We start from the raw sequence: 60,948 nt of genomic DNA on the forward strand, positions 1-60,948 counted from the left end.
CACACTGGTTCCACGCAGGGACAGGGCTGCTTCCACACTGGTTCCATGCTGATTCCACATTGGTTCCACACTTGTTCCATGCTGGGACAGGGCTGCTTCCACACTGGTTCCATGCTGGTTCCACGCTGGTTCCATGCTGGTTCCACACTGGTTCCATGCTGGTTCCACTCTGATTCCATATTGGTTCCACACTGGTTCCACGTTGGTTCCACGCTGATTCCACACTGGTTCCACGCTGGGACAGAGCTCCAGGGACAGCCAGTGCCATCCCCAGCTGACCTGTCCCTCTGGCAGGGGGACACGCTGCCCTCACCCCAAAGAATCCCAGACTGGGTTGGGTTGGGTTGGGTTGGGTTGGGTTGGGTTGGGTTGGGTTGGGTTGGAAAGGACCCAAAACCCACCCAGTGCCACCCCTGCCATGGCAGGGACACCTCCCACTGTCCCAGGTGCTCCCAGCCCTGTCCAGCCTGGCCTTGGGCACTGCCAGGGATCCAGGGGCAGCCACAGCTGCTCTGGGCACCTGTGCCAAGGGCTCACCTCCTTCACAGCCAGGAATTTCTCCCTAACACCAAACCAAAATCTCCTTAATTTTAAAGCCCCTCTCCCTTGTCCTGTCACAACAGGCCCTGCTGAAGGTTTGTCCCCATCTATTTTGTTGTCTCCATGGACACTGGTGCCCATGCTGGGGGCGTACAAAGGTGTGAGATCTCCTGAAAACTGCCGGTATGAATAATTAAAATTAGTCCCAAGCACAAGGAATGCTGTTCAGTGACTCAGTCCCCACACTCCCCCGCTGCTCCCACTCACCTGCTGCTGCTCAGCAGAAAGGAAGCACTTATGGATTTTCACGCTTTGTGTTTAGGGCTCTGCATTTTCTCTCTCCTTGGGCCCACCCCCAGCCTGAAGGGGTCTGGGGACCTGCCAGGGATGCCTCCAGCTGCCCTGGCCCACCTGGAGCATTCCAGGCTGGTGCATCCCAGCCCCGGGGGAGAAGGGATGTGTGCAGCCCAGCCCTTGCCTGGCTGGGGTGAAACTGCCCAGAGCTCACCCTGCTCACAAAAGCCACGGGGAGGATGAGGAAGGAGGCTCCTGGAGTGCTGCTTTTGGTGTGGAATGCTGCTTTTGGTGGGAATGCTGCAGGGAATGGGTGCTATCCATCAAGCTGACTGATCCCCAAGTTCCATGTGGGGAGGAGGACAATGTTCCCAGACGGAATCCAGCAGCAGGGAGGATGTGAAGGCTCCTGATAAAGGAACCAACAAGTTAGTGCTGGTGCCTAACTTCCCTGCCCAGCCCTGGGGACAGTGAGGCTGAGTGGGAAACGAGGAGGAAAAGGAACCTGAGACTAACCAGGGTGCAGTGAGGGAGACAAGGTCGAGGTTTGCAGCAGTTCCTGCCCCAGAGCCAGGGGATGGTGCCCAGAGGGTCCCTGCACCCCGTGGGGAGCTGGGCCCAGGCCATCCCTGCTCCAAACATCCCAGGGCTCAGCAGACAACTTGACAAATTTGGTTTAACTGTTTTGATGTAATAATGTAATTAGGTAAAAGGGTTCAGCAACCAATTGCATTTCACTAATTTCAACCATCTGCTTCAGCACTTGTTCTGTGTGTGCCAGACTTCAGTGTCTCTGCTCTAATAGTAATTAATGAAACTGTTAATAAGCTACATATATCATATTATGCTGGAATAATTTATCAAAGGATAATGTTATGAGACAAATTCTATATAACAATTATAGAAAATGGCTTACATTACTAATGCTGCACACTGCTCACTAGTTTCTTTACTCTTCCCTTCTTAATAAATTCCCTAATTAATTTAATGCATACGTTATGCATAATTTGAAATTTAAAAACATCGCTGGGTCAGGTTCTAACCATCCTCTTTTACATGCTGTCTGCTTCTACAAGACACATATTAGTAAAACATGACCTCTATGCAAATCAGGGTGCCCGCTGCTGTTCCCATTCCCAGTGACAACAGTGGCACTCTGGCACGCTCCTGTGCCACGGCATGGAGTGCCACAGAGGCACCAGAGGCACCACCTGCAGCCAAACGCAGCCACCAGCAGCTGTGCCAGGCTCTGATTGTGTGACCAGCCCTGTCTGGGGAGAGCTGCCCTCAATCACACATGGTGCACAGGCCATCCAGCACCGGGGCCTCGCTGCCGTCATCCAGCCAGGTATAACGAGGTCAGCTTAAAAACACAGAAACCTTCCAAAACAGAAAAGTGAATTTCAGTCTCTTCATCTTCAGATTTTTAAGCATCCAGCACACAGTTGCACAGTATTTCCTAGCTCCCTGCCTCTACAGCTTTGGGCTTTTCCTGCAGAACACGACCGCAAACTCTTGTTCCAAAGTTCCCATTTTCATTCCCATCTGACTTCCAGAACAGCACCTTGGGACAGGGTACTCCAGCCTCAGTGTTTCCTTCAGTGGGACAGTGGAAGGTGTCGCTGCCCATGGCAGAGGGTGGAACTGGATGAGCTTTAAGGTCCCTTCCAACCCAAACCATTCTGAGATTCTTGTGCTCCATGGAAGAAATACAATTTACCGAGCTAGCCAGGCTTTGGCAAGAGATCATTCCCTCACAAATTCTTTTCAGACAATATATTATTTACATTGCTAAGATATTATACAGAGACCCAGAGTGGGTTATATTAACATTTCCCTATCTTCTGGGACACTTCTGGCTGGAAAAGTGTTGAGTTTTCATCTTCGAGCAAGCTCGCTTCTGCGCTTTTCCATCTGACGCGTCAGATTATTTTAATGATGGAGTACTTGATTAAATTAATTCCTCCCTACAAAAGCAGCTGTCTTGTGTCATGGAATCTGTTCAGCTATCTGGAACGTTGGTACTTGCCAGGGAGGAGAGCCAAGGCGCAGAGTGTGTGACCATGCCGAGACTTTGTCACAACGCGTAAGGCTGAAGCTCAGTGGGCTCCTGGATCCTGGGATCAAGGAGCAGCAGCCCAGGGACGAGGGAAGAGGCTGCTGGCCTGGGGAGCACACTTCCAGCAGCTCCAGGGGTCCCTGTGTGGGTGCTGAGCCCCGCTGTGCTGAACCCCAAAACACAGCCCTGGGGTGTGCATGCAGGGCCCAGCACTGGGGACCCAACCGTGCCCAAGGGAGCATCAGCACCAGCAAGGGGAAAAAACAAATGAAAATGGGAAAATGGTGCCAGCGTGGTGAGCAAAGCACAGATCGTGTGCGTCAAAGTTTTATTTCTAAACAAACTGAATTGTTCCATTGAAGTTCATCTCTTGCTTACTCTCAAGCTGCTGCTCATTTTTTTTTCCCTTTGGAGAGTTTTTGCAACCTTATCCTTCCCTCTCTTACTGGGAGTCCTTAAGCACTATCCACACATGCAAATCCTCTGTAATCAGAACTGCCTGCCACGTCTCAAGGAGTTTGCTTGGCAAAGAAAAGCCTTGGAAAAACAACAGAATGGCCATTTCCTTTCTTTTCCACCACACAATGTAACCATAGGCTGGGTTTTGATATTACTAAAGTATGAATATTAATGTCATTTTTTCCACTGATTTCTTTTCAATATTCATATGCGCTGTAGTGGGTTGGAGCCCTTTATTTAACAAAATCTCTTGCTTTAGGATTTGAAATACAGTGCATTGCTATTAAATTTATTAATACCAGAGAACTTTAAGAGAGTTTAAGCTAAGTTTAGTAAAGCTGCAAAATACCAGCTCAGGCTTTTCTCTCACTTCGGTGCCAGTATCCCAAGTTCTTGGAACAGCTTCTCTGGTGGCTCACTCTGTGCCCCTCGCACCCAGCAGCAGCCAAGCCTGGAGAATTGATACCTGAGGGTCAGCCCATGGCTGCAGCATGGCCAGGACAGCCGGGACAGTCAGTAGCGCTGGCACTGCCAGTGCAGCCAACACAGCCAGCACAGCCAGAGCAGCCCGGAGAGCCAGCACAGCCAGTGCAGCCTGGCCTGCCCGGACAGCCAGCGCACATGGCACAGCTGGCACAGCCAGGACAGCGAGCACATCCAGGACAGCGAGCACAGCCAGTGCAGCCTGGCCTGCCCGGACAGCCAGCGCACATGGCACAGCTGGCACAGCCAGGACAGCTGGCACAGCCAGTGCAGCCTGGCCTGCCCGGACAGCCAGCGCACATGGCACAGCTGGCACAGCCAGGACAGCGAGCACAGCCAGCCCTGCCAGCAAAGCCTGCCACGTCCCAGCCTGGCGGAGCAGGAGCACCAACAGGAGCAGCAGGAGGGTGGTTCCCCGCTGGCTCCTTCCTCGGCGTTGTGCGGCTCAGCCCCCGGAGGCTGCCGTGCTCGCCAGCGTGGCTGCCGTGCCCTGTAACTGAGCGGGGTGTGGAACACACCCACGTCCTCAGCAGCGCCTCAGCCACCGAGCGCCGCGCCAGCTGCCACGTGGAGCGGGGACAGGCACGGCCCCTCTGCCGCCCGCGGGGACCCCCGGACACAGCCCCGGGCAGAGACACCCCCAGCCCGGGCTGTGCCCCCCTCCAGCCCCATCACCGATCCCCGGAATGTGCCCCCAGCCCCATCTCTGATCCCCGGCCTGTCTCCCCCAGCCCCATCACCGATCCCCGGGCTGTGCCCCCAGCCCCATCACCGATCCCCGGAATGTGCCCCCAGCCCCATCTCTGATCCCCGGCCTGTCTCCCCCAGCCCCATCTCTGATCCCCGGGCTGTGCCCCCAGCCCCATCACCGATCCCCGGGCTGTGCCCCCAGCCCCATCTCTGATCCCCGGCCTGTCTCCCCCAGCCCCATCTCTGATCTCCGGCCTGTCTCCCCCAGCCCCATCTCTGATCCCCGGGCTGTCTCCCCCAGCCCCATCACCGATCCCCGGGCTGTCTCCCCCAGCCCCATCACCGATCCCCGGGCTGTGCCCCCAGCCCCACCACGCTTCCCCCGGGCTGTCTCCCCCAGGCACAGCCCCGCTCCTCCCGGGATGTCCCGCCGGGTCCGGGCAGTTCCTCTGCTCGGGTTCCAGCGCGGGCGGGTCCCGGCGCGGGGTGGGGCGGGTCAGCCGCGTTCCGGCCCCGTCCCGGCCCCATCCCCGGCCCATCCCCATCCCGGCCCGTCCCGCTCCCGCCCCGCCGGCCCGCGGGCTCCGCGCCCGCCCGGGATGAGCGGGCTGCGGCGGCTGTTCCGCGGCAGCGGGCGGGCCCTGGCCCTCGTGTTCGCCGCCTCGGTGGCCTGGCTGCTGCTCGACATGGCCGCGCTGCGCCTCTCGCTCGGCGAGGCGGGCGGGCGGCTGCTGCGGGAGGCGGCGGGGCGCGGGCCGGGGCCGGGGGTGGGGATGGGGATGCAGCCGGGATTGGGGTTGGGGTTGGGGTTGGGGCGGGCGCGGCCCCGGCGCGGCCCCGGGGCGCCGGCGGAGGCAGCGGCGGGGCCGGGAGCAGCCCCCGGGGGCCCGGGGCCATCGCCGCCCTCACCCCAGCCCCCGGGCCCCGGCGGCGGGACGGGCTCGGCGCTGCCCGGAGCCCCCGGCAGCGAGCGGCGCCCCTCCGGCCCCGCGGCACCGAGCGGCACGGCGGCACCGAGCGGCACGGCGGCACCGAGGGGCACGGCGGCACCGAGGGGTTCGGCGGCACCGAGGGACCCGGCAGCACCGAGGGGCACGGCGGCACCGAGCGGCACGGCGGCACCGAGGGGTTCGGCGGCACCGAGGGGTTCGGCGGCACCGAGGGACCCGGCAGCACCGAGGGGTTCGGCGGCACCGAGCGGCCCCGCGGCACCGAGGGGTTCGGCGGCACCGAGCGGCCCCGCGGCACCGAGGGGTTCGGCGGCACCGAGGGACCCAGCAGCACCGAGGGGTTCGGCGGCACCGAGCGGCGCGGCAGTCCAGGATGCGGGCCCCGCAGCCCAGCCTGGAGCTCAGGACACCAACACGGGACGAGGAGAAACTCCGTCGGAAACTCGCTTCGTCCCCATTAGCAAAGGGAGGATGAACCTCGCCGGCCCCGCAGCCCCGCGCCGCGGGCCCCACGCTGCGGGCAACGCCACGGGGAGACGTGGAAAGCCCAGAGAACCTGCTGAAAAGAGCAGCGACCGTGCCCACGCTGAGAATGCCGCTGCTGGGGCCACTGCCGGGGGTGGCCGGAGCCGGACGCCGGGGACGACACCAGGAGCAGCGCCTGGAACAAATGGCACTGGCCAGGATGGGCAGGAACAGCAGGGAGCAGCTCCTGGAACAAATGGCACTGGCCAGGATGGGCAGGAACAGCAGGGAGCAGCCCCTGCAGCAGCTCCTGGAGCGGCTGGCACTGGCCAGGATGGGCAGGAACGGAGGGGAGCAGCTCCTGGAGCAAATGGCACGGACCAGGATAGGCATGAGCAAGGGGGAGCAGTGCCTGCAGCAGCTGGCATTGGCCGGGATGGGCAGGACCGGAGGGAAGCAGCTCCTGGAACAAATGGCACTGTCCAGGATGGGCAGGAACAGCAGGGAGCAGCTCCTGGAGCAGCTGGCGCTGCCCAGGATGGGCAGGAACAAGCAGGGAGCATCCCAGGGATGCACAGAGTCCTGTCCATGGATATAACACTCGCCCCGAGAGACCCCCGAGCTCCCGGCCAGTTTGGACACCCTGTTGCTGTGCCTGATGACAAACAAGAAGAAGCAAAAAGTAGGTGGAAAGAAGGAAACTTCAATGCCTACCTCAGCGACCTGATCCCTGTGGATCGAGCCATTGCCGACACCAGGCCTGCCGGGTAAGATCTGCCCCCCTAGCACAGAGCCCCGGGCTGCACCCTGGGCCTGGCTCCATGGCTCTGGGCAGGGCTGCTGCGGGCACAGAGAGCCCTCCACCTCAGCCGTGCCACCTGTCAGATGCCTTTTGCCCGTCCAGCTCAGAGCAGCCTGGTGTTAAACACGAAACTGGGTAAAGTTGGCAGGTTGTAATCCACTGAGCCCAGCTGCCCAGAACAGGCTGCTGTCCCGGGGAACTCCTTGGCCAAACAGGGATGTGTGTGAGCTGCTGTCAGGGATACTCCTTGGCCAAACAGGGATGTGAGCTGCTGTCACGGGAACACCTGGGCAAACAGGGCTGTGAGCTGCTGCCTCGGGGCACGGGTCTGCCCTGGGCACCCTGGTTCTGGCAGGAGCCTGTGCAGGCTCTGCCCCAGCCCGCTGGCACAACCAGGTTGTAAGGGCCAGCTCAGGGCAGGGGCTGGTGGCAGCCAACAGTTAATTTTTGGTGTATTCCAGTCTGTCCCAATTTAAACTCCAGTTCCTGTTGTGGTTCTGCCTGGAGTACTGCACTGGGCACTGAAATCTGGCCAATCCGTGCCTGCCTGTGCTCAGTGCTCGCTGCTTTTGGAGGTGCTGTGCTCATGGGCGCTGTGTCCCTGCAGCTGCTGTGGGGAGAGGCCCTGAGGAGGAGTGTGGTGAGGGAGAGAGCCCTGAGGAGGAGTGTGGGGGGCAGGAGGCTCGTGGGGAGCATCCCGTGCAGAGCCTGGATCAGGAGTCCTGCGGCTGAGAGAGAAAGGGAAGAGAAGGCTCCAGGGAGACCTTAGAGCCCCTTCAGTGCATGAGGGCTCCAAGAGAGATCATAGGTACTTTGGGTAAGGGTCTGGAGTGCCAGGACAAGGAGCAGTGGTTTCCCACCCCCAGGGGCAGGGATGGATGGGATACTGGGAGGGAATTCTGCCCTGGCACAGGGTGCCCTGACAAGCTGTGGCTGCCCCGTCCCTGGAAGTTTGAGGCCAGGCTGGATGGGGTTCTGAGCAGCCTGGTTTAGTGGAAGGCGTCCCTGTCATGGGAGCCCTTGGGAAGAGATGGGCTTTGGGTTCCCTTCCACCCCAAACCATTCCAGGATTCTGTGGTGGAGGACAAAGGGGGCGTGACCCAGTTCTGCTCACCACTGCCCAGCAAGGTGAGGCAGGGCTGGATCCAAAATGGACTTTGTGGGGTTTTCTGCCCACTGACCTCCCTGAGACAGACAGACAGACAGACAGACACATCTCAAGGATTGTGACACAGAGTAATTCTGGGGTGAATTTCACTTAGCCAGAGCACTTGTGATTAACTGCAAAGCCCTGACATGCCTCTGAATTTCCTTCAGTGTCTGAACCAAGTGAGTCCATCCCGTCCCATGGGGCTGCCCGTGCAGGGGGGCCCTGGGGCTGTGTGTGGGGTCCCTCCTCACCCTCTGTTCCCCTCCCAGCCCTGCAGGGCTTTCCCTCCCTGTGTCGCCTTGGGCATTTTCCCTTTCCCCACGCATTTTCCCAGGAACACCAGGCCGGGCGGTGACCTGTGGGCCGCGTTGCCGTTGCAGGTGCTCTGAGCAGCAGGTGCACGATGACCTGCCCAGCACCAGCGTCATCATGTGCTTTGTGGACGAGGTGTGGTCGGCGCTGCTGCGCTCGGTGCACAGCGTGCTCAGCCGCTCGCCCCCGCGCCTCCTCGAGGAGATCATCCTGGTGGACGACTGCAGCTCCAAGGGTAGGGAGCCCGCTGCTGCTGCTGCCTCTGTGGAACTGATATAACCTGGGGGAAAACGCAATTTGTTCTCTGTGATTCAACTCCGAGTAGGAGAGAAATCACATTTTGTCCTTCCGCTGTGTTGAAGTGCGTCCCTGGCCTGCGCTGGGGCTGAGGGTGATCGCAGGGCAAGGGGTGCTGGGGCTGGCTCTGGGGGAGGAAGGAGGAGGCTGCCAGAGGCTCCAGGAGCACCAGGGAGCTGCGTCCTGCCCGGCCCATTCATCTTTGGAGTGTCCTGGCTCAAGGGCTCGTGCAATCAGATGCTCCCAGCCCTGAGTGTGCAGCTCCCAGGCAGGTGCCCGTGCTCCCAGTGCAGGGGGGACACCCCAGAGGGCAGGAGCTGCAGTGGGAGCAGTGCTGAGCCGGGATCTGTGCTGCACAGGGCCCTCCATCACCATCTCAGCTGCTACCCAGCCCCTGCAGTGATTCCCTGCACTCTCTGCCGGCTCAGCCCTCCAAAGTCGAGGAGTGTGCTGGTGTTCACAGGGGTCTGAGGATGAGGGAAGAGACGAGGATCTGACTCCATGTTTCAGAAGGCTTGATTTATTATTTTATGATATATATTACATTTAAACTATACTAAAAGAATAGAAGAAAAAGTTTCATCAGAAGGCTAGCTAAGAATAGAAAAAGAAAGAATGATAACAAAAGCTTGTGTCTTGGACAGAGCCCGAGCCAGCTGACTGTGATTGGCCATTAATTAGAAACAACCACGTGAGACCAATCGCAGATGCACCTGTTGCATCCCACAGCAGCAAATAATCATTGTTCACATTTTGTTCCTGAGGTCTCTCAGCTTCTCAAGAAGAAAAATAGTAAAGAAAAGATTTTTCGTGAAAGATGTCTGTGACAGAGAAGGGGTGCCATTTGCCTGCTGCTGGTTCTCCAGGAGAGCGCTGTCTCAGATGGCTCAGGGCTCTCACCACGGGCACAGGAGCCGTGCCCAGGTGTTCACAGCCCAGAGCTGAGCCCCTGGCATGCCCGGGAAGCTCTGCTCTGCTTGCAGCTGTTCCCCGTGTCAGAGGGCTCAGGGTCGTGTCCCCTGTGCAGAGTACCTGAAGGAGCAGCTGGACGCGTACATGTCGCGCTTCCCCAAGGTGAAGGTGCTGCACCTCCGCGAGAGGCACGGCCTGATCCGGGCCAGGCTGGCCGGAGCTGAGATCGCCACAGGTAGGGCAGGAGCCGGGGGCGGGCCAGGCCTGAGGACACGAGCCAGGCTGTGCTGGGACGGGCACTTCTGACTGCAGCCCTGGGACCTGCAGGATTTGCATGGGAGCAACGCGGGGCGGGATGGAGGCAGTGTGTGTATGGGGGGATCCGGGGTGGATGGGGCAGCTCCAGGGCTGCCAGAGCTCCCAGCCAGGGGTGGGGGGCTCTGCTCCTCCTCCAGCCCCCCCAAAGGCAGCCCCATGCCCAACAATGCCAGGGAAAAGACTTTAATTCAGACAAGAGTCTTATATTCCTAGTTTACGGCTTAATGCTTAGCGTGGGGGCTCGGAGAAATCACCAGAGCTCTTCTCTGCCATAACAAGGCTTTGCGAGATGCTGAGGGGAAACTGGGATTAGAGGGAAAACAAGAAAACCCAATTGGAGCGATCAAACCCAAAAAAATTTCTGGGCTAACACGCTTTAGGGGACCCCAGAGGTGCTGGGCCCCCCCTCCAGTATGGCCTTTGTCCCTCCCAGTGCACCAGGGGTGTCCTTTTGCCACCATCTCCAGCCCCAGCTCCACCACCTGTCCTGCCAGGCTGTGTCAGCACTAAAATGGCCATTTCTGTCAGGAGCTGCCCTGCCAAGCAGGGAAAAATGCTCTTGGCTGTGGCTGGGCAGGTCTGGGGAGCCAGGGAGTGTGACGGTGTTCACAGGGGTCTGAGGATGAGGGAAGAGAGGAGGATCTGACTCCATGTTTCAGAAAGCTTGATTTATTATTTTATGATATATATTGTATTAAAACTATACTAAAATAATAGAAGAAAGGATTTCATCAGAAGGCTGGCTTAGAATAGAAAAGGAATGATAACAAAGGTTTGTGTCTGGGACAGAGAGTCCGAGCCAGCTGGCTGTGATTGGCCATTAATTGGAAACAACCCCATGAGACCAATCCCAGATGCACCTGTTGCATCCCACAGCAGCAGATAACCATTGCTTGCATTTTGTTCCTGAGGCCTCCCAGCTTCTCAGGAGAACAAACCCTAAGGAAAGGGTTTCTCAGAAAACACCGTGGCTACAGAGCAGGGCCGTGGCAAGCAGCAGCACCCCGAGCCCGCAGGGGCTGCGCAGCAGGGCAGGGCTGGGGTGCCAGGGCTGAGCCTGCCCTGCTGTGCCCCAGGCGCTGTGCTCACCTTCCTGGACTCGCACGTGGAGTGCAACGTGGGCTGGCTGGAGCCGCTGCTGGAGCGCGTCCGCCTGCGCCGCACCAAGGTGGCCTGCCCCGTCATCGAGGTCATCAGCGACAGGGACATGAGGTGGGACAGCCCTCCCTGCAGGGATCCCGTCCAGGCACAGCCTGGCACCCACAGCACCCACTGCAGGCCGGGCATCTGTGGCTCCAGAGGCCTCACAGCCCGCAGAGCCTTCCGCGGGGCACACGCAGCGTTGCTGTGGCATTGACATCCTGGGATGCTCTGCGGTTTATTGCAGCCCCGAGACGCGTGAAAAGTCTGTTTCGGCCTGCACGTTCAAAGAATGAATTAGAGTTCCTCAGTTTCTTTTTTTTTTTCTCAGAGTTGTTTATTATATCTTATCTAAAAAAATTGTTCTCGTGCCCAGCCCAGCTCTGCTCAACAGCACAGACAGAGGCACTCTGCCTGCCCCAGGGTGGTTTTATCTTTTTATACTAAAAACTACGTGTGCAATATTTACAATTACTGCCCAATGCCCATCACCTGTGTGAGACAGTGAGCTTCTACTCCGAACCAATCCCAAAGTGCCACCATCACAGCAGGAGATGGAGGTAGAGAAGACTAGGAAGAAAGGCTGGGCATGCCCAAGTCGCTCCATCTTGTCCCCAAAACCCCCATTCTAAAAAAACCCAAAAGCTACTTTTTCACCTAGTGATAATTTTATTATTACACTACTTAAACTGTTGTGGCTTTCAGGCCTTCATACAAAGCTGGTAATTTGCTCCACGGGTCATAACCAAGCCCACAGGTGTTCTGGGCTGTGTGCCAGGGTCTCTGAGCCCCCTGGCAGGGGTCCCAGCAGCTCTGGACATTCAGATGTACTGAATTCTCACAAACATTAGCTGGGGATGTGGCCACTGTTTATCACACACCTTTCTCCTTTCTCACAACTTTAAGTACATGAAGAGGATTCCTGATGAATTTTGTTAAAATCCTGGTTTAATTACCCACAGATATTCATCTTCTCCCATTAGGGGTGACCTTTCAATCAGGAGTGTGACTCAGAATTAGTCAGCCCGATCTTTCCTCTCTTTAGTTACATGACCGTGGACAACTTCCAGCGGGGGATTTTTACTTGGCCAATGAATTTCGGATGGAGGCAGATTCCACAGGAGGTCATTGAGAAAAATAAGATCAAGGAAACTGATATAATAAGGTAAATAAAAGAGATGCGAGAGCTGTGCAAACCAGCCTGTTCCTTTGGTAATAATTTAGCAGTAGAGGCTCCTTTGAGGCCAAATGATGTTATTTTGTGGCCAGGTATTGTTCCTGTGCTTTCCAGGACAGGTGAGGCAGAGGCAATCCCCCCATCAGGCATGGGCAGAGCCCAGGAAGCCTTTCTCCCCACGCGTGGCACTGCTGGTGTGCCAGCCAGGAGAACATTTCACTGCCTTTCTTGGCAGTGCCTTTCTTTCCTCACTGCCTTTCTGTCACTGCTTCTCCTGCCCTTCCCTGCCCCATCACAGCTTTCAGGCCAGGTAAAGCCACCCAAACACCCTTTCTGTCACACCGTGTGGCCTCTGTGTCCCCAGGTGCCCCGTGATGGCAGGTGGCCTGTTCTCCATCGACAAGAAGTATTTCTCTGAGCTGGGAATGTACGACCCAGGACTGGATGTCTGGGGAGGGGAAAACATGGAGATTTCATTCAAGGTGGGTGACTGTCACACAGCTGCACCCCTGCCAGCCTGGGTGGGTGATGCAGGGGCTCCCCAGGGACTGCTCCATCTCCCTGGGCACCTGAGCTGCCTCTCTGAGGCAGTGCCCCCCTCAGCTGGTGTCTGTCAGTGGTCTCTGTCCCGCAGGTGTGGATGTGCGGAGGGGAGATCGAGATAGTGCCGTGCTCCAGGGTCGGGCACATTTTCAGGAATGACAATCCCTACTCCTTCCCCAAAGACCGGGTGAGGACGGTGGAGAGGAACCTGGCGCGGGTGGCCGAGGTGTGGCTGGACGAGTACAAGGAGCTGTTCTACGGCCATGCCTACCACCTGCTGCACAGCGTGGACGTGGGCGACCTGAGCCGGCAGATCCAGCTGCGGCAGAGGCTGCGCTGCAAAACCTTCCGCTGGTACCTGCACAACGTGTACCCCGACCTGGAGGCTCCCCTGGTCAAGGCCAGTGGGCAGGTAGGTAACCCCCAGGGGCTGGCCGTGCCCTGGGCAGTGCCCACCTGCCTTTGGCACCTTTTGGGGTGTTTGATACAGCACAGAGGCCTGCATTCCTGAGTATTTTTATAGAGAAACAGGTCACAAACAGAAGGGATAACGTCCCTCTAGAGGGCTGGTTGGGTGTTTGGATGGGCGAGGGGGAGCACAGCCGGCCTCACCCCCGGCCCCCACTCGGGGGCTGCAGTGCGGTGCGGGGTCTGGAGGGTCGGGGTCTGGAGGGTCGGGGTCTGGAGGGTGGAGGTCTGTAGGAGCAGGGTCTGTAGGAGCAGGGTCTGTAGGAACAGGGTCTGTAGGAGCAGGGTCTATAGGGTCAGGGTCTGTAGTGTCAGGGTGTCTGTAGGAGCAGGGTCTGTAGGAGCAGGGTCTGTAGTGTCAGGGTCTGTAGTGTCAGGGTCTATAGGAGCAGGGTCTATAAGAACGGGGTCTGTAGATGCAGGCTCTATAGGAGCACGGTCTGTAGTGTCAGGGTCTATAGGGTCAGGGTCTATAGGAGCAGGGTCTATAAGAACGGGGTCTGTAGTGTCAGGGTCTATAGGGTCAGGGTCTGTAGGAGCAGGGTCTATAGGAGCAGGGTCTATAAGAACGGGGTCTGTAGATGCAGGCTCTATAGGAGCACGGTCTGTAGCACGGCTCCGCCGCCAGCAGAGCGCAGCAGCCGCTCGCGTTGCCGGCGCTGCGGGCCCGAGGAGGGACCGGCCCCGCTCCGGGCTCGGACCCTGCCGAGGGCAGGGGGCAGAGGGCGCTTTAAAGCCCTTGTGGGTTCAGTGCTGCCCGCACAAGCCTCTCGCTCGGCGCCCGGTGAGAGACACCCGGTCAGGCTCCCCTCCTCCTCCACCGCAGAATGCCAGAATGGTCTGGGTGGAAAGGGACCTTGAAGCTCAGTTTAATCCATCCCTGCCGTGGGCTGGGACACCTTTCACTCGACCGCGGTGCTCCAAATCCCGTCCAGCCTGCCGGGAACACTCTGTTCTGCCTCCTTCGGTGTGTGGACAGTGTTAATCTGAGAGCCCAGCAGGTTCCGTTTCAGTGCAGTGCAACATCCTCTCCCCCATCCGGGGAATTTCTGTCTAAATCTGCCTTTTGTTCCCGTTTCCAGCTCGTTAACGCGGCCCTGGCGGGGTGCATCGCTGTGCAAGGCACCAGCCTGGCTTTTGAGGAGTGTGATGCTAACAGCACGGTAAGGACAGCCTGCAGGGGCCCCGGGTGTGCCACCCTGCCTGCGGCACCGGGCACTCTGGGTGTGCCACCCTGCCTGCGGCACCCTGCCTGTGGCACCGGGCACTCTGGGTGTGCCACCCTGCCTGCAGGGGCCCCGGGTGTGCCACCCTGCCTGCGGCACCGGGCACTCTGGGTGTGCCACCCTGCCTGCAGGGGCCCCGGGTGTGCCACCCTGCCTGCGGCACCGGGCACTCTGGGTGTGCCACCCTGCCTGCAGGGGCCCCGGGTGTGCCACCCTGCCTGCGGCACCGGGCACTCTGGGTGTGCCACCCTGCCTGCGGCACCCTGCCTGCGGCACCGGGCACTCTGGGTGTGCCACCCTGCCTGCAGGGGCCCCGGGTGTGCCACCCTGCCTGCGGCACCGGGCACTCTGGGTGTGCCACCCTGCCTGCGGCACCCTGCCTGCGGCACCGGGCACTCTGGGTGTGCCACCCTGCCTGCAGGGGCCCCGGGTGTGCCACCCTGCCTGCGGCACCGGGCACTCTGGGTGTGCCACCCTGCCTGTGGCACCGGGCACCGCGGGTGTGCCACCCTGCCTGCAGGGGCACTCTGGGTGTGCCACCCTGCCTGCGGCACCGGGCACCATGAGCCTCCCCGGTGACCTGTCCCCTCCTGGGGGCTGACACAGCCCCTTCCCCATGGCCAGGCCGTGCCTGGGAGCAGCAAGGGGCAGGAGCAGCCTGTAGCCAAGCAACAGCGCCAGAAACAGCGAATTGAGCTGGCTGGGAAAGCTGGATAAAGCTGTGAGTTTGCACATGAAAACTGAGACAGATTTAAACAGCAGCCTGTGATCTGTGTGCAGCTGCTGGCTGTCCATCCAGCTGTGCCTCACAGCCCTTCCAGTGCTCTGAGAGGGCCAGGGAAGGACCCAGAGTGCCAGGGCACAGGCAGTGGCTCCCACTGCCAGGGGCAGGGATGGGTGGGATATCTGGAATTGGGAATTCCTGGCTGGGAGGGTGGGCAGCCTGGCACAGGTGCCCAGAGCGCGGTGCCCAGCCCTGCCGTGGAGCCTGACGGGGCCGTGTCTCCTCCTGCTCTCTGCCCACAGAACCAGAAGTTCAACTACACCTGGCTGAGGCTGATCCAGCACGGGGAGCTGTGCCTGGCACCCGCGGGCGTGCTGGGAGCCGTGGGGCTGCGCCCGTGCCAGGGCAGGAACCGCAGCCTGGCCTGGCTCCACAGGGCCCTGGCCAGCGTGCAGCCCGGGCTGGTGAGTGATGCTGCAGGGATGCTGCAGTGATGCTGCAGGGATGCTGCAGGGATGGCAGGAGGGGTCAGGGTGCCCCTGTGCAGCCCGGGCTGTTGAGTGATGCTGCAGTGATGCTGCAGTGATGCTGCAGGGATGCTGCAGGGATGGCAGGAGGGGTCAGGGTGCCCCTGTGCAGCCCGGGCTGGTGAGTGATGGTGCATCCTGCAGGGATGGCAGGAGGGTCAGGGTGCCCCTGTGCAGCCCGGGCTGGTGAGTGATGCTGCAGTGATGCTGCAGTGATGCAGGAGGGGTCAGGGTGCCCCTGTGCAGCCCGGGCTGGTGAGTGATGCTGCAGTGATGCTGCAGCTCCATCCCAGGTGATGCAGGAGGGGTCAGGGTGCACTGGATGGACACAACCCATGGCACAGGGGCACCCAGCCTCTGCTGCCCGCTTTGCCAAGGCCCCCTGTCCCCTAGAGACCTGCTGGTGCCCATCCCTCATGCCGCTCTGCCAGGGGTTGTGCCCATCCTGTGCCCAGCATCCCCACACAGCTGCCAGGCTGGGGGCACTGGGGACCTGCAAGCACTGCCACAGGAGCAGCAGCAAAACAGCCAAAACAGCCTGGTTTTACACAGAAACACAGCCAAAGCAGCCTGGTTTTACACAGAAACCATCAATAGCACTTAAAGGGAGATGAGTCAGCATCGATTGGCTCTCAGCTCACAGGGGTGTTTAAAGACAGCACTTACGGAAAGGAGGAGAATGGATACTCACACTAATTGCCTGAGCTGCACAAAGAGTCATGGCTCTGCCCCTGTCAGCCTGGTGCAAGCAGTTGTCCAAAATGCTCTGAAATGGCATAGTCTATTGTTGGGAAAAAACACTCTTCACTTCAGAAAGAACAAATGCAGCATTCAATACACAGACAATTTCCTATTGCCCTTTGGGTTTTTCAGCCTAAAGCGCTGAATGCCAGAATGCCACAGGCTCACGTTGGGTGTTTAGGGAAAAATACAGGAAAATTTTTACCCACTTACTGAAAATTGTGAAATTGCCACTTCACTTTGTGAAAAGTACGCAGAAATGCCCAGGGAGCTGTTGCAGGGCGCGGGCAGGTCTTGCCTCCTGTCTCAGCCTGGATTCTCAGCTGAGATGGAGTTGGTGCTGCTCTTTTACTGGTGCCAGCAACAGGAGAATGAGGAGAGCCCAGCGGCTGAAGGAGCTGCAGTGCTTTGCCCTCTGCTGACCCAGGCGTTGTGCTGTGCAGGGATGTGCAGTATTTCCTGCCTGCACAGAGGTGCAGCCCCTGCCCAGGCCCTGCACAGGGCACAGCAGGGGTGTCTCACCCGGCGTCCCCGAGCTGCCCTGAGCAGCACTGCAGCGCCAGCAGGGGCACAGCAATGTCCCTGTGCTGTGGCATCCCCGGGCTGCCCACGGGGCTCACAGAGGTTAACGCAGGCAGGTGGGAAAAGCGGGAGGATGGAGGGGACCCAGACTCTGTTCTTGCCCTGCCCCAGCACTGGGTGTGGGGCTGAGTCACCCCCGACATCCCTGTCAGTGCAGGGACCGTGCCAGGCTGAGAACGGGTTCATCAGCCCCAGGTAAGCACAGAAATCAGTGTCCTGCTGCACGTTCCCCGTGGGGCAGGTCCCACCCGAGGCACTCCCTGCCCGTGGCAGCTGCTGCACAGACAGTGAGGGAGCTCGGCTCGCTGTTCCCAGCCGGGGAAAGGGCAGGGCAGGTCTGCTGTGGCTGCACAGCTGTGGCTGCACAGGTGTGCTGTGACTGCACAGCTGTGACTGCACAGGTGTGCCTGCATAGGTGTGCTGTGACTGCACAGGTGTGACTGCACAGGTGTGACTGCACAGGTGTGCTGTGACTGAACAGGTGTGACTGCACAGGTGTGCTGTGACTGCACAGGTGTGACTGCACAGGTATGCTGTGACTGCACAGGTGTGCTGTGACTGCACAGGTGTGCCTGCACAGGTGTGGTGTGGCTGCACAGGTGTGACTGCACAGGTATGCTGTGACTGCACAGGTGTGCTGTGACTGCACAGGTATGCTGTGACTGCACAGGTGTGCTGTGACTGCACAGGTGTGCCTGCATAGGTGTGGTGTGGCTGCACAGGTGTGACTGCACAGGTGTGCCTGCACAGGTGTGGTGTGGCTGCACAGGTGTGACTGCACAGGTATGCTGTGACTGCACAGGTGTGCTGTGACTGCACAGGTGTGCCTGCATAGGTGTGGTGTGGCTGCACAGGTGTGACTGCACAGGTGTGACTGCACAGGTGTGCTGTGACTGCACAGGTGTGACTGCACAGGTATGCTGTGACTGCACAGGTGTGCTGTGACTGCACAGGTGTGCCTGCACAGGTGTGGTGTGGCTACACAGGTGTGACTGCACAGGTGTGCTGTGACTGTACAGATGTGCTGTGACTGCACAGGTGTGCCTGCACAGGTGTGGTGTGGCTGCACAGGTGTGACTGCACAGGTATGCTGTGACTGCACAGGTGTGCTGTGACTGCACAGGTGTGCCTGCATAGGTGTGGTGTGGCTGCACAGGTGTGACTGCACAGGTGTGACTGCACAGGTGTGCTGTGACTGCACAGGTGTGACTGCACAGGTATGCTGTGACTGCACAGGTGTGCTGTGACTGCACAGGTGTGCCTGCACAGGTGTGGTGTGGCTACACAGGTGTGACTGCACAGGTGTGCTGTGACTGTACAGATGTGCTGTGACTGCACAGGTGTGCCTGCACAGGTGTGGTGTGGCTGCACAGGTGTGACTGCACAGGTGTGGTGTGGCTGCACAGGTGTGACTGCACAGGTATGCTGTGACTGCACAGGTGTGCTGTGACTGCACAGGTGTGCTGTGACTGCACAGCTGTGACTGCACAGGTGTGCTGTGACTGCACAGGTGTGCCTGCATAGGTGTGGTGTGGCTGCACAGGTGTGACTGCACAGGTGTGACTGCACAGGTGTGCTGTGACTGCACAGGTGTGACTGCACAGGTATGCTGTGACTGCACAGGTGTGCTGTGACTGCACAGGTGTGCCTGCACAGGTGTGGTGTGGCTACACAGGTGTGACTGCACAGGTGTGCTGTGACTGCACAGGTGTGCTGTGACCCCGGCTCAGCAGCAGCTGCAGGCTTGGATCCCAAGCCACAGTCCCTGTAAGTCAGCAGAGATATCTCAGGTGTTAGGGATGAGCCAGAAAAGGGCGCACTGTGAGGAGCTGGCCTTTCTCAGAGGGAAACCAGAGCTGCTGCTGCTGTGGGAGCCCTGAAGCCTGAGCACTCCCGAGCCCCCCACGCAGCCCCCTGAGCCCCCTGAGGCCCTGTCTGTCCCGCAGAGCGCCCACCTGGTCTCGCAGCCCCAGCACACCCCCTGAGCCCCCCCTGAGCCCCCTGAGGCCCTGTCTGTCCCGCAGAGCGCCCGCCTGGTCTCGCAGCCCCAGCACACCCCCCGAGCCCCCCATGCAGCCCCCTGAGCCCCCTGAGCCCCTGTCTGTCCCGCAGAGCGCCCACCTGGTCTCGCAGCACCCGCGGCTCCCGCGGCACCCGGCGTGCCTGGAGGTGGACGCCGCGTTCAGGGCCCTGCGTGTGCGGGGCTGTGACGCCGGGAACCCACGGCAGCAGTGGCGCTTCAGCGCGTACCACGCGGACTGAGGGCAGCCCTGGCGTCACTGCAGCTCATCGCTGCGCCTGGCACGGGGAAGGGCATCCCCAGGGGCAACTGGGACCTGTGATGTGACACCTGCACGTGGAGGGGCCCCAGCACCCGGAGCAGCACCTCTGAACACAGCAGCGTCATTTCCCTCTCTGCAGGAGGCTCTGGGGAAAACTCCTTTTCTGTGTTATTAAATGGAAATATTTTTGGAAAAAAAAAGTCCCCGCTCTTTCTCCTGTCCAGCCCAGCTCTGCTCAGCAGCACAGACAGAGGCACTCTGCCTGCCCCAGGGTGGTGTTATCTTTTTATACTAAAAACTACGTGTGCAATATTTACAATTACTGCCCAGTGTGACAGTATTCACAGGGGTGTTAGGATGAGGGAAGAGATGAGGATCTGACTCCATGTTTCAGAAGTCTTGATTTATTATTTTATGATATATATTACATTAAAACTATACTAAAAGAATAGAAGAAAGGATTTCATCAGAAGGCTGGCTAAGGATAGAATAGGAAGGAATGATAACAAAGGTTTGTGTCTCAGCTCCCTGTCCGAGCCAGCTGGCTGTGATTGGCCATTAATTAGAAACAACCACATGAGCCCAATCCCAGATGCACCTGTTGCATTCCACAGCAGCAGATAACCATTGTTTGCATTTTGTTCCTGAGGCCTCCCAGCTCCTCAGGAGGAAAAATCCTAAGGAAAGGATTTTTCATAAAAGATGTCTGTGACATCCCAATGCCTATCACCTATGTTAGACACTGAGCTTCTACTCTAAACCAATCCAAAAGTGCCACCATCACCCAGAAGATGGAGGCCAAGAAGAAGAAGGAAAAAGGACAAGGCACGCCCAAATTCCTCCTTCTTGGGACCCCAAGCCCCCATTTTAAAAACCCAAAAAAATCTATTTTTTTTCACCCCGTGACAAGCTAACTATTATTCTACTTAAACTTTTTTGATTTGTAATTCTTCATATAAAGGTTGATAATTGTTTTTTCCAAGGGCTAAATCAAGGTCTCTGAGCCCCCAGGCAGGGGCTGGAGCCCTCCGGGGCAGCCAGAGGGATTCCCCGGGTTCTGACAAGGCAGGGTTGCCCCCGCTGGGAGTCCCTGCAGCGGGACGCTGCTGCTGTGCCCTGGGCTGCAGCGGAGGCAGCGCTCTCCTCCTGCCCCACGCCCCTGCTGGGCTGGGGGCTGCTCCAGCCCGAGCCTTTGGGTGCATGGGATGAGCACGCACGGGGTGCTCAGGGTGGGCACAGCCCTGCCCCACAGCCCTGCCCCACAGCCCTGCCCCACAGCCCTGCCTCCGCTCTGGGCCCAGCACAGCTCTGCCTCTGCCGTGTGCATCGCTGCTGACAGCATCTGACAGGCGCGGTCTGCCAAGGTATTGACTGGCCCCACAGATTTCCCCAGTTGACTCCTATTCCAGCTGTCTTCCTGATTTTCTCTGCCTCCTTCAGCGCGGCTAGCCCGCAGTCACCATCAGAAAAATGACACGGGCGTTGTTCGGGCAGTCAGCTCGCATCAGGAGCAGGGATTTCATGGGGTTCTGCTTGCTGACATTCAGTCAGCTGTCACAGGGCGGGCAGCAGGCACTCATATGTCACGGTCACATCCCATCGGCAGCGCTGTCACTCGCGGCCGCTGCCCCTCCTGGGGACAATCGCTGGAAATGCTGGATCTGTGCTCGGGGGCTGCAGCCTGCCGGGGCTGCCACTGAGCTGGGCCCTGCTCCGTGCTGGGGCCGCTCCCAGGGCACCAGTCAGCCCAGTCTTCCAGAAACGAGAGCATCGCTCCAGAAACGAGAGCATCGCTCCCGCAGGCACAGCCGTGCCACCACCCCTACACACCCCGGGCTGGGCTCCAGGAGCGGCAGAGCTGGGGAGCACCAGCGTGGGGACACCTGCGTGGGGTGGGAATACCCGTGTGTGTGGTGGGGACAGGAGGCCCTGCCGTCCCCGGTGCTGAATTGTTAAATAGAAAAGGAGTAAATGATAGCAAAGGGAGCTGCTCCCTCTGAGCGCAGAGTGTTCGATCTGCCCAGCCCGGGCCCTCTCGAGGGGCTCCCCCCGAGTTAGTGCCAGGCTGAGCCGTAAAGCAGGGCCCCAGGAGGAGCCCCCAAAGCACCAATTCCCTGCATTCCGGCCTGCTGGCTCCTCTCTCCGTGCAGGGAAGGGCAATAGCTGAGCTGGTTCTTGCAGCCACAGCCGCTGCAGGTGTCACGACAATTGTCACTTGTCACCTGTCCCCTGTCACCGACACACCCCTTACTCACCTGCCGTCAGCCCGGTCCAGCTCAGCAGAAATGGAGAGAAGGGATTTTGGGGCTGTGGCTGCCATGGCCTGACCAGCACCTGCCTCCAGGTGCCTCTGCTGCAAGGGACAGTGCCCAGATCCCTGCGTGTGCCCTCAGGGCAGTGCAGGCAGCTCCTCACCTGCCCGGCTCCTCACCTGTCCCACCCTGTGCCAGAGCTCCAGCTCCTCACCTGCCCGGCTCCTCACCTGTCCCACCCTGTGCCAGAGCTCCGGCTCCTCACCTGCCCGGCTCCGCACCTGTCCCACCCTGTGCCAGAGCTCCGGCTCCTCACCTGCCCGGCTCCTCACCTGTCCCACCCTGTGCCAGAGCTCCAGCTCCTCACCTGCCCGGCTCCTTACCTGTCCCACCCTGTGCCAGAGCTCCGGCTCCTCACCTGCCCGGCTCCTTACCTGTCCCACCCTGTGCCAGAGCTCCGGCTCCTCACCTGCTCGGCTCCTCACCTGTCCCACCCTGTGCCAGAGCTCCAGCTCCTCACCTGCCCGGCTCCGCACCTGTCCCACCCTGTGCCAGAGCTCCAGCTCCTCACCTGCCCGGCTCCGCACCTGTCCCACCCTGTGCCCCCGGGCATGCCAGAGCTCCAGCCCCTCATCCCTGCCCATCCCCTGCCTGTTAGCCCCTGGCTGCTCACACCACACCCTCCCGGGGCCGGGCCAGGTGAGCAGGGCTCTCCGGCCCCCGAGCATCGCAGCGCTTTCAGTTTTTCACTTTTTCCACCCAGGAGAGCAGGAGAGGGCGCTGCGCTCCTGGGTGAGCGAGCGCTGCTCTGCACGGACGGCAAAAGCCAGCCAAGGTTCTCAAAGCCTTGGGCAGCCTTTCCCCCGAAAGCGCTGGGAATGGTCACAGACACCCATAGAATCGGAGTGGTTTTGGGTTAGAAGGGACCCAGAGCCCATCCCGGTGCACTCCCTGTCGTGGCAGGGACCCCTCCCCTGTCCCGGGCTGTGCCAGCCCTGTGGTGGCCCTGGCTGGAGCAGCACAGCCACGTTCCCAAGGGGCTGTGCCACCCCAGGGCAGCTGGCAGAGGGAACAGACCCCAGAGCCGTGTCCCCAAGGGGCTGTGCCACCCCAGAGCAGCTGTCAGCAGGAACAGACCCCAGAGCCGTGTCCCCAAGGGCAGCTGGCAGAGGGAACAGACCCCCACAGCCACGTCCCCAAGGGGCCGTGCCACCCCAGGGCAGCTGGCAGAGGGAACAGACCCCAGAGCCGTGTCCCCAAGAGGCTGTGCCACCCCAGGGCAGCTGGCAGCAGGAACAGACCCCCAGTATAGGTTGGTACAAGCACAGCTCAGAACTTGCCCGGGCCAGGGAGCAAACAAACAAGTGTGAATGGCACAATGAGGGCTATGTCTGCCGGCACAATGCAGAATTGCGCCGTATTATTTTCACGTCGCCAATAAATAATTGCCTTTATGTAGAACAAGAAAAGCCAAAGCAATATTCAGTGCTGCTGGAGATGTAAAACTAATCCTTTAAAATGCACTTATGGCTGCAGGAGGCCCTGGATAACTCCTTCCTTGCCTCCTCTCCCTTGCCAGCAGTCCTCAGCTTTCCCAGATGTTTTCTGGGATGACAAGTGCAAAGCTGAGTCCCAACTCCAGACAAATCTAGAGTAAAACAGTTCTAAAATATTGGCACCACTGCATGGTGCTTACACAAAGGTCTTTCAAAATGGAGAAGGGTAATGTCCAGGTGAGACAAAACTAATGGATTAAAACTCGCCTGGTTTTGACAAAATAATCTTTAAGATTTTGCACCTAAACTTGGGATGAAAATGAGGACACCTGAGAGAGTCTGACTGGCAGCACTGGGTTACAGTAACGCGGTACAAAGGCAGAGGGAGAAAGGAGGATACCCTGAACATCCAGTGGGTGTGCATTTAGCAAACTGATTATTTATTTTCCTGCGCTACGGATGCCTCCGCCCCCGTCAAAGCCAAGGTGTTAAAATTTCACAGTGTATTATAAATCAGGTACAAAAAGAAGAAAAGCAGTGACCTTGTGTTGTGTGAAGAGACACGTCTGGGGGAGCAAAGCAAAGCCAAGCCCAGAGCCAGGGCTCGGTGCGTGAGGCGCTCCCCCTCAGTTCACAAGTGCATCATGGACTCGAACTCGTCGATGCGCTGTTTGGTGTTTCCTTTGCGGATCCTCCGGTAGGAGATTGTGTTGTACCGGGAGTAGCTGTGTCGGGAGATGTCGTTCTTCTTGCCCGGCCCGGGCGGCTCCCCCGCCTTCTCCAGCGGGGAGTTGCAGCCGGGGCTGCCCGGGGGCGAGGGCGGCTTGTCCCGCTGCTGCGGCCGGGGCGCCGCGCTGCTCTCCTTCTTCATCTCGATCACCTGCACCTCGTCCTCTTCCGTGTCATCCTCGTCCTCCTCATCCTCCTCCGCCTCCCGGCCCGCGTTCCCTCGGGGCTCGGCGCTGCCCGCCGGGCTCTCCGGTGCCTCCCAGCCGGCTGCGGGCACCGCGCTTGTCCCCGCCGTGCTTGTCCCCGTCCCCGCCGTGCTTGTCCCCTCCGTGCCCGTCCCAGCCGTGCTTGTCCCCGCCGTGCCGGTCCCCGCCGTGCCACCCGGCCCTGCGCGACACGGGGGACACGGCGGCTGCGACTCTACCGCTCCTACCCCAGACTCGCCATTCGGGGAGACACGGGGCCAGGCCGGACCCCAACACCTGGGGACAGCTCCCATCCCATCCCATCCCATCCCATCCCATCCCATCCCATCCCATCCCATCCCATCCCATCCCATCCCATCCCATCCCATCCCATTATCTCATCCCATTCCCATTATCCCATCCCTTCGAAGGGAAGGGAAGGGAAGGGAAGGGAAGGGAAGGGAAGGGAAGGGAAGGGAAGGGAAGGGAAGGGAAGGGAAGGGAAGGGAAGGGAAGGGAAGGGAAGGGAAGGGAAGGGAAGGGAAGGGAAGGGAAGGGAAGGGAAGGGAAGGGAAGGGAAGGGAAGGGAAGGGAAGGGAAGGGAAGGGAAGGGAAGGGAGCCACTGTGGATGCAGTGCCCAGCTGTGCCCATGGGACGTGTCCCTCCCTCAGCATATCCCTCCCTGCTGCCATGGCCATCTCCCATTTGCCCTGTTTGGCATGTCTCTGCTGTTAATGATGCTTTAGTGTCGAAACAAATGGTCTATTCAAGGTTTTGCCTGTGGGGTCCAGAGTATTAATTAGACTAAATTGGTCGGGTACTAAAAAGCTGCCTGCAATTTGGAGATAAAGCGCTGTGGTTGCAGGGCGGGTGCAGGGGGCCCAGGAGAGATCCTTTAATAGGTTTTATTGTGTGCTCCTAAAGCAGCACAGCTGGAATATGGATGTCAGCTCTAAATGGGAAAGCCTCCACCACTATTCACCTCCTCACAGCCTAGGCAGTTGCTATGAAATATTAATTTGGCCATGACAAATGTTCAGGATATTTTTCCTTTTGTTAATGGAAGCAGGATTTGCTTGCAGGGCACAGCCCATGGCTCATTTAGAGCCCACTTCAAAGCTCAGAGAGCATCACCAGCAGCTCCTGGTGCAGCCACCCTTGTCCCAAAGTGTCCTCCCAGACAAGGAGGAGCCTGTGGTGGGAGAAGAGAAAGGAATAATGCCCAGAGCCCCCCTTGGAGAGACACGGCTGTTCTCCTCCAGTAACACACCATGAAATACTCCTCCTTTGGAGAAGAGGCTGCAGTCTGCGTGGTGAAATAAATATGTTCATTTCTGTATACACTCAGTACATTTTTAGCTCATGACAGGACGGGCAGTGGCCCCCCTGCAGCTCTGATCACCACAGGAGGTGCCTGAGGCTCCAGCCCCGGCTCCTGCTCATTTCCACCATTTTCACCCGGAAATGAGCACAGCAACACCCAGGAACGGGTGTTTAGGAGAGCTATTTTATGTGGATGCCTGGGCATTGGGGGATTCAACACTTGGTGAATCTGGCAGGAAAAGAATTTGGGTTTTGTGAGCACCTGCAGCCTCACGAGGTTTCCTCTGAGCATGGAGCAGAAGACAGAGAATCTCCCATGCCCGTGAGGCTGTTGGAACCTCCTGCCTGAAGGCCCCACAATGCTTGGATGCCCCATGGCCCACGAGACATGTAAAACTCCGGCAGGAAGATATCAGCTGTGGTTTCTAAGGTGCAGCAACTCACAGGTGAGAGATGAGTCACTGCTCCCTGGGATAGAAGGGTCTGACCCAATTAAAATAAAACAATAACCACCTGCATTCACTGTCTCTGTGCTACACACCAGTGGAACCCCACATTGGATGGCATTTTGCATTACCTTCCCCTGATCCCTGGCCATTGGTCCCTGTGTCCTGGATATCCGCTGGTCCCCGCTGCGGTGTCCCAGCGTTCTCCTCTCGCTTTTCTTTGGAAACACAAAGCACAAGACATGGGCTGGTAGAGCAATTAGTGATGGCAATCAGGTTTTAATGGCTGCAGATCAGCAGGTTTTCAGAGCAGATTTAGAATTGCTCATTTCTTTAGTTATGCTCTTTTCATTGCATCCCTCAAATGTGTCCCAGATTCCGAAATACTCCAAGTCACTGTTACAGCTACCACAGACTGGGAATTTTGGCGAACACTCAGCACATCCCCTTATTCATCAGGCTATAGATAAAGCAGAACTTTTCTCTCCCAACACCCCTCTCACACAGGCAGCCCCGTACGATACCTTGGCATCGCTGCTCTCCAGCAAAATTCTCAGGAGTGGCGACCTCCGGCAGTGAATTTCTATTTTCCTCCAGATTTTCCTGTTCAGGTGAAGCGTCAGGGCTCGTTTCAGCATTTGCGTACGGGACTGTTCCCAGAGATTTTGCAGTTTCTTGGAGGCCGCCGATGCCCTGGAGCGGGCCGTCGTTCCCCGGCGGGGGAAGGCTCCCGTTGCACGCCGGCATGGTGGCAGCTGCGGGCGCCTCTTCTGTCATGCTGAGGGCCGTGCCGGGCCGTGCCGGGCCGGGCCCCGCTCCGGCCCCGGGCTGGGCAGCTCCGCGTGGGGCTCTGTGCCCTGCGCGAGTGGCCCTGGCGCGTCCCCGCGCCCAGCCCGCACCATCCGCCGTGCCCGGCGCTCGCCAGCCCAATCAGCGCCGCCCTCGTCGCCTGGCTCTGCCCGTTGCATAATTAAATGCACCATTATAATTTACATAAACAAACAATCTGGAGCAAGGAAGCTTTTGTGCCAGCCTGGAGAGCGGGGCTGCGGGCATGTCAGCCCCGCGGGAATAAACAGGAGCTTGTGCTCGGGCACAATGGCTCTTTGTGTGCCCGCTGGCCACAGGGACAGCCTTTGTTCTGACCCCTAATCCCCGGAGGGTGACCACCTTCCCCAGCCTGCCACCTAACCCGCTTAACATTCCCCAGCGGGTTTGCGACGGCAGCCGCGCAGTGGATGGAGCTCACCAGGGATGGAGCTCACCAGGGATGGAGCTTGCTGTGGATAAACCACGCTGTGGATGAACTACACTGTAGCTGAACCTTGCCATAGATGGAGCTTACTGTGCATGAATCTCACCAAGGATGAACCTTGGGGTAGATGGAGCTTGCCGTGGATGAACCTCGCCATGGATGCAGCTCATCACGGGTGAACCTCGCCATGGATGAACTTCACTGTGGATGAACCTCACTGTGGATGAACCTCACTGTGGTTGAAGCTCGCCATGGACGGACCTCGCCATGGAGGAACCTCACTGGGGATGAACCTTGCTGTGGATGGAGCTTGCCGTGGATGAACCTCACCGTGGATGGAATTCACCATGGATGGAGCTCGCCACGAATGGAGCTCACCATGGATGGAGCTCCCCATGGATGAAGTTTGCTGCGGATGGAGCTTGCTGTGGATGAATCATGCTGTGGATGAACCTCACCACGAATGGACCTCACCATGGATGAGCCTCGCCATGGAACCTCGCCATGGAGGAACCTCACTGTGGATGGAGCTCACTGTGGATAAACCTCACTGTGGATTGAGCTCACTGTGGATAAACCTCACTGTGGATAGAATTCACCATGGATGGACCTTGCCATGGATGAGCCTCGCCATGGATGGAGCTCACCATGGATGAACCTTGTCATGGATGGAGCTCACCAAGGATGGAGCTCACAATGGATGGACTTCATCATGGATGAACCTCACTGTGGATGGAACTCGCCATGGATGAAGCTCACCATGCCCTGGGGCACAATGGATGCACTTTGCCCTCTGGGGAGCAGCCCCAGCAGTGGGACGGGCACAGCCCCACATACAGCACGGTGTCACAGTGTCCACGTGTGCCTGGCCACACACCCTGGACAGCCAGCACTGCTCAGCGGGGCCAGGCTGCCCCTGGAACCCTGGCAGTGCCCCAGGCCAGGCTGGACAGGGCTTGGAGCACCCTGGGGCAGTGGAAGGTGTCCCTGCCGTGGCAGGGGGGGGAACAGGGAGAGCTTTAAGGTCCCTCCCAGCCCAAGACATTCCATGGTTCTCTCAGTGACTCTCAGTCACACCTAAGGCTGGCAGGATTCAGAGGGACGTTTGCAGAGGGAAGCTGGAGAGTCACCCGAGCAGCACGGGGGCATTTCCGACCACAGCTGAACTCGTCTCAACCCTGGTGCCAACGCCAGGTTTACATAACAGTGTAATCTCCTGCTGTGAATGACATTCTGTGTTTGTGCAATACAGCATTTCTGGTATCTTTGGGCTTTATGGTTTGGAAATCCTCTTGTCAAGTTCAGCCCCCGATTAGAAATGGACCCAAACACTTTCCACTGCTTCTATTCATCTTTTGAGCTTGTGTCTTTAAATCAACAAGTTTTCATTATTGTTTTAAAATTAATTTGGTGTGATTGAATTATAAAAGCCATCCTTTGCTGGAAAACGTTGTCCAAGAAAAGTGAAGGATAAGATTTGAATGTGAGCTGACAATGAGCAGGGGTTGGTGCCCTCAGGAGGAGAGGCTGAGCACCCAGCAAGGTCTGGTGACTGGAGAGAGGGTTCCTTCCTATTATCACAGGATCACAGAGCCATTTGGGCTGCAGGATTGCAGAAGGAAAAGGCAGCTGTGGGTTCTTCCCACCACAGGCAGCTGTTTGTGAACAGCTGGGCAAAACCACCCCTCAAGGGCAGGGAACAATTCCTTCTGCACAGCCCCCGCAGGGTGGATTTCTGCTTCTTCAAGCTTTTAAAAATGAAAAACCTTTATTCTGTCCAATCTGGCGTGGCACAGCCACGGCTGGGTGTGACCCCACTCACAGCAGCTGGTCCGTGCCAGGAGCACCGGGACTCATGCTGGCTCTGTCTGTGGATGAAGAGTGAATCCTCCTGAGCAGGCCAGGCTCAGCCGCCCTCGACAGCCACCTGTGCCATGCTCTGCTCTGAGCCCGAGAGCTGGGTGTGACCAGCACAGGGGAACAGGGGAACGGGGAAATGGGGAAATGGGGCAACGGGGCCCCACAGCCGCGGGGAAAGGGAGCGAAGGGTGGGGCTGCAGGAACCAGCAGAGCAGCAGGAGGGACCCAGCACCACATCCCTGAATGTGGGGCAGGATGGAGTTCAAAAGGCAGCTCCACATCCCTGTCTGTGAGGCAGCACCACATCCCTGAATGTGGGGCAGGATGGAGCCCAAAAGGCAGCACCACATCCCTGACTGTGGGACTTGATAGAGCCCAACAGTCAGGAACTGATGGGAGGGTCTGGGCAGTGGGCAACGCTCAGCTGAGCAGTTAAGTCCCCTGAGAAGGTCAGGCTCTGTAGCATCCATCAAATTAATTGAAATGTTCAGTTTAAAATCCAATTGCATTCGTCGAGGACCCAGCTGCACTCTGCAGTAAACTTGTGTTACCCTTTCAGCCCCAAGGGGATAAGCAGAGAAAAGATCCATTGGCTGCTGGGAACTCTGTGATCACCCCTGTGACCAGTGAGAACTCTGCTGCTGCAGGTGCAGAGCCCAACCCCAGCTTGTGTTGTCACTGTCCCACGCTGCCTGTGCACCCACCCTGCTGCTGCCCCTGACCCAGAGGCACAGCGGGACCCACCCAGAGTGCTCCCTGCAAGGAGAAATGCCTGTTCAAAGCTGTTGCACTTGGTTTTATTTCAGAGTGCTTTGGCTGGCCCGTGAGCTCCTTCCTCCCCCAGCTGGGGCTCAGCAGGGCTCGGTGCTGTCACCCACATCCTGTTTGTGACTGCGGTGAGAGCGTGTCACTGCCATCCTGAGGCACCCCAGGCGTGCTCTCACCCTGCTGGGGGAGCTGCACTTGTTCAGCCTGAGCCTGTGGGGTGCTCAGGCTCCCCCAGCATTTCCACGCTCACAGGGAGTGCCTGTATCCCAAACCGTGGCAAATTAACTAATTCTTTTCATGGCTAAAGGAATCACACCTTTGGACTGTAAAGCTGCAATACTCCAGGGTCTCTTTCTCAGTGCTGGAACTGTCCATTCCCTTTGGGCCCTACAAGGACTCTCACCAGATGTTCTGGGTTTTCTGCCCCTGGTGCTTTTGCACACCCCCACATCTGCCTTTAACTCAACATTTTGGCCAAAAAGAACCAGATTTTTTTTCTCCTTTCAGCTGGTGCTACTGGCAAAGAAAAGTAAAACTCTATTTTGAGGCAGAAAATCATGGGTCATAATATTGGACCCAGAGCAGAGGGGCTCCCAGGCTGAACGGCAGGCCCTCGGTGCAGCAGCATGGACAGGGCATCACCCATGTACACACCATGGGAGCTCCTCTCCTAAGTGCCCTCCAGGCCCCAGACTGTCCCCCAGCCCCCTGAGTGCCCTTCATCTTTCCCAGAGCCGAGCCATATTTCCAGCTGTTTAATCCCCTCCACAGAAATTACAGAGGCCAGTGCTGACTCTTCTGTCTCAGCAGCGCTGGTGGATCAGAGCAGTTTTGGGAACTGATTGCGTTTGTTTGGAGCTCATCTCGCAGGGCAGCTGCTGGGTTCAGCCTGTGGTCTCTGAGAAGCCCAGAGAACCCTGGCACAGCAGCACCTGAGGGTACAACTGCACAGGCTGCCCGGGCAACAGGCGAATGAATGAGTCACACAAGGTCCTGAATTGTATTTTAAGTGCTTCCAGTTGTGTTTGAAAAACATCATTAGGCTGCTCGGGCTGAACAAACAGCGTTTTCTATGTGCTGAGAGGGAGCGAAAAACCTCTTGTTGTTCACCTCTGTGCCCATGGTTTTTAATCCCCTCTCCACACACACTCTCATGTGATCCTTGCTGCCTGAAGCTTCAGCTTCTGGGGAAATCAATGTGAGCAGCTGTGGAGTGCTGAGAGCAGGGGGAACGTGGGACCAAGGGACAGCTCCTGCACTGGTGGGCAGGGTCCCCAGCACGGCAGCCCGGGGGGGTCACTGGGTGTCACCAACCTGCCAGTGCCACCAATCCTGCTGGTCCCTGCAGGGCAGCCCTCTGCCCTTCTTCTCTCCTGCTTAGGGATGTCACCAACCTGCCAGTGCCACCAATGCTGCCCGTCCCTGCAGGGCAGCCCTCTGCCCTTCTTCTCTCCTGCTTAGGGATGTCACCAACCTGCCAGTGCCACCAATGCTGCCCGTCCCTGCAGGGCAGCCCTCTGCCCTTCTTCTCTCCTGCCTCAGGGAGGTCACTCCTGCAGGACAGACAGAGCTGCTCCGGGAGCACCACAGACACCCCTCAGGGCTCTGCAGAGCAGCCTGGGGACACGTGCACCTCAGGAGGGTCCTTTCCACATCCCCTGGAATGAGACACCTGGTAAGACGTGGGATATCAGCAGCTGGCAGAGGGTGCAGCTGGCCAGACCAGGCCAGCCCTGGCTTGTCACACCGCTTGTACAAGGGATGCAAACCTGGCAGAGCAGTTTCATTCCAGAGCACCGTGCCCAGGCTCTCTCTGCCACACACTCCAGGCTCCATCCTCTTCCCATGGGACTCTGTAACTGGTTTTAGAAGAAGCACTCATTTTATTAAAGACCTTTGGAAGACACTGACTCCGGTAACAGGAAATAAATAGCTATCAATTTCGCATTCAATTAAAAACTGTTATTAACAGTAAAGTTTGCTGAGGAAGTTCTGCAAAGGTTCTTCACATTTTGGAGTCACTCATTTTTCACGTTAATGAAGAAGAGGTCCGCAGAGCGCTCTGACTGAAAACGAAAATAATTAAAACCCCAGAGCCGCGTGTGTCTGATCAGAGCTGTTGTCTGGGCAGTGCCCCGCGGTGCCACCGCCGCGTGCCCCGTGGGGCAGCCCCAGGCCATCGAGGGTGACACTGCGACATCAGACCCGGCTTTCCTCCTCCTCCACGGCGCGCTGGAAGCCCGGGATGAATTTCAGGAGGTGTTTCCGCACGCTGGCCCGGCGGCTCTTGCGCGGGAGGGTGCCGAAGCTGCCGGAGCCGCCGCCGCCGTCCCAGAGCGGGGACGCGGAGCCGCTGCCGGCCGGGCTGGCGCTGCTGCCGGCCAGGCTGATGCTGCGGTGCCGCCGCACCGAGGCCCTGCCCGCGGCCCCGGCGCCGTCCCTGGGGAACACGCAGTCATCGTCCAGGCTGGACTGCCGGCTCAGGCTCTCCGCAGCCCAGTCCTCGGCGGCGCTGCCCTGGTAGAAGCTGTCCTCGCTGCCCACCGTCATGGAGCTCAGCCGGCTGCGGGAGCTGCTCTCGCTGGACAGGCGCGGATTGCCCGGCAGGAAGGGTCCCGGCGAGCTGCAGCCGCCCACCAAGCCCGGCTCTACGGGCTCCAGTGAGCCCAGCAGGGCGTTGTCGTTCACCTCCCCTGGAAACCAGGGAGCAGCGTGAGGCAGAGAGCAGCGTTAACCACAGAGCAGCGTTAAGCAGACAGCAGCGTCGGCCAAAGGGCAGCGTTGGCCAGAGGGCAGCGTCGGCCAGAGGGCAGCGTTGGACAGAGGGCAGCGTTGGCCAGAGGGCAGCGTCGGCCAGAGAGCAGCGTTGGCCAGAGGGCAGCGTTGGACAGAGGGCAGATTGGCCAGAGGGCAGCGTTGGACAGAGGGCAGCGTTGGCCAGAGGGCAGCGTCGGCCAGAGGGCAGCGTTGGCCAGAGGGCAGATTGGCCAGGGAGCAGCATTAACCAGAGAGCAGCGTCGGCCAAAGGGCAGCGTTGGACAGACGGCAGCGTCGGCCAGAGAGCAGCGTCGGCCAGAGGGCAGCGTCGGCCAGAGGGCAGCGTTGGCCAGAGGGCAGCGCTGGACAGAGGGCAGCGTTGGCCAGAGGGCAGATTGGCCAGACGGCAGCGTTGGCCAGAGGGCAGCGTTGGCCAGAGGGCAGCGTTGGCCAGAGGGCAGCGTCGGCCAGAGGGCAGCGTCGGCCAGAGGGCAGCGTTGGCCAGAGGGCAGCGTTGGACAGAGGGCAGCGTTGGCCAGAGGGCAGATTGGCCAGACGGCAGCGTTGGCCAGAGGGCAGCGTTGGCCAGAGGGCAGATTGGCCAGCCCGCCCCTCGCCAGGAGCAGCACTCTGTGCCCTGGCAGCACAGGGAGCATCGTGCCCGGCCCTTGGCGCAGGGAGCAGTCCCTTCCTACGTGGGCAGCTGCTCCTGCTTGTGAGGTGCTCCCTGCACCCTGGGCAGTCCATAGGAAACCCAACCCAGCCCCTTCCCCATATAACCAAAGTAAGAATGGAAAATTTTCCCACCCACATAAACTCCCAGCCCAGGACTGATGCAAGGGGCCCTTGGTGAAGCAGCAGCCAAGGTCACTGCCCTCGGCACAGAGCGTTCCCAGGCCAGCCCCTCGCCCTCCTGAGCAGGGAAGGGAAGGCAGTGCCGGTGGGACGGCAGAGTTTCACAGAAGGGTCCCACACACACGTACCGTGCAGCAGGAGCCGCTCCCGGGCCAGCAGCGCCCGCAGCTCTCCCCAGCGCTGGTGCAGCGCCTGCTGTGGGACAGGGAACAGCAGCTCGGTCAGTCCAGGGAAGCCAAACAGTCTGTGCAAGCGCAGGTCACCCTCGGGAAACACCCGGCTGTGCCAGAGTTTGGCAAACTTCTTCCAGAAAACAGGGGCTGGCTCATGGCCGAGGCACGAAGCCCTGCCCTGTCCCGTTTGGGAAGGGAGCAGCCTGGAACCTGCCTGGGGAGCACGGAGCGCCCTGCACCCAGCTGAGGCAACGCCAGCGCCCTTCTGCAGCCCTGCCCCGCCCTGGAGCACCCACCAGAGCAGGCACCCTCCTCTCCTCACAGCAGGAATGGCACAGGCACCCCTGCCCGCCCTGGGAGCACACCTGGAAATCCTGACAGCCCCAGCGCCACCAGCCACCCAACACCCAGCAATGCGATGCCCTCAGCTGCCCTCCCTCAGCTCTGGGGGTGAAATACAGCACTGCAGAGCTGGTTAAAAACGCCAAACAGGCGAGGCTGTGCCTGGGGACAGCGCGGGAGGCACCTCCCCACAGTCCATGAGCTCCGTGCAGATCCCCACGCCCAAAGTGACCAGCCTAAGCTCAGCCGGGCAGTGCTGGGGTTGTGACCACATTCCCCCTCTATTCCTGGTTTCCATAAAATAACATCAGGGGCACCAGGGCAGGGGTGGCTGGGGGTGCTGGCAGCAGGGAACCCAAGGGTATCAGCCCTTGCCAGGATCCCCTGTCCCGTGGACACCCACTGCCCCCATCAGCAGTGAGCCACAGCCATCTCCATTTGACAGGGCAACAAACAATTAATCCCATTACCTTGAGAGCCCTCAGTTTGGTCTCCAGCTCCATTTTCCTCAGGAAAAAGGCCCCGTTGACCATCTCTAACCTGTGGGAAGGGTGGTGCTGCCCTGAGGCACAGAGGCTCTGCCCAGCCTTGGGATTTCTGCCCCAGGCACTGCAGGGCTGTGGGGCAGCACGGTGCTGCCTTCAGAGGCAGAGGAAATGAGGCCAAAGCCCACCCAAAGGAGACACACCCACCTCAAGTAGTTCCCTGAAGACTTTATCAAGTCCACTATTTGCTTGTGCCCAAAGCCCTCGACGCCGACGCCGTTGATGCAGGTGAGGATGTCACCTGCCAGGGACACACACAGAGGCCAGGGTGGCATCAGCAGCCCCTGCCCACCTCCCCTGCTCCAGGGGAACAGCCACGGCAGCCCGGAGGGCCAGGAACACCCAGGGACAGTTACCAGTCTGGAGGCCGGAGAGGTGGGCAGGGCTCTCCTCCTGGATCCTGCAGACACACGTGCACACCTCCAGGGAGAAATCATTCTGGTGTGGGAACCTGATGGTCTGTCAATGCCAAAGGGACACAGTTACCGACCCTGGAGCCACGAAAAACAGTTAAATTCAGCACTTTTTCAATGAGAAGGCTGTGATGAGCAGAGCACACTAGATGCAAGTGAGATCAAAATGCTATAACCCGACAATTAAAAATGCATTTGTACCACAGAAAACAGTAGACACTTGACAGGTGCCTGTACACTGGGTTAGGGAATAAAACTCAACAAGCAAGTTTTAAAAATAGGCTGATGCCTGGTGGTTTTTTTTTTGTTTGTTTGTTTGTTTGTTTTTTGTTTAAAACAAAAAGTTTTACAGCAAGCTGGTTATTCAGCATTAAAAACTCTGTGACTTCAACCAAGAATACGTCAGCATGGGTGGGAATGGCTTTCTGGAAGGATGCCTCATGTTCCTAGGGGAACATGACCGGATGGGCCTGGGGCTTTCCAAGGGATTGACTCCAATTCATTGGGAATGCTGTGTGGAGTCAGCTGCTGCTACCAGCCAGCTCAGTTTGCATGGGAGCTGAAAACACAGAAGATCTAAACTTACTTTTGCTCTTCTGGCCTCTGGAACTTGTCACCCACACACATCCCCACGCTCCTCGAAGCGCTTTTTATTTTTGACGTGCACATTTAGCTGAACATTTAGTAACTGTAATTACTCTAAATCCCTTGTGTGGCTGTGGGTGCTGACAAGAATTCAGAAAAATGCAAACTGCGGTGCCGCAGCCTGTCCGGGTCCCGCGGCGGCAGGAAACCTTTTCTGTGACATGCAAACACCTCCTCAGTTTCCTGGAAACCTGCCGCTGCCCCTTCCAGCCACAGACAGCTCTTTGGGAGCCCGCATTTCTCAGCCAGGCTGGAACAAAGGGAGGGAGGCCGGGGAAGTTCAGAGCTGCTCTGGCCAAATCCCCCCGTGCCCTGGTGATCCCAGCCTTTGGAACAGCAGCAAAACTGGTGCCTAAACCAAGAGTGACGAGTGAAGCATGAGCCCCCTGCAGATGCAGACCGAAAGTTTCACATCATCTTATTCTGCTTTGCCTGAATTTATCTCCTAGTGATGGAACTGCAGCTCCTAAACACCCTCAGTAGCTGACGGATGCTGCCTCTCTGCAGCCCTATGAAGTGCTCACACTGAATGTATGTTCAGGAAGAAAACGTGCCAAGAACAATTATTTTTAATCAGAATGCCACGTTTAATGAAAATCTGCCCTGACAATTTACACAAAGGCCCAATAATTGACTCAATTATCCTCCCTTCTGAAAGCTCTCCTCTGTTCACGAGCTGAGTGCTGACCCCCTCATTAGTCACAGACCCAAACTGGGCAAAGTTAAGCTTTTCCTAGTACACTAATTTCACAGAAAACACGTTTTCCCCTTGTGTGCAGACAGAGGAAAGCACTTTGAAGGTGCCCTGCTGCTGGCAGGCAGATCCCTCTGCTCCCAAAGTTATCCCTTTATTGCTGGAATCACTTTTTAGCTGTACCCAGGATTTCAGCAGACCTGCTGATCAGGAGTTACCTTTCTCACAAAAACCCACAAACACGGACTCTCCCCCTAGCAGTGCTCCTGGTAACATTCTGGTTCTCCTGCTTGATGACTTACTGACTTCTACACCAAACAGAATCTCTTCCTATATGATTTAACTCTTGCCCCAAAAGTCATGCTTAGCAGGTATTTATGGAATAATATTGTACATCTTCCTGAAAAGTACATATCTCTCTGTGCGTATTAAAGGAGGTAGCAAAAAGCCAGTATAAGGTAATTTTTAAGAGAGTATTTTGGTCTTTCTCATTTGAAAATATTCTTGTATACAATTCTCCCAAAAATATTCACTTATTTTTGGAGGAAAGAAGGCACTATCATTGCCTCTTATTTGGATTTGGATGGGATTTCTCCTGCATTCAACAGTCTTGTGAGAAGGCCAGAAATTCTCATCTGTGACTTTCACCATGAAAAAATCCTTGGAGAAACATCCCTGTCTTGTATGAGTGCTGTAATCCCTTCAGATTTCACAGGCTCTGACAGACCCTTCCTCTGCTCTGGCCTGCCTTAGCTGCCTTGGGGATATGGCACTTCAGACTCTGCACCACATTTTGCTTTTAGTGAAACAACTTGTCACTAGGTCTTACCTGGATTTCAAACCCAAACGTCTCCTTGTCTTCTTTCAATATAGAAACCAAGTTCCTGCAGGAGGAGCACACAGAATTCATGGAAGCTGCTCATTGTGGGCCTCATTTCCACCCAAAACAGGGGTGTCCCCTCATTGCCCCTCCCTGTGCCCACGGGGTGTCACCACACTTTGGGTGTCACCACACTGTCCCTCCCTGTGCTTGCAGGGTGTCACCACACTTTGGGGTGCCACCACACTGTCCCTCCCTGTGCTTGCAGGGTGTCACCACACTTTGGGGTGTCACCACACTGTCCCTCCCTGTGCCCACGGGGTGCCACCACACTGTGGGCGTCACCTTGCTGTCCCTCCCAAGGCGGTGCTGCCCGTTCCCATGCCCAAGGCAAAGGGCACAGCTGCACCTGCCCATCCCAAGTGCTGGGTACCACTCTGTGCCTCACGCCCCAATCCCACCTGGGCTGCCACAGTTCCCCAGACACAGCTTTCATGCAGAATAAGCCAGGAGCAGTGACTCTAGAATCACAGAATCACAGAATCACAGAATCACAGAATCACAGAATCATAGAATCACAGAATCATAGAATCACAGAATCACAGAATCACAGAATCACAGAATCACAGAATCATAGAATCACAGAATCCCAGAATCACAGAATCATAGAATCATACCTCTGTGGCTTGGTGGGGTCGCCCAAGGAGATGGATCTGGAGAGGGCAAGCTGTGACAAGGAACAGGAGAGGAAAGGCATCAGTAGGTTTGTGGTTCTTTGAGGCACTCAGATAAAACCAGCAGTTCAGAGATGAACTAAAAACAGCTGCTGGCATCCCACCAACACCTCTGCCTTGGTCAAAGGAGAACTTGAACTTTCTGACCAGGAGGAAAAGCATGTGGAGGCCAAATCCTCCTGTCAGATGCTGGTGGCAAGCTCAGAGCACAGATCACACCTCTGTTGTGCCAAGAGCTCATCTCACTTTCGTCCCTTTCCTCTAAAATTCTGTGTGTGTTTACAAACTGAGCGCTGCCAGGAGAGGCACCCAGCACCCCCGAGGCAGGGAGAGCACACCCTGAGCCCTGCACAGCATCTCCAGCCAGGCCCCTGCTCAGGCCAGGGACACTGTGCCTGGAGAGCTCCCTGGGAGAGCCAGGTCTGTGTCAAACATGGGCTTCTATTGGGTTCTTGCCCTAAAAGTGAGCCGGGAATAATGAGTTGCACTGTCAGTGAGATGTCTGTAGCCAGCAGAGCTGATGTCTCCTCAGCAGGATGAAGTGGTGCCACGGTGTGACCTGCTGCAGAAACAGCCCCCTCATGCACGGGGTGCATTTACTGCGAGGGACAAGGGCAGGAGAGGGAGGCCGGGTGTAATCAATCCTTCTGGGGGACATGAGAGGGCCTGGGCGGGGCACCCCTGCCCTGGGCACGGGCTCTGCAGTGCCACCTTGGCCCTGGTGTAGCTCAGCTTTGCCAGCCCCAGCCACAGCACCGTCACTGTCACCTCAGCACTCCCGGCTACCGAGGGCTCCGGTGGGGCTGCAGCCCCCTGGGCACCCCCTCCCAGCGCCAGCTCTGCCTGTGCCCTCACACGTGTGTGCCAAGGGGAGGTCAGGGCCCCTCTGCAGCCGAGCAAGCAAAGCCTGGAGAGCACAGCTAGCACAGCAGAGTTTCTGGTTGTGCTTTCAGATCCTCACGCCCCACACACACCTTGTGTTGTGCTCCCTCGTGTCAGACAAACAGCCCAGAGCTGAGCTGCTCAGCCGACACTGACAGCCACAGCAGCTCGGCTCTGTGGGAACCCAGGGAGCTGTGCTGCCCTGTGCTGCTCTGGGGAACCGCCCAGCAGTGGAGCCAGCACAGAAACACCCCAGATCCACACGGAAATGGCTCGTGGTGTCATTGCTGCCAGCCCTGCAGGACAGGGCAGCCAGGCCACCTGCCCCAGGTAAATGCACATTCAAAGGAGTGCCCAGAGAGCACAAACCCTGCCTGGCTTGCAGGACAGGGCAGCCAGGCCTGCCCCAGGTAAATGCACTTTTGAAGGAGCACTCAGACAGCACAAACCCTCCCTGGCTGCCAGCAGTGCTGGAGATGCAGAGTCCAGCCGGGCTCAGCTGCTGCCGCCCTTCTCAGCCCGAGCATCCCTCACTCTCGCAGAGCTCCCCACACCGCCAGCGCTGCCAGAGTTCCCCTGGCACCCCAGACCAGCCCGCAGCCACCCTCCCGGCCCTGCCCAGCCCGGCCCGCAGCACAGAGAGCCCGGGGCTCCGTCCCGGCCTGGGCACAGCCCGTACCTGCCTGCGGCCGCGGGGCAGCGTGCCCACCGTGCTGGCCAGGTGCTGCATCCTCCTGCCGTCCGCGGGCGGTGCCGGCTCCTCGCAGGAGCTGCAGCTGGAGCTGGGCTGCAGGAGCCGCCGCAGGGCCATGCGGGGCTCGGGCTGAGCGCTGGGCCGTGCCGGGCTCAGGGAGAGCGGTGCCAGGTTCAGGGTGAGCGCCGTGCCGTGCCGAGCTATGGGTGAGCGCTGTGCCTTGGCCGGGCTGGGGGCCGCTCCCGGGGCTCAGGGTGAGCTCTGGGCCAGGTTCAGGGTGAAGGCTGCGCCGTGCGAGGCTCAGGGCAGCTCCTGGGGTTCAGGATGAGTGCTGTGCCGTGCCGGCCCCAGGTGAGCTCTGTGCCGTGCCAGGTTCAGGGTGAGCTCTGTGCCATGCCTGGGTATGCCGAGTCCTGTGCCAGGCTCAGGGTGAGCTCTGTGCCATGCCTGGGTATGCCGAGTCCTGTGCCAGGCTCAGGGTGAGCTCTGTGCCGTGCCCGGGTATGCCGAGTCCTGTGCCCGGCTCAGGGTGAGCCCTGTGCCATGCCAGGCTCAGGGTGAGCTCTGTGCCGTGCCAGGCTCAGGGTGAGCTCTGTGCCATGCCTGGGTATGCCGAGTCCTGTGCCCGGCTCAGGGTGAGCCCTGTGCCATGCCAGGCTCAGGGTGAGCTCTGTGCCGTGCCCGGTTCAGGGTGAGCTCTGTGCCGTGCCCGGGTATGCCGAGTCCTGTGCCAGGCTCAGGGTGAGCTCTGTGCCGTGCCCGGGTATGCCGAGTCCTGTGCCCGGCTCAGGGTGAGCCCTGTGCCATGCCAGGCTCAGGGTGAGCTCTGTGCCGTGCCCGGTTCAGGGTGAGCTCTGTGCCGTGCCCGGGTATGCCGAGTCCTGTGCCCGGCTCAGGGTGAGCCCTGTGCCATGCCAGGCTCAGGGTGAGCTCTGTGCCGTGCCCGGGTATGCCGAGCCCCGTGCCGGGCCCCGCTGCCCCGCTCCGAGCAGGGCGAGGGCGGAAGGGCCTCCACGTGATCTGTGGTTTAGGTGCGACTTACACAAATCCCTCCTAGCAGAGCCCCAGGCCTCGGTGCGCCTTGTGCTCACACGGGAGTTAACAATCGGGCTTGGCAGTTGCGGAAATCTGCTTAATTTTTCCATTCCTGAGCACAGTTCTCACCAGCAGCTGCTGCTCTGCCAGGGTTTGTCCTCACAGCCCTGCCCGCCCCGGGCACTCACCTGACCCCGACCTGCTCACACTCTGACTTGCTCGGCATCCCTGGCATCCCTGCATCCCTCACCTTGGCAAGGATGGGAAAGTGACGCCGCCCTCGGCTAATGGTGTCAGCGCAGCTCCGCCGGCTGCGGAGGGAAGCAGGAGCTGCAGGCCGGGAGCAGAGGCTGAGGCAGGGCAGGGTGAGGGCAGGACAGCGCCCTCAGCCACACTCGGCTCTCCCTGGGGACCGAGGCACAGCAAAGCCCTGCAGAGCCCCCAGGGCACTGCCAGGGACAGGCACGGTGCCAGGGACAGCCCTGGCCAGATGCCATCCCTGCACCTTTCCTGCATGGCCAGAGCTCGCGGAAGATCGATGGCTCTGAGAACTTCTAGCTGGGTTGGTTTTTCTCTCCAATTATTACCTGACCTGGTGTTACTTCAGCATGGCTTTGAAGAGCCTTCAGATTCCCTGCTCCCGGACGGGCTGGAGAGGCACAGGCAGCAGCCCTGGGCCTGGGGGGTCACTGGAGTGGGTGCCTGTCCCTGCTGCCCCTCAGGCACAGGTCAGCAGTGCAGGAGGACAGGAGAGCCCTGGGCAGAGCAGTTCTAGAGCTGACAGCCACCAGCCAAGCCCTGAACACCCACAGAGCCCTGGCACCAGCCCTGCAGCCTTGGAGCCCTGTGTCTCTGCTGCTGGACACGGCTCTGTGTCCCCACTGCTGGCCCTGCTGGCTGTCAGTGACCTGCAGCAGCTGCTGTCACAGGCTGGCCATCCTGACAGACCCTCACTGGGACAGTTCTTGTTGAGACAAACACCAGGGGCAGAACTGCACACAGCAGCCAGACCTGGACACAATTAACCCTGGCTGGGATGTGAGCCTGCAAGGGGAAAAGCAGGGGCCCTGTATCAAAACATAGAAGTAATAAAAACACACGGGTTACTGTCATTTTTCTGAGTACAGACCTTTTACGTACCTTGATGAAGCATTGCCACACACACCTGTGACTGCCAGCTCCAGGAGGAAAGGCTGGCAGGGCCCAGGCAGGAGAGGGGGCAGCCAGGACTGTGGGGTGAGGCTGCTGGGCACTGCCTGCCAACTGTGTGGAAGCTCAGTGCAGGCTGGCATGACAGATCAAGGCAGAGCTGCTCTGCACACCTTCTGTAAGGGCCCTGCCTCTGCCAGCTGCAGCAGAGCTGCAGGATGGGTGTCCGTGGAGGATGGACAGGGATGGGTGCCCATGGAGGAGGGACAGGGATGGGTGCCCGTGGAGGAGGGACAGGGATGGGTGTCCAGGGAGGATGGACAGTGATGGGTGCCCATGGAGGATGGACAGTGATGGGTGCCCATGGAGGATGGACAGTGATGGGTGTCCGTGGAGGATGGACAGTGATGGGTGCCCATGGAGGAGGGACAGTGATGGGTGTCCGTGGAGGAGCTGCAGGATGGGTGTCCAGGGAGGATGGACAGGGATGGGTGTCCAGGGAGGATGGACAGGGATGGGTGTCCAGGGAGGAGGGACAGGGATGGGTGTCCAGGGAGGAGGGACAGTGATGGGTGCCCGTGGAGGAGGGACAGGGATGGGTGTCCAGGGAGGATGGACAGTGATGGGTGCCCGTGGAGGAGGGACAGGGATGGGTGTCCAGGGAGGATGGACAGGGATGGGTGTCCGTGGAGGAGCTGCAGGATGGGTGTCCAGGGAGGAGGTGCCCACACTTGCTGGTGCAGATGAGCTCTTAGTGCCAGGGAAGCATTGGGATGGAGCTTCCCCCACTCCAGGGATCCCCTCATTGCCCTGGATGGCTGAAATGTCAGTACAAATCCATCCTAAAAGTTCATCCCTCAAAAACCCGGCATCTCAGGGCACAGAAACAGCCTGTCAGGAAACCTCTGCTCCTCCCACCCGGAGGAGGGCGGGTGGCTGGTCTGTGGAGTGCCTGCGGTCCCCGTGCCTCTCCTGGCGGACAGACAGCGACGGGGAAGTGCTGCGCACAGCAGCACCACAGCAAGGGATTCAGATGTCTGTGCTTCACCTCCGAGTTCCTTGGGAGAACCCCTCCGGGCTAAGGGGAGGAAAAACGATGCTCAAAAAGCACAGTAGGCGAGGGGGAAAGCTCTCTCCCTTTTCCTGAGGGAAATATCTGCGCCCCCGGGTGCCATGTGCTCCCTCGCCGAGGCGCGGTGACCAGCGCGGGGAGCGGGTGACTCAAAGCCTCTTCCCCTTTTCCTGCTCACGGTCACCGCGCTGATGCTTGAAAACAAAGCGCGTTTCGCTTCCTCCGGCAGCCCTTTCTGACGCTCCTGAAACCCGGTGACTCATCTGCAAACAAGCTGAGGGCAGAAATGAACGACACCGCTCACCAGAGCACAAAGCAGGACCTCGGTGCGAGCTGCTCCAGCAGACCCGTTACCCTGGGCTGCTCTGTGCCCTGCACAGCCACGCACCCTGCATGCCTGGCAGGAGCCCCTGGCCCCGGCAGGGCTCACAGGTGTCCGGGCAGGGCTCACGGTGCCCGGGAAGGTCACACAGGGATGCCCTGCCCCAGGCTCCTCCCGGGCACGGCGCCGGTTCGGTGCCAGGGCTGGAGCCATGGGGCGCCCTCCTCCAGCGCAGGCTGCTCCTGCCCGGTCCAGCCCGGCTCCCAGGGATGGGGCACTCATCCCTCCGGGGCTGCAGCGCCCGCAGGGTGTCTGCCCGCAGCCCCTGAGCCGCACAAAGGAGGAGCCATCCCCCCTCGGTGGGACACAGCCCTCGGGGGCTCGGGAGCCGCTCCCCTCCTCAGCCGCCGAGCGCACACCGGGGGCTGCGGGGCACCTGATTGACTCAGCAATAAGAACCTGGGGAATCAGCCCGTTCTCTTTCCCAGCCGGCCCGCACCGAGCGGTGTCTGCCGTGTGCCAGCGTCGCAGGCCGGGATGTGCAGCCGGGACACGACACCCAGGGCAGAGGCACCACCCGCCTCCACCTTTCCAGGTGCGCTGGAAAAGAATGAATACCGGGAGGCAGAGATGGCCCCGGTGCTGGAACGGCAGCACGCAGCTCCCCGGGGCCGGGTGCGGAGATGCCCCCGGGGCTGCAAGGACAGCACGCAGCTCTCCAGAGCCGGGTGCGGAGATGCCCTCGGTGCTGGAACAGCAGCACGCAGCTCCCCGGTGCTGGAACGGCAGCACGCAGCTCCCCGGGGCCGGAGGGGCAGCACGCAGCTCTCCAGAGCCGGGTGCGGAGATGCCCTCGGTGCTGGAACAGCAGCACGCAGCTCCCCGGTGCTGGAACGGCAGCACGCAGCTCCCCGGGGCCGGAGGGGCAGCACGCAGCTCTCCAGAGCCGGGTGCGGAGATGCCCTCGGTGCTGGAACAGCAGCACGCAGCTCCCCGGTGCTGGAACAGCAGCACGCAGCTCTCCAGAGCCGGGTGCGGAGATGCCCTCGGTGCTGGAACGGCAGCACGCAGCTCCCCGGGGCCGGGTGCAAGGACAGCACGCAGCTCCCGGGGCCGCGCTGGCCGGGGCATGGCAGCCGATGCTCGCCGTGAGCCCCCGGCTGTGCTGGGCCATCGGACCCGGCTGCCCGGGCACAGCCACCGCCGTGACGGCGACACCGGCCTGGAGACGGGCAGGGACCAGAGAGCCCACGAGTAACTGCTGCAATGCAAAGCTCTTGTTAAGGGGGAAAAAACCCAAAAAAAACCCATAGTATCCTTCAAAAGCCACTGAGGTTTCTTGGGTCACAGCACGGCAGATTTCATTTTGACATGCCTTAAGTTAAAATAAAGTCTGACTTGAATTCCCGGATTATGGCTGTGTCAGGGGGATTTTCAAGCATGCACACTCCAGAATTGAGTGCTCAGAGTGGGCTGGTCCCACTCAGATTTGCAGCACTGAAAATCTCACTAGGGGGAAGAGCAGGATCAGGAGTGCTGTATGAAAGGGAGCTCAGAGTGGGTGCAAGAGACACCAGGGAAGGGCTCTACAGGCTCACACAGGCTCAACCCTCCTCCCCTCACACGAACATAAGAACAATTTCAGGCCACGGGAACACAAGGGCAGAGTATGCTGAATTTATTAAAATTGCCACGTCTTCTCCAAATCCGCATACAAAATACAACAGCTAAACCATTATTTACATCCAGGCAGCTGCAATATCAAGCAATAACTTTAGCAATAGTTTTAAAAATAACCCTGCAGTGTACACAGATCAGATATTTCACAACACGAGGGTTGAAGTTAGCATTGCACTGCTATACTTAGTTCAGAAATATTACAGTGTTCCAGATAAAATACTCACACTTCTTTTAAAAACAGACAACTGAGGAAGTGGTTTGTAGATTGACAAAACATGACACGTTTTTCTTAGGGACTGAGAATCACAGCAGGCTTAGACACAATGTCATAGCTACATTCAAAACACATCTGGTCCATTTATGCCAAAAATACATTCAGTGTAAGTTACAATTTATTGCACATTTCTTATATTCTATAGAAATATATTGTACCTCGGTGCTTATTCCCTGTACATTCATAAATATTGCTCTGCCCACTAGAGCAGAACGTGGACATCTTTCCCTAAAAGCTTTAGGGGGTTGGGGTCCCGCGGCCTGTGGGGGTGGTCCCTGGGACCACAGACACACAGCCAGGGGCAGAGGAGGCACAGACGTGCAGGGCTGCTGGGGCACCCGGGCGCTGGCCCTGGGATCCCCAGGGATGGATCAAGGACACCCCAAGGCCACTCCAATACACCCTCACTGACCCAGAGCAGGGGTTTGAGCCATAACCTTCGCCAGCACACGAGGCTCTGCCTGTCCCCGTGCACCCAAAGGAGTGCCCGGCGTGTGCCCACCTGCAGTGCCCAGTGCCCACCTGTCCCAGCAGCATCCCCAGTGCCCCCTGGCCCTGTCCTGTGATGCTGCCCCCAGGCAAAGCCCAAACTCCTCCTTGCCGTGACCTGGGGCAGCCTCGAGCCCACCCTGGCTCAGGAGCTGCAGGGACTGAGGAAAACCTGCCCTGCTCAAAGCCCAGACCCATTGTGGGGACTGGGCATACTTCTAAACCCATTCATTCCTAATTCCTGAATCTAGTACCAAGCAAAGTGACACAGCAATTGCTAAAATATTGCAGGACTCTTTATAGTGTCATGTGAGGGAATGAACTTGATTAAGTGCAAATTATAAAAGTAGAGGAGTGCAAAAGAGATTACAGCCTGAATTTCTAAAGGAGTTTGTGGGGGCAGCAGTTCAAGTAGTACAAAAAAAATTAGGTGTTAGGAAACATTAATTAACTTTCCCTTTCAGTGCATAATCCCTACATTAAACTTTAGATTGTTATTAGAAGCAAATTATAAATTATTGGTTATTCCCCCCCTGTTAGAAGCATCAGTTAGGGAAAGCTGAATGTGGTAACAGGTTTTGAGCATCCTTGACCTTGAAAATCTTCATTTTTTCATTTCATTAAGAACTTTTGCTTTAAGTGAAGATTATCAGGAGCATTGTGACCTCTGAGGAAACCTAAGCCTCCCTAAACTGCACAGAAGTGTCTTGGCATAACCTCTGTGCTTAAATTAGACCAAGACAAACCCACAGGGAGGGGAAAGGCCACTCAAACAAGGGTTCTTTGGAGTTTTTCTAAAGGACTTTAGAGTTTACAAACATTTCAGAGCTCAATACAACATCAGCCCCTTGGCTCAGTTGCACTCAACTCCAATCCATCAAAATGTACATTCACCTCTCAACAACAAAAGAGAAAAGAAAACCAGAGCAAAAATACTGAGTTGGGTGAAAAGCCAGGGCAAACAGACCATAATGTGATGCCAAGAGCTGTGTCCAGGGAAAAGGTTAAAGCACTTCTGGGGCTGGAGCTGTGACCTGTGTGAGGAGCAGCTGAGCCTGAGCATCCTCCACCCACACTTCCCAGCCAGGCACCAGCAGGGTCTTGTTCAAATTACTGGGCTGGTCAACAGTTTTCAGAGGCTCCAGGGGAGAAACTGAAACTCTTTTCCCACTTAAAAAAAAAAAAAGCTTTGATTCTTCATTTTTAAGATAGTATGTTCTTGCACATACTACAAGAACAGATGCTGGGCCTTAGCTTTGCAAATTTTTTTGATAGTCAAGTCAGCACCAGGCTTTGGATCATGCTGCTGCCAAGATCACCCCTCAAACAGCCTGCAGAGTCACACCACTGAGCTCCATGGGGCGTTCATGCACTTGAAGCACACAGGAACTGAATCGCAGAGCCCCAGAACGGTTTGGGTCGGCAGAGACCTTAAAGCTTGTCTGGTTTTACCTCGCAGGGACACCTTCCATGGACCAGGCTGCTCCAAGCCCCATCCCCTGCGTGGATCCCCAGTTCAGCCGTGGTGAGGTGTGAGCAGCCACCGTGCAGCATTGCTGGCTGCAGCGGAGGGGAGCAGGATGCAGGGCTGGGCTGCAGCAGGCAGGAGCAAGCTGCAGTGCCATGCTGCAGCACTCAGAGCCCTGCAGGCTGAGCTCTCAGGCTGCCCAGAGCCACCCTCAGCAGCTCACAGCCAGCAGGTACCCACATCATCCTGAGGGTGAGCACAGCAGGGTGAAGCCCGAGTAATGGATGGCACCGTTGACTCAAACTCAGTAAAATTTAACACGTTCTTGCCTGCAATAGCTCCAGGGAAGAGATTTTGCACCAACACCTCCTGCCATGGACCTGTGGGGGCCACACCAGATTTCTGCAAAGCTTTGCTATTCTGGAAGCATCTCTGGGATTAATTCCCATGGGCCAGATGGATTTAGAAACATGTCAAGAACCCTAAGACTATGAAATGTATAATTTTGCCTATTAAGAATACTCCAACACTATATTCAAATATGTGGGCCATTCACAAAATGCCAGAACACTGCTGAATTTTAACACAGCAACTCACGTTGCTGGCTTCTGATATTATGGAAACCTGGTCAGAAATGTAAATATTCATCACCAGCCTGGTGCTGTTACAAAATTCTATAACAAACCTCTGAACACATTGTATTAGCATTTGTTAAAGCTTCCCCCTAATACATCAAAAGGCACTAAAAAATTGCTGCCAGTGATTGGAAAAACATTGCTAAAAATAAATATTTTCTCAGTTTAGGTAGAACTTCTCCTGTTCCATCCCTTCACAGCTAACAGAAAAGTGTTGCCTCTGTTATTTTTCCTAATAACTGTTAAAAGGAAAAGTTGTCCCTTCATTGATCTGTTCAATGAAAAAAAGACAGAGTAAAACAACTCAATTTTTAACCATGACATTGTATGTGAAATTGAGACAATAAAAATAAATGTTAATAGGGAACTGACTCAATGGTTTTGCTCACAGTCTACACACTTAGTGGAATTTCCATCTTTTCCAATTGCTTGGTTAATTATAAATATAGTAATTCAAAATGCATTTACTGACAACCACTTTTCAAATCCCTGAAATAAAATTAAAAAAAAAAAAAGGTAAAAATCTGGGTTAATTTGGTCTTTTTCTTGGTTTGAGGACAGAACATGAGGTTTGTCTCACAAACAGGCTTTAACCAACACCAGACACTTCCAGGGCGTTTGGGGTCTGACAAGGATGAGAAGCACAACAGCAAAAGGTATTTTTACAGTGCCATGATGCTGTAAGCTCCCTCCTGCCATTCACCGGTGTCTGATCACCGAGCAAAGCCAGAGCAAGTCACGGACTTGCTGTGCCAAAGCCAAACCCCGAGGTGCGCGGTGCCAGGGCCGGGCACAGCGCCGGAGCTGGGCACTGCCCGCGCCGTCTGAGGTAGAGCAGAAACGCAAACCCTGCCGCACTGGGGAGCCGGGCAGCACAGCACCCCCGTCCCCCCGTCCCCGGGGCTGTCAGGCCTTGCAGTCCTCGGGCACGCAGAGCTGAGAGATGGTTTTCTTGACGCGCAGCGCCGTGAGACGCGCGGCACCGCTGGCACGCCAGCACTCCCGCATCAGCCGGCCCAGCACCCGCAGCGCCTGCCGGGCACCAGCGGGCACTCAGCAGGGGCTGGGCATGGGCATGGGCATGGGTACAGACAGGGGCTGGGGATGGGAATGGGTACGGACAGGCGCTGGGCATGGGGACAGAGAGGGTACGGACAGGGGCTGGGGATGGAAACAGGAATGGGTACAGACAGGGGCTGGGGATGGAAATGGGATCAGGGTGCAGAGAGGGGCTGGGGATGGGAATGGGACTGGGTACAGACAGGGGCTGGGGATGGGAATGGGATCAGGGTGCAGACAGGGGCTGGGGATGGAAATGGGAATGGGTACGGACAGGGGCTGGGGATGGAAATGGGATCAGGGTGCAGACAGGGGCTGAGGACAGAGATGGGAGCTGGGTACAGACAGGGGCTGGGGGATAGAAATAGGACCCAGGGTACAAACAGGGTGTGGGGACAGAAATTGGACCTGGGAACAAACAGGGCGTGTGGGGACTGAAACAGGAGCTGGTACACACAGGGGCTGGGGACAGAGATGGGACCAGGTACAGACAGGGGCTGGAGGATAGAAATGGGACCAGGTACAAATAGGGGCTGGGGACAGAAACTGGACCTGGGAACAAACAGAGTGGGTAGGGACAGAAATGGGACCAGGGTACAGACAGGGTCTGCAGGGGGACAGACAACAGCCAGAGATGCAACCACCACCCCCTGCTTTCTGGTTTTAACATAGGGAGATAAAGTGCAGTGCTCTGAAATAGTGACACAACAGCAGCAGCATCAATTAAGACCTGCCTTGGACAGCATCGAGCACTTGGTATAGAGAGTTTTTTTCTGTATTGATCTGAAGGACAGCTAGACATCTGAAGCTTCTAAATTCAGGAGAAGCTGGGCATTGAGTGCCATATCTCTCACTGAAAAATTCTGTCTTGACTTAAACTTGAAAATACAAATAACAAAATAAAACTAGAAAAAAAAAAACCCTACAAAATAAAGCTAGAATAAACTAGAAAATTGCTTTTACCTCACAGCTCTGCCACTGGTTTGGAATACTTGGTCTGAGCTTCTGTTCACAGACAACCCTTCTCATGTCTTCAATCGAAGGGTCGGAAGGCACAAGGTCGTAGTAAGGCAGCTGGTACTCCTCAGTGACCCCTGGGGAGAGGCATTACTGCGCGGGTGCCCCTGGCAGGGGGTGGAACGGGAGGGCTTCACTGTCCCCAAACCCACCAGGGACCAGGTGAAGGGTGGAACGGGAGGGCTTCACTGTCCCCGCCACCCCAAACCCAGCAGGGACCAGGCGAAGGGCCAACGCCTCACCTCCGACGGGGCACCTGCGGGCAATCTCCCAGTACACCAGCCCCAGGGAGTAGATGTCTGCCCGCTTGAAGGACTCAAAGATGTTGGTGTTCATCGCGTCCTCCAGGATCTCGGGGGCCATGTACCTGTGGGGCACACAGGGTCACTCTGCTGGGGCAGCTCCTACCAAAGGCACAGCTGTGCTGACAGGGAGCCCTGTGAGCCCTCGTGGTGCTGGCAGCTGTGCCCTGCCCAGCCCAGAGCACCGGGGTGACCGGGGTGACCAGCACATCATGCCTCACGTGGGGCAGAGAGCTCCATCCACAGCAGGGTCTGCAGCCTCCCCCACCCACCCACCCAGCCTCTCTCCCCACGGCGCTGCAGCCATCCCTGCCTCGTGCCAGGGCAGAGGGCTGATGGGGACAGGGCTGCGAGGGGCCATGCCCAGGGGCTGCAGTGCCTGACCCATCCGCAGGGGTCTGTGGTTCCTGACCCACCTGCGGGTGCCCACGCGGGGGTTCTGGGGGATGTTCTGGATCTGCAGTGTCTCACCCACCTGCGGGTGCCCACACGGGGGTTCTGGGGGTGCAGTGCCTGACCCATCCCCAGGGGTCTGTGGTTCCCGACCCACCTCCTGGTGCCCACGCGGGGGTTCTGGGGGATGTCGATGGTGTTGAGCACCGAGTCGTGCTTCACCGCCAGCCCCAGGTCGGCGATGGCGCAGGTCTCGTTCCTCTTCACCAGGATGTTCTTGGATTTCAGATCCCGGTGAGCGATCGCTGGCTTCCCTGCTCACAGCAACAGAAACCGCCTCCAGTTTTGGTAGCAACAGTGTGGATTTAATATAAGCAGCAAGGATGTAAAACAGTTTTATTCACTTCTGTTACTGTACCCTATAGAAATATAGAAGCCTATTTTGAACCAAGTGATGCTCTGCTAAATGTTCTCAACTTCAAAAGAAAACTTTAGGAGCATTTTTTTTTCAATATCTGTACTTCAGGAATAAAACACAAAAAGAGAAACTGGAAGTTCACTGTCCAAATTCGTTTAGAAAATTACAAAATCACTAAATGAATTGGGTCAGAAAAACCCTCCAAGACCACCAAGTCCCACCATTCGTCAGCACTGACAAGGCCACCACTAACCCATTTCGCCAAGTGTCACATCCACACAGCTTTTACCCCACCACTGCCCGGGGCAACCTGTGCCAGGGCCGGACAAGCCTTTCCATGAAGAAATTTCTCCAAGTTTTTCCTTCATTAGCGCTCACTCCCCTTCAGCAGAGCTGCTTCTGTAGGCATCTCTTCAGAGGCATGGGCAAAGTGCAGACAGTGGAAGGGGAAGGGAAGGTCCCTCTCCCCTGTCTGCACTGCACCACTCTCACCCACACCGTTCCCCCTGGTGCCAGCAGCGTGGAGAACACTTCACGACACCACGTCACCCACGAAGGTTTGTGAGAGCACCAAAGCTCCTGAAAACGCCCGAAGGAAAGTGGGAGGGCAGCACTTGCCTTGCGTGCCCACGATCTCCATGTGCAGGTGTGCCAGGCCGCTGGCCACGGACAGTGCCAGCCTGACCATGCCCTCCACGGTCACCGTGCCCCTGTTGAGGTAGTCAAACAGCGAGCCCTGCTCGTGGTACTCCGAGACAAGCCACAGCTGAGTCCACGTCCCATTATCTAGACAGAGGGAGCAGGAGGATTAGAAATTGGGAAAAATGCATGTCTTTTATGATTGTTTTTTTGCAAATATTAGAATGAATATTATATGTGTTGTCTTAGAAAGTTATGCTGTATTAATTCTCTTAAGTAGTGTGTTAAATATAGTTTTAGATAATTAAAAAAATGTTAAAATAGAAACGATGCTATGTAGGATGCTTTTTTAAAAGAAAGGACTCACAGAGAGATAGCAACCACAGGACCTAAATCTTTCTTGTGCCTAAATCCACAGCCACCTAAATCTTTCAGAAAAAAAGAATTTATTGCCCTCTTATCAGAGGAAAAGAACTTCTTCCTGCCTCAAAGGCGCTGTTAGGATTCAGAGGAAGAAGGTGAGATGACCAGACAGAACCCTGTGTTTGAATGGAATTTATGCATCATGTATGAGGTGTATGAATATGCAACAGGTTATTGTTTTTAAGGGTTAACCCTTTGTTAACGGGTGTCCTTTTTCAGGCTCATGCTGCCCAGAAAAGGTACCCGGGCATCCATAACTCTTTGTTTGTATTGTCTCACATTGTCCTAATCCAAATTGTCCAAATTATTATTACTCTAATTGTATTACTATTTTTATAACCATTTTATGACTATTAAACTTATAAAACTTTAAAAACAAGTGATTGGCGTTTTTCACAGCAATGTTAGCTAGGGAAATGTTAGCTTCCCCTTTTTGGGGAATGCCAGCAAGGAGGTGTGCCAGGGAAGAGCCCAGGGCTGTGTTTCAGACGGAGCCAGGACACTCAGGATTCAGTGAGTGTCACCACTGGGGCTGGAGGCACTCCAGGGCACTGAGCCCAGCCACCACCCAGCCCAGCACACAGAATCAGAGCTGTTTGGGCTGGCAGAGCCTGCAGGAGCCCTGGTGCTGCTCACCCTTGTTGTCGGCAGCGATGAAGCCCAGGATGTTCTCGTGCCTCAGCATCACTGTCTGGTAAATCTCTGCCTCCCGGAACCACGACCGCTCGTCTCTGGAGGAGAAGATTTTCACAGCCACGTCCTCCCCGCACCACTTGCCGTGCCACACCTCGCCAAAGCGTCCCTTGCCTACGATCTCCTGCAGCACGATGGTCCTGGCGATGGTTCTCTGCACCAGCAGAGGCAGGCCTGGGGAAAAGAGAGGAGGGGGCTGTGAAATGGCTCAGCTGGGGCCTCAAACCCCAGCACTGCCCCCTCCCAGTCAGCTGCACCCATGGCTTTGCTTCCCAACCGTGCCAAGGGAAAATCCCCTCCCAGGCACTCTCTCCTCAAATAGCACTTTTTGATGTTACTTCTCAGCGTCTGTACATAGAAAAAACTTGTTAAAACCCCAGTAAATGTCTTAAAATTTGGCGCAAACTACTCCATTTGGTTTGATAGAGGCTGCAGCTGTCCTGAAGTCAATTAGTTGCTCTACTCTGGCTGAAATTTTTGAAAATAAAAATAAATTATAATGGCAGCTCCACTGTGCTTTGCCAGCCACAAACCCTGCCTGGTTTGATTTGATTCTGTGTTTTTTGGAGACTTAACGCGAGGAATTTTTTTTTTAAGAACTGCAACCTTGACTTTGGCTGAAATCAGAACAAATCACCCCGATGCATGGGGCTCTGGCTCTGCTCAAGTCCAGCCCTGTTCCTGTCTCAGGGATGGCTGGGAACTGCTGAAAACTTCAGCATAAATAACGCCAAAGTCTGCTCATTAGAGCTGTGAAAAGGCATTAGGGAAGAACAACAACTTAATTCTCGGAGGTATGCAGCTCACGGAAATAAATTAAATTAGGCACCATTTCTGCGTTTTTCACTTACAAATAAAAGCAAGCATAGCTTACATACTTTTCAATAAAAGCTCTAGTCAGGGAAGGTTGGGCTGTACACCACTGTTCAAATGAGCTGGAATTTGTGATTTCCCACCTCATTTTTAGGTTTCTTTGGTTTAACAAGTTCTCAATAGCAATGGAGGCATCAGAGTAGAAATAGGGAAAATGTTAAAAAGATTAATGTTCTGCTCAAAACAAGAATTTGGAGGAACATTATTCTGCCACGAAACACAAAAAAAGAATGGGAAGCAGCATCCTGAGCCACTCAGGTGAACTTCGCACCTTCCATTATCTGCCACGTCGCACCAGCCGGCAGCGCTGGGTTCCACGCGTGGTTCTGATTACTCAGTTCCCGTTTCTAACGCCTCCATTGCAGCACAGAACCGAACCGCTGTGTTCGGGCAGAGCCCCCGGAGCCCGCACGTACCGGAGCCGGAGCCCGAGGTGGTCATGTCGGAGATGAGGTCCTTGAGCGTCCTGCCCGAGCCCGCCAGGCTGCCCTCGCACGGCGGCTCCTCCACGCTGGGCGGGCGGCGCCGCCAGCCCCGGGCCGAGCGGGCGAGCAGCGCGGCCAGCAGCGCCAGCAACGCCAGCGGCACGGCCACGGCGGCCAGCAGCGCCGCCCGGAGCCGGCCCGCCCCGCCCGAGGGCCCTGCTGCTGCTGCTGCACAGACAGACAGACAGACAGAGTGACAGACAGAGGGACACACGGACCGAGCGGCACCGCCCCGCACCGCCCGAGGGCCCTGCTGCTGCTGCTGCACAGACAGACAGACAGACAGAGTGACAGACAGAGGGACACACGGACCGAGCGGCACGGCCACGGCGGCCAGCAGCGCCGCCCGGAGCCGGCCCGCCCCGCCCGAGGGTCCTGCTGCTGCTGCTGCACAGACAGAGTGACAGACAGAGTGACAGACAGAGGGACACACGGACCGAGCGGCACCGCCACGGCGGCCAGCAGCGCCGCCCGGAGCCGGCCCGCCCCGCCCGAGGGCCCTGCTGCTGCTGCTGGGACAGACAGACAGACAGACCGGAGAGTGACACTGCAGCTCACAGTGACCCGCTGGGCTGGGACGCCGCAGCGGTCACACGGTCACACAATTACAGATTCACACAGATTCACACAGAATCACTGATTCACACAGGATCACACATAATCACACATTCACACAATCATACAGGATCACACAATCATAGAATCACAGAATCACACATAATCACTGATTCACAGAATCACACGGGATCACACAATCACAGAATTCCAGAATCACCGGGTTGGAAGAGACCTTCAATGGCATCGAGTCCAACCCAGCCCCAGCACCTCAAGCAAACCCTGGCACTGAGTGGCACATCCAGGTTTTGTTAAACACATCCAGGGATGGTGGCTGCACCCCTCCCCAGGCAGACCATTCCAGAACTTTATCGCCCTTTCTGTAAAAAACCTTCTCCTAATATCCAACCTATATTTCCCTCGGTGCAGCTTGAGACTGTGACCTCTGGCCTGGAGAAAGAGCCCAGCCCCAGCTGAGCACAGGCACCTTCCAGGAGCTGCAGAGAGTGATAAGGTGACCCCTGAGTCTCCATTTCTCCATTCCATGCTTTCCCACCATTGTCCTGGCCGGGAGACAGAACAGACAGGACAGACAGGACAGACAGAACAGGCAGGACAGACCACGTGTCTGTAAGTGAGGGAGCCTTTCCCCCATACACCTTCTGTTCTGCTCTCTGGCCAGCATTCTGACCACCGCCCAAGGAGCTCTAGGAAGACACTGCTGAGGGATTCACTTGCACAGGAACACACACGATTCTTTCCATGTCCCCAAACTTTGAAATAAGTTAAAAAGAAAAATCAACCAATGCTTTCCCCTCAAATGAAACAAACCAGAAATATGAGCCATAAAAAACCCACAACACTCAGAACTGTGAGTATAAATCAGATCTCAGAGCTGCAGCAGATGTAAGAATCACAAAGTCCACCCCATGCCAGGTCACTCCTTCCCTTCAGGGAGAAGCTGGGCCTCAAGCACACCTTAACCTGGAGTTTGAGAGGGCCCACAGTGATGTGGGGTCTCCAAGGCAGCAGCAAACAGGTTCAGCACCCACTGCTATCCTCCTGCAGTCAGTACCACACATCTGTTCATCAGAACAACCCCAACCCTCCTGAACACGAAGCTGTACATTGTGTTCACAGGCTTTCCCTTTGAGGACTTCAAGAGGCTGCTCCAGGGGTGACCCAGGAAGTTTTTAAGAGGATTTATGAGCAGGATTCCACCTTGGAACTGCTGCTTGTTAACTGACACGCCAGGATCTCCTAAACCCTTTTCATTATGTTTCCACAGGGCTGAGGTTTCCCTGAAACAGGGATGGAGAACAACACAGAGGGATCCCCCCTGCCCCAGGAGCTCTGGCACCTCACTGAGCCAGCCCTGCCACCCCAGACTGTGCGGGGGACACTGTGTGGGACGGCAGGAGTGGCTCTGAGCAGGACAGGTTCTGAGCAGGGGACACTGCAGGACAGCAGGACAGGCTCTGTGCAGGGGACACTGCAGGACAGCAGGACGGGCTCTGTGCAGGGGACACTGCAGGACAGCAGGACGGGCTCTGTGCAGGGGACACTGTGCAGGACAGCAGGACAGGTTCTGAGCAGGGGACACTGTGCAGGACAGCAGGACAGGTTCTGTGCAGGGGACACTGCAGGACAGCAGGACAGGTTCTGAGCAGGGGACACTGCAGGACAGCAGGACGGGCTCTGTGCAGGGGACACTGTGCAGGACAGCAGGACGGGTTCTGTGCAGGGGACACTGCAGGACAGCAGGACAGGTTCTGAGCAGGGGACACTGTGCAGGACAGCAGGACAGGTTCTGTGCAGGGGACACTGTGCAGGACAGCAGGACAGGCTCTGTGCAGGGAACACTGTGCAGGACAGCAGGACAGGTTCTGAGCAGGGGACACTGCAGGACAGCAGGACGGGTTCTGTGCAGGGAACACTGCAGGACAGCAGGACGGGCTCTGTGCAGGGGACACTGCAGGACAGCAGGACGGGTTCTGTGCAGGGAACACTGCAGGACAGCAGGACGGGCTCTGTGCAGGGAACACTGCAGGACAGCAGGACGGGCTCTGTGCAGGGAACACTGTGCAGGACAGCAGGACAGGTTCTGAGCAGGGGACACTGTGCAGGACAGCAGGACGGGCTCTGTGCAGGGGACACTGTGCAGGACAGCAGGACAGGTTCTGAGCAGGGGACACTGCAGGACAGCAGGACGGGTTCTGTGCAGGGAACACTGCAGGACAGCAGGACGGGCTCTGTGCAGGGAACACTGCAGGACAGCAGGACGGGCTCTGTGCAGGGGACACTGCAGGACAGCAGGACGGGTTCTGTGCAGGGAACACTGCAGGACAGCAGGACGGGCTCTGTGCAGGGAACACTGCAGGACAGCAGGACGGGCTCTGTGCAGGGAACACTGTGCAGGACAGCAGGACAGGTTCTGAGCAGGGGACACTGCAGGACAGCAGGACGGGTTCTGTGCAGGGAACACTGCAGGACAGCAGGACGGGCTCTGTGCAGGGAACACTGCAGGACAGCAGGACGGGCTCTGTGCAGGGGACACTGCAGGACAGCAGGACGGGCTCTGTGCAGGGGACACTGCAGGACAGCAGGACGGGCTCTGTGCAGGGGACACTGTGCAGGACAGCAGGACGGGTTCTGTGCAGGGAACACTGCAGGACAGCAGGACGGGCTCTGTGCAGGGAACACTGCAGGACAGCAGGACGGGCTCTGTGCAGGGAACACTGTGCAGGACAGCAGGACAGGTTCTGAGCAGGGGACACTGTGCAGGACAGCAGGACGGGCTCTGTGCAGGGGACACTGTGCAGGACAGCAGGACAGGTTCTGAGCAGGGGACACTGCAGGACAGCAGGACGGGTTCTGTGCAGGGAACACTGCAGGACAGCAGGACGGGCTCTGTGCAGGGAACACTGCAGGACAGCAGGACGGGCTCTGTGCAGGGGACACTGCAGGACAGCAGGACGGGTTCTGTGCAGGGAACACTGCAGGACAGCAGGACGGGCTCTGTGCAGGGAACACTGCAGGACAGCAGGACGGGCTCTGTGCAGGGAACACTGTGCAGGACAGCAGGACAGGTTCTGAGCAGGGGACACTGCAGGACAGCAGGACGGGTTCTGTGCAGGGAACACTGCAGGACAGCAGGACGGGCTCTGTGCAGGGAACACTGCAGGACAGCAGGACGGGCTCTGTGCAGGGGACACTGCAGGACAGCAGGACGGGCTCTGTGCAGGGGACACTGTGCAGGACAGCAGGACGGGTTCTGTGCAGGGGACACTGTGCAGGACAGCAGGACAGGTTCTGAGCAGGGGACACTGTGCAGGACAGCAGGACAGGTTCTGAGCAGGGGACACTGCAGGACAGCAGGACGGGCTCTGTGCAGGGGACACTGTGCAGGACAGCAGGACAGGTTCTGTGCAGGGGACACTGCAGGACAGCAGGACGGGTTCTGTGCAGGGGACACTGTGCAGGACAGCAGGACGGGCTCACAGCGGGCACAGAGCACGGGGCATGAGCTGTCCCCCGGCTGTCCAGCACTTGCCCTGAGCCATCCGAGCCAGCCTCCTCCCTGCAGGGCTTGTCAGACCCATTCCCGGTGGGAATGAGGCTCATTCCTCCCTGGCTGAAGACAAACACACACACAGGAGATGCTGACCACACCATGTCAGTGCTTCCCCCCAGCTGCTGGAAAACAACACGACATGAACAAAACATGAACGAGTTTCTTGTTCCTGGGCCACCACAGTAACAAAAACAGCGACAAAAGAAAAATCATCAGGAGGTTTGACCAGCAGGAGCTGCTCTGTGGGCAGGGCCTGGGCAGGGCATGGCCCCAGGCTCAATGCAGACCCTGCCCCAGCTGTGAGCTGTGTCCCTGCCCCAGCAGCATGGCCAGCTGTGAGTGCATTCCTGCACAGAAATGGCACAATTCCAGCACAGAAACCTCACTGCACTGCAGTGCCACAATTCCAGCACAGAAACCTCACTGCACTGCCACAGTTCCAGCACAGGAACCTCACTGCACTGCCACAGTTCCAGCACAGAAACCTCACTGCACTGCCACAATTCCAGCACAGAAACCTCACTGCACTGCCACAGTTCCAGCACAGGAACCTCACTGCACTGCCACAGTTCCAGCACAGGAACCTCACTGCACTGCTGTGCCACAATTCCAGCACAGGAACCTCACTGCACTGCTGTGCCACAGTTCCAGCACAGGAACCTCACTGCACTGCTGTGCCACAATTCCAGCACAGGAACCTCACTGCACTGCTGTGCCACAATTCCAGCAGAGAAACCTCACTGCAGTGCCACAGTTCCAGCACAGGAACCTCACTGCACTGCTGTGCCACAATTCCAGCAGAGAAACCTCACTGCACTGCCACAGTTCCAGCACAGGAACCTCACTGCACCGCCACAGTTCCCACTCACACGGGTTCCCCTGAACCTTTGGAGCATAGGGCTCAGGGTAACAATTCATCCCTTTTTTTTGGGACTGAAATATGAAACCAGAGATTTTGCAAATCCCAGCTCAAGTGCTGGAACAGCAGATGTGCCTCCACTGCTCCTCTAGAAATAGCATCTTTCTTCCCAGCTTGGAAAAACCACCACGGCACTTTATTTCTAGAGTATGACCACAATTAGCATGTCCCTTCCGTGGTCAGCTGAAAGAAAATGTCCTAGGGTGACTGGATGATGCTTGTATTCCCAGCTGTCTGTGGGGATACAGGCATCATACAAATCATCCTTAGCACCAATTAAACAATGCTGATTCCTGCCCCACGGCACAGGTGAGGCTGGCACCAGGGTTCACCAGGAGGTGACAGTGCCCAAGGCTCCCCCATGGTCTGCCCAGCAACAGCCTTTCAAATGCCATTAAGAACTACATGACTGCTTCTTAAATTCAAGCTATAATTTTAAATTGTGTGTTAATTTGCATCTTTATTACCTGTAACATATCTCACTATTGTATATAAAAAGCGATTATCTGATAAAATAGTGTATTTTACACTTTTTTTTTTTAAAAGCCTGGAATAAACACAAAATTGGGATTTTCTTTCCAAATCTTGGAAAGAAGAAAAAAATTAAACTAAAATTGTGCTAAAATAGTATAAATATTTATTTTTAGAAAGCACCAAATCAACAACATTGAGCCTGGCAGCCTCACACACTGCACCAGCCGGGTGACACACGGGGCTCCTGGGAGTGCCAACCTTCGTCCTCCCTGTCATTGGGAGCTGGAATCTCACAGCTTCCTTCCCAGCCCTGCTGAGCAGGGCACTGGTGTGACACTGCTGTGACACTGCTGTGACACCACAGACCAGCTGCCCCTCAGGCTGCTCACATAAACCACGGCCACCCCAGGCTCAAACTGCTGAAACTGCCTGTGCCGAAGGGGTCCCAGCAGTGCCTCGGGGTGCCCCACTGCTCTGCCCCAGGACAGCGCCCATGGGGCACGGAGGCCAGCGCCGGGACACCCTTAGAAAGGCAGGAAACTGCAGCTAATGGCAGAGCTGCAGTTTGTAGCTGGCTGTGTGAGTGCAGCTGGGAGCAGCGTGCCCAGGCACCCCCAGCCCAGGACAGAGTGTGCCCAGGCAGCCCCCAGCCCAGGACAGAGTGTGCCCAGGGAGCCCCCAGCCCAGGACAGAGTGTGCCCCCCAGCCCGTGGTGTGCCCAGCCCGGGACAGAGTGTGCCCAGGGAGCCCCAGCCCAGTGTGCCCAGGCAGCCCCCAGTGTGTCCCCCCAGCCCCCAGCCGGGTTCAGAATGTGCCCCCCCATCCCGCCGTGTGCCCCCCAGCCGGGCCAGCGTGGCGCTCACCGAGGGGCAGGCGCAGCGTGATGTTGTTGCAGAAGTCGGTGTAGCAGCACTCGGTGCGGGTGACGTTCTTGGAGCTGTGGCAGAAGACCTGGGCGTGCAGCTCGGGCAGGGACACGCAGGACTTGACCACCTCCTCGCGCCCGTTGGTCAGCATCACCGAGGCCCAGCAGGCGCCCTCCGTGTGGCACGTGAAGTTGGTGTGCTCGCACAGCTGGCACACGCACTGCAGGCCTGCAACAGGGCACAGCTGGGCACGGGCGTGTGGGGGCACGCAGAGCCCCAGGGCACCGTGCCAGCTGCCTGCCAGGGCACCCCGTGAGCTCCGGCACAGGGTTGGGGCTGGGAATGGGGTGCTGGGAAGGGGTGCTGGGCTGCAGCCGGTGCCAGGGCACACCTGCAGCACGGGTCCCCAGCACCCATAGGTGACAAGTGTTTAAATCTCAGTCCCAGAGGATTTTAGGGATGTCATCTGTCTTTTGTGGTGCAGAAGAATGGCCACCCCAAAAAGCAGCTCCCCTGAAAGCTGGCTCCCAAAACCCCAGCACCCCTTGCCTGTCCCACAGCAGCCACCCCAGCCCAACTGTGCCAGAGCTGCCTGGGTGACAGCCCCGAGCCAGGTGAAACACACACAGCACCCCAGCACGGGCACAGGTACAGGGACAGACTCCTCCTCCTCCTCCTCCCTGCGTGCCCTGACATGAGGCACCTTGTCCAGGCCACCTTGTCCAGGCCACCCTCCAGCTCTGCCAGTCTGAGCCCTGCTCTACTCAGGACAATCATTTCAGCCATAAATCTCTGTTTCCTTTGGAACTGTGGGGGAGAGGGCCTTTCTTTTACCTAAGGATAAGAGATTCGAAAAGTAGAACATGGGCTACTGGTGGGCTTGCCAGTGCTGGGGGCACAGCTGGGCTCAATGACCTTAGAGGGTTTCCAGCCTAAACCATTCCATGATTCTGCAATCCCAGAGTACTCAGAGGAGCACAGAAGTCCTGACAGACATCAGCACAAATCTGATTTCTGTCTCTATGCCCCTCTTTGCTCCCCTTACAACAGTCCCCACCCTGTGCCACCCCTCTGCAGCGGCAGCTGGGGTTCATCTGCACTCGGGCCCACCACAACCCTCCCTG

The 60,948-nt window shown here is 57.5% G+C and overlaps 4 protein-coding genes across 10 annotated transcripts; 1 reads left to right on the forward strand and 3 right to left on the reverse strand.

Moving 5' to 3' along the window:
• Positions 1 to 6,521: 6,521 nt before the first annotated feature.
• GALNT5 (polypeptide N-acetylgalactosaminyltransferase 5) lies at positions 6,522 to 15,550 on the forward strand. Its single transcript, XM_058809827.1, has 9 exons — positions 6,522 to 6,707; positions 8,273 to 8,439; positions 9,529 to 9,648; positions 10,808 to 10,943; positions 11,917 to 12,036; positions 12,413 to 12,530; positions 12,683 to 13,003; positions 14,142 to 14,222; positions 15,312 to 15,550. Exons 1-9 carry the CDS (start codon positions 6,529 to 6,531, stop codon positions 15,501 to 15,503), a joined length of 1,434 nt encoding a protein of 477 aa, XP_058665810.1. The 5' UTR covers positions 6,522 to 6,528; the 3' UTR covers positions 15,504 to 15,550.
• A 7,818-nt stretch (positions 15,551 to 23,368) lies between these two features.
• On the reverse strand, positions 23,369 to 26,409 carry ERMN (ermin). Its single transcript, XM_058809922.1, has 4 exons — positions 26,098 to 26,409; positions 25,705 to 25,791; positions 23,952 to 24,005; positions 23,369 to 23,885 (listed from the first exon to the last, which is right to left on the reverse strand). The coding sequence occupies exons 1-4, from the start codon at positions 26,348 to 26,350 to the stop codon at positions 23,521 to 23,523; spliced, it is 759 nt and encodes a 252-aa protein (XP_058665905.1). The 5' UTR covers positions 26,351 to 26,409; the 3' UTR covers positions 23,369 to 23,520.
• Positions 26,410 to 31,445: 5,036 nt separating this feature from the next.
• CYTIP (cytohesin 1 interacting protein) lies at positions 31,446 to 39,400 on the reverse strand. Of its 2 annotated transcripts, none has more exons than XM_058809829.1 (8): positions 38,996 to 39,400; positions 37,378 to 37,427; positions 36,710 to 36,764; positions 34,485 to 34,587; positions 34,276 to 34,369; positions 34,054 to 34,123; positions 33,197 to 33,260; positions 31,446 to 32,149 (listed from the first exon to the last, which is right to left on the reverse strand). In XM_058809829.1, the coding sequence occupies exons 1-8, from the start codon at positions 39,125 to 39,127 to the stop codon at positions 31,656 to 31,658; spliced, it is 1,062 nt and encodes a 353-aa protein (XP_058665812.1). In that variant the 5' UTR covers positions 39,128 to 39,400; the 3' UTR covers positions 31,446 to 31,655. The 2 variants fall into 2 exon arrangements, with proteins under 2 accessions (XP_058665812.1, XP_058665811.1); XM_058809828.1 differs by having other exon boundaries at positions 33,197 to 33,263.
• An 8,602-nt stretch (positions 39,401 to 48,002) lies between these two features.
• Positions 48,003 to 59,990, reverse strand: ACVR1C (activin A receptor type 1C). 6 transcript variants are annotated; one of them, XM_058809150.1, is made up of 9 exons: positions 59,822 to 59,990; positions 53,675 to 53,695; positions 53,368 to 53,601; positions 52,022 to 52,252; positions 50,942 to 51,109; positions 50,063 to 50,219; positions 49,453 to 49,577; positions 49,157 to 49,287; positions 48,003 to 48,166 (listed from the first exon to the last, which is right to left on the reverse strand). In XM_058809150.1, exons 1-9 carry the CDS (start codon positions 59,973 to 59,975, stop codon positions 48,041 to 48,043), a joined length of 1,347 nt encoding a protein of 448 aa, XP_058665133.1. In that variant the 5' UTR covers positions 59,976 to 59,990; the 3' UTR covers positions 48,003 to 48,040. The 6 variants fall into 6 exon arrangements, with proteins under 6 accessions (XP_058665133.1, XP_058665136.1, XP_058665135.1 ...); XM_058809153.1 differs by lacking the exon at positions 53,675 to 53,695 and having other exon boundaries at positions 53,368 to 53,595; XM_058809152.1 differs by lacking the exon at positions 53,675 to 53,695.
• Positions 59,991 to 60,948: the final 958 nt, after the last annotated feature.

This window comes from Ammospiza caudacuta, chromosome 8 (genome assembly GCF_027887145.1).
Source record: "Ammospiza caudacuta isolate bAmmCau1 chromosome 8, bAmmCau1.pri, whole genome shotgun sequence".
Taxonomy (NCBI): domain Eukaryota; kingdom Metazoa; phylum Chordata; class Aves; order Passeriformes; family Passerellidae; genus Ammospiza; species Ammospiza caudacuta.

What these genes read in the sequence shown, in the direction of transcription:
- GALNT5 (XM_058809827.1), top strand. Translation starts at nt 6,529, where the DNA reads ATGGATATAACACTCGCCCCGAGAGACCCCCGAGCTCCCGGCCAGTTT. An exon ending in GGACGACTGCAGCTCCAAGG is followed by an intron (nt 8,440 to 9,528) that starts GTAGGGAGCCCG and finishes TCCCCTGTGCAG; the next exon opens with AGTACCTGAAGGAGCAGCTG. An exon ending in AAGGAAACTGATATAATAAG is followed by an intron (nt 12,037 to 12,412) that starts GTAAATAAAAGA and finishes CTGTGTCCCCAG; the next exon opens with GTGCCCCGTGATGGCAGGTG.
- ERMN (XM_058809922.1), bottom strand. Translation starts at nt 26,350, where the DNA reads ATGACAGAAGAGGCGCCCGCAGCTGCCACCATGCCGGCGTGCAACGGG. An exon ending in TGGCCAGGGATCAGGGGAAG is followed by an intron (nt 24,006 to 25,704) that starts GTAATGCAAAAT and finishes CGTGTCGCGCAG; the next exon opens with GGCCGGGTGGCACGGCGGGG. An exon ending in GACAAGCACGGCTGGGACGG is followed by an intron (nt 23,886 to 23,951) that starts GCACGGAGGGGA and finishes CGGTGCCCGCAG; the next exon opens with CCGGCTGGGAGGCACCGGAG.
- CYTIP (XM_058809828.1), bottom strand. Translation starts at nt 39,127, where the DNA reads ATGGCCCTGCGGCGGCTCCTGCAGCCCAGCTCCAGCTGCAGCTCCTGC. An exon ending in CGTTTGGGTTTGAAATCCAG is followed by an intron (nt 34,588 to 36,709) that starts GTAAGACCTAGT and finishes TGGCATTGACAG; the next exon opens with ACCATCAGGTTCCCACACCA. An exon ending in GGAGCGGCTCCTGCTGCACG is followed by an intron (nt 32,150 to 33,196) that starts GTACGTGTGTGT and finishes CCTGGTTTCCAG; the next exon opens with GGGAGGTGAACGACAACGCC.
- ACVR1C (XM_058809150.1), bottom strand. Translation starts at nt 59,975, where the DNA reads ATGCTGACCAACGGGCGCGAGGAGGTGGTCAAGTCCTGCGTGTCCCTG. An exon ending in CACGCTGCGCCTGCCCCTCG is followed by an intron (nt 53,696 to 59,821) that starts GTGAGCGCCACG and finishes TCTGTGCAGCAG; the next exon opens with CAGCAGCAGGGCCCTCGGGC. An exon ending in GGAGATCGTGGGCACGCAAG is followed by an intron (nt 50,220 to 50,941) that starts GCAAGTGCTGCC and finishes TGCTGTGAGCAG; the next exon opens with GGAAGCCAGCGATCGCTCAC.